Genomic DNA, 72,089 nt, shown 5'->3' on the forward strand with positions numbered 1-72,089 from the left:
CTGACAAAGCACTCCGTCCCCGTCAACTTAGTAGGCCCACAAGTCAGCCTCCCACCAAGGTGGGTCCCAACTAGCAGGGGGAGTATTCATTTTTTTTGTGCGTAATAAGGAGGCACTTCCGGTGGGTCCGAGCTGACAGCGGGGGCAACGTTTTTTTCGCGAAATACAGTGGCCCGTCTGGTGGGTCCCAGCAGTCAGGGGGGAAACTTTTTTTTCCAAATACGGTGGCCCGTCAAGTGGGTCCCTGCTGTCAGGTGGAGGAATAATTATTTTCCGCATAATAAGGAGGAACTTCCTTGGGGCTGCCGTGGACTCAGTTGTTAGCCTCTCCATGTACAGTACTCTTCCGATGGAAGTCGTTCCTTGACCACGTTGACCACGCCACGCCGAGAGCACCAGGGTGGTGGACGATGGCGAGCGGCGAAGCCTAGGAAGGGGACGACGCGGAGCCGGGGAAGACGTGGCAGTGGAAGCCCGCGCGGAGAGGAGTACGAGGGTTCACTGGTTCGGCTGCGGGATGAGGCTGTCGTTGCCGCAGAATAACATGGGGTGTGGGTGAGTGGAGGGATGGCCTGGCCAGTGGTGGGAGTAGTAGGGGGCGGTGAGGCCTCTGCGGCAGCACAGCCGGCCACAGGGAGGCAGGAGCAGGCGGCACGACCGGCGCTGCTTGGGGCGGCTGGAGCAAGAAGACCAGAGGTTGAGGAAGCACTACGGCCGTTGGATGGACATCGTACGGTCACTGCAGCTAGAATCGTTCATATTGACTAAGTTGACAAAGCCCTTGGTACGCGTCAACTTAGTAGGCCCACAGGTCAGCTTCCGAAACGGTGCGCCCCAGATGTCAGGGGGAGGAATCATTTTTTGGGCGGGTGAAGCTAGAATATCCGAGATTGAAGAAGAAGCACGGCATCCGTTGGATGGACATCCAACGGCCACTGCTGCTAGAACCGTGTGTTGACTATAATAAGTTGACAAAGCCTTGCATACGCGTCAACTTCTTTTTTTTAGGGGACGCGTCAGCTTAGTAGGCCCACAAGTGTGTGGCAGAGAACTTATAGCCCATTTGCAATTTGTATGAATGTACAGCCCATTTTTGAATTCTAATGGAATTTACTACAGCCCATTTATAGTTTGTTAAAAGTACAGCCCATTTTCTAGTTAGGACAACGATTAATAATTTCAACCAACCGTTCAAGACAGAATTCAATAAAATTTCCCACATTTTGATGGGATCCGAAATATTTTTATCCCAAAATTTCTAGTCAGATTAAATATAAATTTGTATTACGTAAAAATCTAACGAAACATTGCGCGCGCAACAATTAAAAATTAAGATTTTCAAAATCCATAAATAATATTTTGTAAACTAATTTCGTGCTTGGTGCATTTTTTATAGTTACTGCCCAGTTTTTATAATTACATCCCATTTATTATTTTTTAAAGCCCATTTTCCTGTTAAGCCTAATGCATCCCTCCTAGGAAAGATTTGCAGCCCAGTGGGGCGGAGAATAACAAGTTGACCTTGCCTGGGTATTCCTCAAAAAAAGTATAGCTAGGCTAGCCATTTTCATCTTGAAAAAAATTAATATCTGGGCTTGATATCTGTCCTGGGCTAGACAGGCCACAGCCCGCCCAGTTAATACTCTGCTCTCCTCTGAACAACAACGAAAACATTGCCAAGAAAAACTTTGCAGTGCTCACGCCTTAAACGCACAAATACTGCTCGAGCTGCTTGGTCCCAGCTGTCGGTCGCACCTTTGTGCAATTCTCTCGTTTATATTGACTACATAGGTTGATAATGGTGTGGGACCGTGATGTCAGGAAACCAGGAGGAAGCAAAAAAATATAGTTGTACATAATAAGGAGGGACTTGCGTACGTACGGCTATGGCCCTAGTGGGTCCCTACTGTCAACCAGTCAAAATAAAGTCATCTCCTGAATCCTCATGTTCATTGACCATGTTAACAATGCTCGGCGCCACGTCGAGTGCAACAACTCAAAGGACAATGGAGAAAGCCTCGCGGGCCCTACGGATGGTCTGATACAGCGCCCGCTGCTAATTCAGGAAGCCAGGATCATCGGACACCTATGAGGACCTTCGAGAGACTGAGACGGCATGAAACGGTAAGGCCGCGCTTTGGAGCTCTGGTTTATTTCACACCTGTATTAAGATACAAGTGTAATTTACTCGTCATCGGAAACAACGCGTAAAATATAGGCGTAATGAAACCGAGGGCCCGAGGTCTGTAAGTAAAACCGGCGGGTTATGCGTGTAATTTGAGAGACCGGTGTATATTTTACTAGTCAAAATCGACCAACCAAGCGCTTCGCCCGAGACCATCTGCTTTTATTTACAAGCATCCGTTTTACAAGCGGTTTTGGTTGGAAAACGACGATCCAATCACGGCCTAAGATGATGAGTTGGTCGGAAGATCATATGGTTTCACGTCTAACCTACCCGACTTGTCGTATAGGCTATGAATGAAACATAAGACGATGAACTTCTTAAGCACGAAAACAACAGAAGAGGATGATCTTCCTAACAAGCAAATCACTGGCATTAGATCGACATGCAAAACAATACGAAGCATTATTCTCAGGAGGCACGGTGAACAGCTCGTGATGCCGCATGCCACAACATTCGAAGCTCAACTTTGCAATCAAACACAAGGCCTGGCATTACATAGACAATATTCAAAACAAACTCTTAAAATATCTTACACAAGTCAACATTCATGTGACTATGCATCTCAGCAGAGTAAATATTTACTTCTGAACTGAAGACATGAATAGGAAAAAACGATCGACATTGCTCACAGCAAAGGGCGTCCCACACAAAAATATCAAATGCATGTCTTTTGGCTAACACCAATGAGAAAAAATTTACAAGGTTTTCCAATTCCAATATATTAAACTAATGTCAACTTTGACAAGCTTTTCCCATTCAAAATATGTAATGCCTATGATTGTGGAACGGGCAGGGTTTGTCATCAGTTTGTCATCTGATAGTCCGGTGGCTCAAGGTGACGATGAATGATTAGAGAACCATTCGATGTATTGTGCACGATGAAGTATTATTATGGAGGACACGAACCATCTGAACATTTTGTGCAGTTCCACTAAAATCAAGCTGAGCATCCCTGTGGATTTCATATTTATATGCTGCCAGAAAACAAAGACACATCAGCACACACATGAATATTGGCCCCAGTGTCAACCCACCAATCGGTGGACTAACAAACTAAAAGTACGGTAAACAGATTACCATACCCAGATGCCCCATCATTGTTGCCTAGAGTGACATTGACAGACTTGGAGTCATGTCCTGGCTTCTTGGTACTTGTTTGGGCACTTGTTTGCCCATTGTTCCTGCGAACCACAAGTAAAGCAGCCGTCTCTCTTTTTGTCTTTCTTCTTACCCTTCTTAATGGCCGATGCTGGCAGCACCATTCAAACATATAGTCCGGTGGCTCAAGGTGACGACGAATGATTAGAGAACCATTCGATGTATTATGCATGATGAAGTATTATGGAGCACACAAACCATCTGGACATTTTGTGCAGTTCCACTAAAATCAAGCTGAGCATCCATGTGGATATCGTATTTATATGCTGCAAGAAAACAAAGACACGGCAACACACACATGAATATTGGCCCTAGTGTCAACCCACCAATCCGTGGACTAACAAACTGAAAGTACGGTAAACAGATTACCATACCCAGATGCCCCATCATTGTTGCTTAGAATGACATTGATAGATTTGGAGTCCTGTCCTGGCTGCCTGTACTTGTTTGGGCACTATTTGCCCAGTGCACTCCACGTGTTGTAGAGTTTCCTATGTGCTCTCTACAGACTAGTTATGTCACCAGCGTCTACTAATACTCTGTAAAGCTTCTCATCATTCCTTGTGTAATGTAGCGCAAACAGTGACTGCTTCTTTCTGCAAAGTGGTAAGACCAACTGGACCCACTAATGCAGTAGTTTGCCTTGGACACATTGGCTCCTTTTGTGTAGTTCAACTAAAATCAAAGTTGGAATAAAACCGAGCTTTAATTTTGATATCCCTGTAAGCAACAAAAGGTATAAGGGAAACAATTACTGAGAAATAATGGTTGATGACTTGTACTCCCAAAAGAAAAACATCTACTAATCTACCTTATCTTAATGGGAAACAAAGCAGGAGAGTAGCAATTCTCAATCAGTGTGATTCATTCATATTAACTGAGACATTATCTTAACAATGCCTTGTTTCAACATGTATAAAGAACAACAAAGCAGAAAAGTATCATTCCTAAAACAATGCGACTGATTCATTTTAACAGAGACATTATCTTAACAATATCTTGGTTAAACATGTAGAAAGAACTACAAAGTAGGATAGTACCATTTGTGAAACACTGTAACTGATATATAATAATAGAGACATTATCTAAACAATACATTTCTTAAACATGTACTCCAGCCGATCCCTAAAAGAAATGGTACTCCTGCCGATCCCTAACAAGTGTTGCGGTTTTGAACTAAGATTCAGTAGTTAATTCTGAGGAAAGTTGGTACTGACCTCAAAGAGATCTCAACACATATATGGAAATCTGGTCTCATTTTGTGCAGTTCCACCAAAATTAAGCGAAGCAAAATGTCGCAATAGCAACAAGTTGAATAGATATCCCTGTTTTAACAGAGGCAAAAAAGGAATCAATTACTGGCCAATAAAGGAGGATGAAACATGCGGCCACAAAAATGGTAATCCCGCCAATCCCTAACAAGTGTTGCAGTTTTGAAATAAGATTCAGTAGTTAATTCTGAGAGTGGCATTGCTTAATTTTACCAGCGGCATTAGATTAACAAAAGGCATAAACAGTTCCAGGGGAGAGTGGGCGCAACAACAACATGTGCTTCCATCTACTTATAAAGGGGGTGATGCAGAGTTTGTTGTAACAAAGCAACAAGCATAATGTCTGGGTTGGTCCCATTTTTGTTCACTACTTAATGGGAAAAGACAGCAATACAATAGCTTCAATTCAACATTTATTTAAAACAGTACCAATACAAGTAGCACAGCATCTCAAAACACACTGCACGATCATGTGGATGAAGGCAAGTACCAACCTGTCATGACGCACACAAGATCACGTACGAATCTACCAACACGAATAGGAAATCCAAACTCATTTTGTGCAGTTACTCTGAAATCAAGTAAAGTCGTCGGTGTGAAATTTAAGTTTGGTATAGCAACAAGTTGAATAGATATCCCTGATTTAACAGAGGAAAAAAAGGAAACAATGTCTGCCAATAAAGGAGGATGAAACATGCGGCCACAAAAAGAAGCATCTACCTTATCTTAATGGAAAACAAAGTATAGGACAGTAGCATTTCTAAAACGGTTGCATTGATTCATATTAACAGAGAAATTCTCTTAAAATAGTTCAATAGTTAATTCTGAGAGTGGCATTGCTTAAAATACAATAGCTTCAATTCAACATTTATTTAAAACAGTACCAATACAAGTAGCACAACATCTCAAAACACACTGCACGATCATGTGGATGGGACATGGGACATGCGAGCACCATGTGCGTCCACACATATAAATGGGTGATGCAGAGTATGTAGCCAAGCAGCATATCTGCGTTGGTCCCATATTTGTTCTCTTTGAAACTTTTTCCGATGTGAGGGCAGCAAATCTAGTCCTGCACAAACTACCCGACCCCCCAGTTTCTTTCCCTTTTCAACAAAGAGTTCAGTTCCTTACAGATATGTGTACTGGGTTACCCCCTTTTTCCCTTTTCGACCAACAAAGCGGCTGGATAGCTAGTCTATACTACTTTCCCTCCCTCCTTTCCTCATTGAACCACGTCCTAGATTCATGCTCCACCCCACCATACCCTTCTTTCCTCTTTGAACCAAGACCTAGATTCGACTACAGAATCGAAAAAGATCAGCATGCAGCTAGACCAATGACGGTTTCAAAGAAACTTATACCTTAGGGTCGTCGGGATGTGGCAAGGCGTGCGGCGGGAGGTCAGATCTGCCCACACTACGTACGACAGCGAGGAAGAAGGGGTCGGTGGCCCTCCCGCATAGGCGCTGGGTGAAAGAGAAAAGCGCAGCCGGCAGTGGATTGCCTCCCTCGCCGAAGGCGATAGAGTGAATGTTGCACCTCCTCCCCTTCCCGGTGCGACAGGATCCGGACGCCTCCTTCGCCAGCCGTCTGTGAGGGGGTGAGAGAGACAGAGGCCACAACGCAGTCTTGTTTAGATCTGGTGAAGAGGCTGAGAGACAATGAATATAGCAAACCCTAGCAAAGGAACGCTGAGCCTCCAGCGTGTATATATATATGTAGTGCGGCGAGAGTGTGGAGAGTGCAAACCCTAGCGAACAAGCGCTGAGGCTCCAACTTATATATACTGTAGTACGGACTGAGCTCCGGTGCCTTAACTGCACCTGCTTTTGGCTCTATGAGGTGGGCCAGGCACATTTTGGGCCCACCTGTCATAAACCCAAAGGCAGGTGCACTAAAGTCAATGAAGTTGCGTCCATATAGTACTCGTGTATACGACTAATATATAGTGGAGTGGTTTTCTTATTCTCTCCATAACAAACGTTTTAAATTGTGTAAGTACGAAACGAAACTCTTTATTTAACGTACCAGTGAAGAAAACTACTACTCCCTCTGTTCCTAAATATTTGTCTTTCTAGAGATTTCAACAAATGACTACATACGGAGCAAAATGTGTGAATCTACACTGTAAAAAAATGTCTATATACATCTGTATGTGGTAGTCCATTACAAACCACTTGAAAGACAAATATTTAGGAACGGAGGGAGTACTTCCGATGAACTAACGATCCACGCGTCCTGGTCGCACCTCCTGTCCTTCACGTGCGGTACACTACCCTCCCTTAAGTGAACAACCACACATGCGCCAAATTATCGGAAACGTGTGAGAGTGTGTACAAATAAAGAATTTTAATTTCAATTATCGGAAAGGTTTGAGAGTATGTACAGTTTGCCCTCTCTAATAATTATGGTTTGTTGTGTTCGGCCTAAACTTTGTCAAACTTTACAAAGTTTGACTTTAGTCAAATCTAATATGCGGAGTAAATAAAAATGGAGGGCTGCTACGTCCATCCGGGTTTTTAGTCCACACCATTTTTTTAATCAAAGTTAATAGCTGGACAAATAAAATTACAGGGGAGCTGGAGACAAAGTTTTGAGAAGGCTTAGAAATCAATACAAAACTTATTCTCTTAGTACCAACGTCAATCCTTCATCGAGGAAACATTTGGTTCATAGCCAATTGTGTGATAAAATTGCACCAACGTGAAAGACGACTGCGTCTCCAACGCAACCAAGGTGAACTGATGAAGGATATCATCTTTGTGGGTAACAAGCAAAGAGCACTGATGGAAGACAGCTTGTTTTTCATTGAAAATCGATCAGCTTCACCAGCCAACGCAACCGTGAGGCACAACCATGAGCATCGATAGGTCATCGTGGTGATGCATCATCCATTTGGCATCAAGTTTGGGTGAGGCACCTATGAAGTTCGACAAATCCTCACTGTGGTCTGTTTCTTCTCAGTAGTCAAGCTCGAGGAAGGAAGAACCACGTGGCAGAGGACAGTGTGGCGGAACAACAATGGCCATCCAATTTTGTGCAGTTCCACTAAAATTGAGGAAGACATTCCCGGGTATGGAGATACGCATCGCTGTTTCCAAAAATATAAAAAAGGGATATAGTGTTGTTACTTTGTTTTACAAGATTAACAACGACATCTCAATTGTCAATAAGAATTATGAAAAGTACACCAACAAACAGAAGCATCATGATTATCTTGATGGGAACTAAACCAGGATACCCGAGAAAAAAAGCATTTCTTCATTTAACCAGTGATAGTATTAGATTAGCAACAGTAATAGGAGCATATGGACAATGACCGCACAACCACCATGTACTTTTTGTCGAAACAACATGTATACCTCCACCGAGGCATAAATCAGGATAACTTTTCGAGTGGCATTTCCTCTATAATAGTAGGTGATGTTGGACCAGCCGACGAACCCTAGCTACTATACATGGGGAGCTGGGGAGTAGTCGCATAGAAGAAAACCCGCATGCAGCGACCTGGGGAGCTGGGCCAGTACAACAAGTTATACCTCAGGTGGGCGAGATTTCGCTTAGGCAGGCGGGCGAGATCTGCCCACACGACGGCAGCAAACAAGGGCGCGAAGGACCTTCGTCCGCGCCAGCGCCGGCTCCGAGAGGACAGTGCGCATCGGCTTCCTCCATCGCTGACGGCGACAACGTCAACGCTGCACCTCCTCACCTCCCGCAGCGGACGGGATTCGGCCGGATCTGTGACCACCGGTGAGGAGAGAGATAGTGTGGACACTGTCATCTTGTTTTGATATGGAGAGGGTGAGAGAGCGAGACGCAAGAAATTCTATCAAACAAGAGGCTATAATGGAGTAAAACAATCTCTCCATAGCATTGGTTTTAAATAGAATACGCGCGTTCCCGGAAAAAGAAACGAAAGCTGGAGGGCAATTTTTTAACGTACCAAGAAAGAAAACTCGATCAAAAACACGCCCCCGCTTCCAGGTCGCGAGAGTCGTCGCGCACACACACATAGACATAGACATGCATATCCGTGTTTACGTAACATTCCATTTCCATCTCCATCTCCAATCATATTTGTCCAACTGGAACATTATTTACGTTGTTAATTATATACGCGGCAATATTAACGTACAACATCTCTTGTTTGCGGGCGTCCGGACCGCTGTCACGGCCACTCCTGACCAACCCGAACCATCTTCATCACCCGCGCGTGCTTCCCGCCCGAAACGGTCAGTGCCGCATTCATGCCCTGCCAGAGCGGACGCAACCTCTCACTGGCGCCGACATTGAAGCGGCGCCCCGGCCGAGAGAGCGTCGCTCGCGCCGCTTCCTGGTGCACGCGACTGCTCTGCGTTCAAAGGTCGCAATAGCCGGCCACAACATGCATGTAAAAAGTTCTTGGGAGTCCGTGCTACAGCTAGATGTCCTCCCCAACTTGTCAATCTCTTCCAGTAGTACTAGTACTCCATGGCGCGATCCATCGACAAGCAGGCGGGAAAGTTATCATATACTCGGTTTGCGGTGAGTGGCATGCCGAGCGACCGTGTGGGGTCGAGCCGTGGAGGAGGGTGAGAAACGAATGCGACAGGCGTGTTTTAAACGTTAGTTTTGCTCGATGGCGCGATCCAACGAAACGAAATGTTGGTTTCTCTCTGTTTCCATTTTTTCTCCGGCAAAACGGAAACTTTCCACTCTATTTTCATTCCTACTCCAAGGTTGCCCCGTTACAACATTCCATCAAATACAAAGGAAAACTAACACGCATGCTGATGCATCTCAATGATTCAGAGATCATAGCCAATATTTACTTCACAACTAAAGACAAAAGTTGTGAGAGCATGTACGAAAGAAAAACTACTGATGGGGTCACTACGACTTAAACCCTAAACCCTAAATATGATTTAATTTCCTGGCCAGGTAGAACCTGTCGAAGGAAAGACGGCTGGCACCCTCGGATCATACGATGCTTTTGTGCAATTCCACTAAAATCGAGCTGAGCATCCCTGATGGCAAAGATATTGAAGAAGTGTGATTAGAATAATAGTACTGGCACAAGTTCATGAGACATAAACTCATCACAAGTAGAAGCCGGTAGAAGTAGAGAAAGATCGACATGGAGATGGAGCTACGTGGGGAGCTGCGGCAGTGGAGCAAGCCGGCTCCAAAAGGAAGATGGACTACCTGGGACGTCGGGCTATAGCTAGAAGGGCGGTTGGGACACGGCATTGGCCCATACCGCGGTGACCCCCGATTGGGACGCACCGACTGTGGATTTTCTCCCTCGCCGATGTCGACCGCGTCTACGCAGAACATTGTTCCCTTCCCCCAGCTGCGGGATCAGGCCGGATATGTGACCAGTGGTGTGGCCACCGTCGTTCTATGCTTGTGAAGAGAGCAACCCAAGCAAGCAGGCTTGTAGCTTAGGCTCCTGCTAGTGTATATATAGTGGTTTTCTTTTTCTCTCCATATCAACCATTTTATATTGCGTATGTGTCATTGAAGAGTGAAATGATGGTTGCTTCTTCCGACTAACTTACTGTGTGATTTGACTGCTCCTTTAGTGGCCCCTACACGTACTCCCCCTACGTGTATGCAATAGTCACACGTACAAATGGACGCAAAAACGCGCGCGACGCCCTAATGCATGCATGTCCGAGCACACGACGGAACACACACGGTCACGCTCAAGTGCTCAACCTACACGTGCATGCACACACATACTCAGCCAGGGTGAGCTAGTGACCGTATAAACACCGGAAAATGTATATATTGAGTGCAATGAGCGTATTATGAAGTCCACTGACCGTATTTTTACAAATATACAGTGACAGACAATGTATTTATCTCGTTTGAAATTAAGCCATATTAACCGGAGAGGAGGCAGTATGGACTAGCATTACTTTGCTGTGTCCTGTCAACTTGCCGAACGAGGAGAAGCTTGCGGGACGGGAGAAACTTGCGGGACGGGAGAAGCTTGCGCGCGGTGGCTCGCAGGACAAGGAGAAACTTTTGACTAATGCAAGTTGTCCATCGCTCAGGCGGTGGACGTGCAACAGTTAATTCGGTGTCAGATTGCCAGAAGCATACACTATACTAGTACTATTATTGTTGCACTTCCCTGAAGAGGCAAACAGCCAAGCACTAGTACTACTATAGTCTATAGAGGTACTATACTAGTACTAGGAACCGGATGGAGGAGTGTCTGCACTCTTATTATATTTTTAAAATGTGATAAAGCAATCTTCAACACATTTGGTTCTCTTCGAGGGTTCTCGCATGTGATAATGGAAGTTGATTGCATGGAACACTCGCCACAATTCTCGCTTAATTCTGGCTCATATCCTGTTACAAATAGGAGCGCTCGGTAATATTTCCTCTTTTTTGGTTATTCAGCATGTAAACAGGTCAGCAAACCTTGCGGCGCATCTTTGTGCGAACCGTGCTTGCTGCACTTTGAATGTGGCCGAGAGCTGGCTTGATGAAACACCTCGCTTCCTACTTCTTTTTTTGTGGGGTACCTCGCTTCCTAGTGACCAGTGTCTTGGCTGATCGTCCTAAGAATGCTTATATATGAATAAAGCTCTCTCATTTACCCACAAAAAAGATTAAGCCATATTAACCGGAAAGGAGGGAGTATGGACTAGCACTACTTGTTGGTGTGTCCCGACAACTCGCAGAACGAGGAGAAGCTTGCAGGACAAGGTGAAGCTCGCTTACGCCTTTTGACTAATGCAACGTACCCTCGCCCAGGCGGTGGACATGCATCAGTTCATTCGGTGTCAGATTGCCAGAGGCATACACTGTAGTACCGAACATGCGGAGTACCATCATTGTTCGACTTCAAGAAGAGGCGAAGAGCCAAGCGCAAGGTTTAGTAGTACGAGTAGTACTACTACTAGAACCGCATGGTGGAGCCTCTGTACTCTTATTTTTCTTAATCTCTGATAAAGTACACATTTATTTCGGAGAAGGGCGGAAAACGACAGCCCAACATGTAATATGATATCAATCAACCATGCTCGAATATATCTGGGCCTCCGTGCGAGCCCGTCTGTGTGTTCTCGCTCCTCGTCTCTCTCAAGGAACGGCGGGTTGGCCATTTTGTCGTCAATTGAGATCGGTTTGCTCACACTCCGGTCCCACATGTCAGTGATATGTCAAGAGGAGGTGCGTTGACCGACTGGCCATACGCGTACTTGGTTTTGCACCTTCATACTACTCCTCCCTCCGTCACAGTTTACAGGGCGCGCTTCATTATGATGCATTTCTCTCAATGCATTTCCACCACCAGAGAGACTTTAGACGCGTTTGGTTTAATGCTCAATTAATTAGGGCGTGGTAACCGCAATTTTCTCTCGATGTAGTACTACGGAGTTGAGTAAGTGCATGCATGTGTGTACCCGGGGTGGAAGCACTGCATGCATGTGTGTATGCATTATTTCCTCTAGTAATAGACGCCGTGCTATAACTACCAATGCTATTTTTCAGGCCGATCGCTAGTCACCTTGGTCCCAGAGATTTTCTCTTTTTTGAAGCGCGCTCTATAAACAGTGACGGATGGAGTACTATGAGCGGATTCAAAGAAGAGCGTATTGATGGTTGCTTCTTCCGAGCAACTTACAGTGGGAAAGGTGGGGCTTATGATTTGACTGCTCATTACTCACTATTAATGCGGCGCAATGACCGGTCTGAGTCTCCCATGCGGCTGTGCACTACCCCCTCGGTTCTTAAATATACTCCGGAGTATTTGTCTTTCTAGAGATTTCAATGAGTGACTACTCAAATATTTGTCTTTTTAGAGATTCAAATGGACTACTACATACGGATGTATATAGACATATTTTAGAGTGTAGATTCACTCATTTTGCTCCGTATGTAGTCACTTGTTGAAATCTCTAGAAAGACAAATATTTTGGAACGGAGGGAGTACATATACGAAGCAAAATGAGTGGATCTACACTCTAAAATATGCCCATTTGAAATTTGTAAAGAGACAAATATTTAGGAACGAAGGAGTATAATTTTGTGCATGGCACATGGACCCGGATGCCGAAGAGGCTTCTGGCAATGCTATCAAGCTTCCAGCATTTGTTTACATAATTTACTTACTACACAAATAATTTTCCAGCGGCATGAAATTGTACAATGGTGTGAGCTTTCAGCTTTTGTTCCGTGTGTCTTGCCATCGATGCTCTTTCGGAAACAATAAAAAACTAACTTCCTTGCTAATCAGAGCTAATATTTACATCACAACTGAAGACAAAGTTGTGAGAAGGTGTTAAATTAAAATTGATCCATGCTTTCATTGGCAGCAACGTCCCCCCAGCTCTGTCTAAATCAACAAGGCATGTTGGGGAAAAAAAGTAGTTGTCTGGAGCATGCAACATTCCGATCATTTTGTGCAGTTCCACTAAAATAGAGCTGAGCATCCCTGTTCGAAAGATATTAAGTGTGATTACGATAATAGAGGACTGCTGACGAAACAATAAACACACAAATAGAAGCCGGTCACCTTTGCAGTCTCTCTTAAGACTAACTAGTTGGAGAAGATTAGGCTCGGAGTTGGATGAGGAGGATAGAGCAAAACCAATCTCCCTTTGTGCAATCGCACTGAAATGTAGAGACGTTGCCCGTGTGACATTTTGGTAGAACTGCACAAAACACTCTTAAGAAAAAAGTGATTTGTGCAGTTCACCAAAAGGTCGCAATAGCAACGAGGTGAAATGGATAGCCCTATTTGCAAAAAAGAGGTAGAAAGGAAACAATTACTGGCCAATAACAGTTGATGACACATGCGACGACAAAAAAGAAGCTTATTCCTTGTCCTAAGGGAAGATAACAACACGGTTGTGTTTGTCTAAAACGGTGTGAGGACGATATTGCAATATGGAAAGTACGCCGGACGAGCTACATTTTGGGCAAAGAACTATGGAAGATCCACATGCAGCGACGTGGGAAGACGGGCAGTGGAGCAATGCTGGAGGGGATACCTGGTGGTCGTCGGGATGTAACTAGGTGAGCGGCGGCGGGCAGAATCTGCCCATACTGTGGCAGCAAGCAGGTGGCGTAGGCCCTACCACGCCGGAGCTTGGTCAGAGAGAACGGCGTGTACCGCAGATCAGGACGTGCTGCCTCGGCGTCGTCGAACGGAGAAACGATGCACGTCCTCCCTTTCCGCCGGCGGACAGGATGTGGCCGAATCAGTGGCCAACGGTGAGAGAGAGTAAGAGAGGCCACCGCAGCCTTGTGTGAGATACTCTGAAGAGAGACAAACTAGGCAGGCAGGCTCCATTGTATATAGTGGACCGGACTACCTTTTTCTCCATAAAAATCGTTTTATATTCTGTGTACGTGCCATTGAGCGATATAACTTTATTTAAAAATAACGCGCCAACGCATCAAGTCGAACTTTGTTTCGTGCACGCGTGGTACACGCCCTCCGTAGGTAAACAACCGCTACATGCGTTCAAATTAGCACGTGGGCTGCCATTTCGTACAGAAATGAGCTCCACCGTGTACCCGCGCGGGTGTGGCTGGGCACGAAGCGTGAGTACGTGCACGGTGCACCTATTCTCTTCTTGTATACGTACACCACCTACGTGGGGTTGTGTGAGAGAGATACAAACGTAGAGAGATATAGTGTGTGGGTTCGTGAGAGTTTTTGGGGGGGGGGGTCAATCAAAAAATGTAACATATGAAATGTGTGTGAAATAGAGTCCTGGATATATCATATATATCGAGGGGGCGATCCACGAGAAGAGAGTGGAGGTATCATCGGCTTGAGGTGTCCATAGAATCGAAGAGAGGGATGATGTGTGTGTGTGTGCGCGTGCGCGATCAATAAAGAGTGCCATCGAATTTGTGTGTGCCCACGTCAAAGATATAGAGTGGCTGGCCTACTGGAACGTGAGAGGGAACAGGTGCAGTTTATCTCTGTCGCATGGATACCTACCTACAGCGCTCGACTATTGGTGTGTGGTGGGGGGAGGGAGGCCTAATTAACTATAGAGGTACAATGGCTGGTATATGTGTGGAGGAGGAGAGAGGCCTACCTCATGTATTAAGGGAGATCGATCTACCTCATGTATTAAGGGAGATCGATCGGCATCCATGCATATGTGTAGGAGAGGAATAAGGTTGGGAGAGAGACACAGCTAGAGTGTTGGAGGGGGTGGTAGTGGAGTTGCTTCTAACAAATAGTGGGATAGGCTTGCTAGACAGCCGGAGGGCACGCCTGGAATATCAATAAGAGAGGGGATGGCTGCCTGTCTGTGCACGTGCGTGTGAGAGACGGGTCAGGAGGCATGCACGAATGATGAGGGGGGGCAATATGGCTGTGGTAAGCAGACATAACTACATAGGAAGATCAATCGTCCTTTGTCAGAGAAAGGAGAGACATAACTTGTGAGGTACGTCGATCGATGGGGGGGGATAGTTAAAGTCGACCTAGGTATATGTTGGGAGATCGATCAGTATACATGCATGTGTGTGTTAGAAGAAAATGAGGCACGGGGAGAAGGATGGAGAGAGAGGGATGCATCTAGGAGGTGGTGCGAGAGTCATACTATATCGAGGGGGGAGGAGTGTGCGAGTACGAGATCGATGAAAAGAGTGGTGGGAGTGAGGCATGGACAATGATAAGAGAAGAGGGGAAGCTTGTGTTTGGTGCTAGGCACACCTGGCTAGAGAGGCATATCGATCGATGTGTGCCGTAAAGAAGGAGCTGGGGGCCTACACACACCGTGGGTGAACGACCTAAAGTGAAAAGACGAATTTGCGCGATGGAGCTAGAGAATGCTGAGGGAGGGTGAGAGGGATGCGGGCGTCTGCATGCACGAGAGAAAGTTAGCGCTAGCTACCTACAAAGATAATAGGATTTTGTGGGTGTAAAAGACGAATAGAGATCATACTTCATTATAAAAAGCGAATTCGAATATTTGAAGAATTTATCATAGTGTTTTAAACCGACGCATGTGTGAATATATATAACGGTGATACACATGGTGTGGTTATGAACATGTTATACTACATATAATATATTTTATCTCTACTCTTATAAAAAAACGGAGTTGTTGATGATGGTGCCATCCTGCAATATATGTTGTTCGATTTATATCTGACGGATAGGAAGGAAACTATGGCAATTTTGAAAAAAAATACCCACACCCCCTCTCCATATTTGCAAATTAGGCCTCCCCTTGATCATGTTGATGTTCTGTGGAACGCATGGGCATCTTGCTAGTACTACGTATAACATATAGAACATTGATCATAATTTGGGCTAATGTGTGGCTTTTGCAGCTCAGGTCTAAATACTTGTCATAATGTAGGGGGCGGGGCACTATACTATGTGTGATAAACATGGTGTACACGTATGGAACATGGTTTAGATTATGAATATATAGTTAGTACATCAAATGTACTATTATTTGGAATCAACATCAAGTGTATTCAAAAAATAGAATTTGAGTTCATGTAGTACACATAGTTCATATCTATATCTATAGTAATCATGTGGTGTGTTATTAAGGTAATACAGGAATGATGGTTGAAGTTGGCAACAATCATGATTGTAGATTGTTATTGACATAGAGAAACGAATTCAAATTCAGTTCGAATTGCAGCAGTAGTATAGACATTTGGAATGCACTAAAATGTTGGTATGAGTAGGTTACATGCATTATACAGCAAGCGGAAAAATTTAATTGGACATAACATGGATTCATACTACCGAATAGCATTTAATTGCACTAAATTGTTGGTATGAGTAGCTTTAAATAGCATTTTTATAGTAAAACAGGGCAAGACTCTCTCTTTGTGTGGTGTGAATAGTTTTATTTTTTTTGTTTTCTTTTTGGTTGAGGGAAGTGCGAATTGATTTGGTACGTACAAGTACAATATTACACGTTAGGCTTGTCCCTAAAATTCAACCCGCGCCTTGTTATATCCCAAAAATTCAGATATCGTGCTCCCAAAACTGTCGCCTTCACAACCCGCGCCTTGCTATTCCGAAATTACAACGCGCACGAAAACTCCCTCCAGCTACCAAATCCCGACACGTGAAATCCCCCTTCTAACCCTGAGCGAAAGGGCCGCTAGTTCAAATCGATGGGGGGAACTTTTGTAACACACCCTACATTTTGGACAAGCGCGTCCCTAAGTCATGGTTCACCCCCTCCCATCGCCTCCTTTTTGCCATTCGAAATCCCAGGCCGCCATAACCTCTCCGCTCCAGCCGCGAAACCCCACCCTCCTTCGTCCGCCACCTCACCGCTGCCCAGCCGGAGCCTCTTCCCCGACGACGTCGTCCACCGCAACAACTCGACGTCCCTCGTCCACCTCCCCGGATGAGGATCCGTCGTCCATCTCGTCGTCCCGCCGGTTCAGCCGCCCCGTCCTCCACCTCCAAGGAGCTGCTCCGACGATCGCCTCGTCTATCGCGGCTGCTCCATCCCAACAGCGCCGCCTTAACCTGCTCCACCGAAATCGCAGCATCCTCACCGACTCCTCGGACGAAGACGAGGCCTACTTGGTTCCACCAAAGAGGTTGTACACTCATCGCATCGCACCTTCTCCTTAGGTCAACCTCCCGGCGCCGACGGTGCTCCATCCTGCACCCCCATGGAGAGGCTACCTTGAAGCCGGCGCCGCGGGCGACATCTCCACGGCAGCTCTCCCCCAGCGCGAGGCCCCTTCGGCGGCGGCGTCCATACCAGCTGGATCTGCTGTTGCTGCTCCGGCTCTCGCTCGCTCGCTCGCGCTGCTGCTGCTGCTGCTGCTCCAGCTCTCGCTCGCTCGCGCTACTGCTGCTGCTACTCCGGCTCTTGCTCGATCGCTCGCTCGCTCGCCCAGCTGCTGCTGCTCCGGCTCTCGCTCGCTCACGCTGCTGCTGCTGCTCTCCCCCTCGCTCGTGCTACTGCTCTGCTCCGATTTAGCTACACTTCAGTCGACTAAATCGACTTTTGGGTCAGTCGATTTTCAGGGGGTGGGGGGCTCGCCGGAGTTAAGGAAGAACCACCCACAGTGGGGACGGGGGCTCGCCGGAGAGGTACCCCACTATCTATCTTAGGGTTCAGGGTGGGGGCGGGGGCCTATAGGGCTGGCCGGGGCGGCGGCGGACTGGCGATGGGGAGTTGTTTCGGGGCGGCGAGGCGGTGCTGGAGACGGCGGTTCGGCCGGTGGTGGCTGGCGGCTCAGGGGAGTGCAGGTTGAAGATGAACTGCAGGCCCTCCCTAAACTACATGTCAAGTGCCTCTCTGCTACCATTGCGTTCAGTTTCGACAGTAACATTCAGATTCCACAGTAAATTTCAGTTTCGACAGTTAAGTTCAGAGTCAACAGTTTTTACCTCATCTGTTGTAGTCAGGTGGTTTTGGTGATGTAAATTTTACCTCTATTTTACATCATCTATTGGAGATGCTATTAGAATCCCACTTGAGATTGACGATGTCTGTCTTGTGCTGCTTCAGCCTTGACGTCTTACGGCTCACCGGGGCTGCTCCAACGACAGAATGATCCATCACAACAGAGCAGTGCCCTGGACGCCGTCTACAGATTCCTCAGATCTTCCTCCACACCTCCGATAGCCACCTCTGCCTCAACTGCTTTAGTGACCAACCCAATGATGCTGAGGTCGACACGGCCACGGCAAAGAGGTTGTAAACTTGTTGCATCACTTATTACTATACATTCATGTCGATCCATTAGGGCTATTTTGGTTCGACGGAAAAACATAGCAATAGGGAATTTTCCAATGGCACTCTACTATTCAATTATTTATGCATTTTGTTGAAAGGAATGAAGCAAAACATCCACCTGGACCTACTTTTCAAAATCCTATGCATGAAAACAAGACCAAGTGCATTAGTGGTAGAATAACATTCTAACTGTACACGCTTTCATATGGTTTCACTTTATTTTGGCCATGTTTCTTTGCATTCCTCTGCTCTTCCAATTCCTGTAAACCGAACACCCAAGTTGACAGAAATCCTCTGTTTACAAATGCTTTGTTTACCATGTGCATTCCTATCCTATTCCGGTGTTTTTCCTATCCCTGCGTTTTTAGAATCATGCAAGCCAAATGAGCCCTTACAGAATTACTTCAGTTATAGGTAGGTGTCGAAGGGAACTTTGTGTGGTTTGTCCTGCTCCTGCCGCGACATCGTCCACCTCACCTGAGGTGCTCCATCGACAGAAACATCCACCAAACCAGACATCACGACTCCTGGCCGGCTTTCGCCGCCTCAGATCTCCTTCCCTGCCGTCGGCACCCACCGCAACGGCATCACCATCATCGACTCAGCAGATGAACCGAGGAGTACACGGGTCCACAAGAGAGGTCGCACTCTTTTGATTCTGCTTATGTTATGCATTGCTTAAAATTACCCGCTACTTTATCATCCTGTTCACCTCTTGGACTCCAAGTCAGGTCCAAATTAATGTTCAAACATGAGTTCTAAATTAGTTGTGGGGCACATATCGAGGAAGCAATGAATAGTATCTCTGTCTAATATCTGGTTCACCTAGGGTATGCCTATGTTGTTCATCTTGGGTGGGAAACAAATAGTAAAGCAATCATCATCTGTCTTTTTATTAAATTAAAGCAATCATTAGCCTGCTATCATTATTTTTGGATCCATCCACTGGTTGTTACCATCACTCTAAATTTCTGCATGCTCTCCTTACATAATCTCACCATATTTTTTCGTATGCATGTCAGATATTGTACACAGTCATGCTGAACATGTAGAGAAAAAGGGAAGAGTTTTGCGCGGCAATACAATGTCATGCAGATATCGCTCCATGGTGGGGTGACGCCCTCGATTCAATCGTACACTAATCATACACGCAAATGTGTACGATCAAGATCAAGGAATCACGAGAAGATATCACAACACAACTCTAGACACAAGATAAAATGATACAAGCTTTATATTACAAGCCATGGGCCTCGAGGGCTCGAATACATAAGCTCGAAAACACAAGAGTCAGCGGAAGCAACAATATCTGAGTACAGACTTGAGTTAAACAAGTTTAGCTTAAGAAGGCTAGCACAAAAGTAGCAACGATCGAAAAGGCAAGGCCTCCTGCCTGGGAGCCTCCTAACTACTCCTGGCCGTCAGCGGTCTCCACGTAGTAGCAGGCATCGGCGGTGGCATCTGGCTCCTGGGCTCTGACATCTGGTTGCATCAACCGGAAAGGAGAAGAAAGGGGGAAAAGGGGGAGCAAAGCAACCGTGAGTACTCATCCAAAGTACTCGCAAGCAAGGATCTACACTACATATGTAACATTATCAAAGGAAGGCTGAATATGTGGACTGGGCTGCAGAAAAGCCAGAATAGAGGGGAGAACCTAGTCCTATCGAAGACTAGCATCTTCTGGAAACCACCATCTTGCAGCAACGGGAGGGAGTAGAGTAGCATAAAGTAAAGTAGTAGTAGTCTTATCAACCTCGGCCAGAGATCCTTTCTCGACTCCCTGCGAGAAAGCAATCCCAGAGCCATACTATCCATTTCTCATCACAATCCAATTCTCATCACAAGTATCCAGTTCTAGTTGTATCGATCAGGATACAACTCCAAGTGTCCGTTACCGTAGGACAGGCTATCGATAGATGTTTTCTTCCCTGCAGGGGTGCACCAACTTACCCACCACGCTCGATTAACTCCGGCCGGACACACTTTCCTGGGTCATGCCCGGCCTCGGCCAAACAATATGCCGCAACCCGACCTAGGTTTAATAGAGAGGTCAAGCACGCCGGACTAAACCTATGCCCCCAGGGGTCATGGACCATCGCCCCGGGAACTCCTGCACGTTGCGTGGGCGGACGGTGAGCAGACCTAGCTACCTCCTTCAAAAAGGCAGGTACTTACACAGTCCAACCTGGTGCGCACCGCTCAGTCGCATCACGTCTATTAAGCTTCGGCTGATGAATATGACGCAGAACGCCCATACTATGCCCACGTGATGGTTAGTGCTATCAGGCCAGAGGCCCCTCGGATCAAATATCCAAATCGTAGTGGATTAGGAACGTGCGGTAACAAGCAGAGACTCACGAAAGATGTGACCCCGTCGCCCCGTCTCGAGGACTTGCGGCAAGGGCTAAGAATGCCCGGCCACGCCTCGTAATTATCTCGCGGGCACCCTCCAGGTCAACCCGTCTCCACATCACTCGCGGGTACCCCTCAGTGTCGACCCGCCTTTCCAAGTAACAGCTGTAAAGTCCAAGTATCCGTGTGTCCAAACATCAAGGGGGAAACCCGAGGAATCACCCCCGGTGAATTCCACTCGATGTAATCATCAAGGTGAACGTAAGAGGAACCACCCCCGAGGTTCACACTTGAGGGGTTGCACGACAGAGTCGTATCAGAAGTGGTTAAAGCGGAATCACCCCCGATGACCACGACCGAATAGCTACACTACAGGGTTAACATCAGAAGTGTTGTAGAGCTCTCACCCTCGGCACTCGATAGTAACCCAGTAGTGTCGAGCAACTAAGGGGAAAGTGATGTGCGGTGCCGGGGCCTGGTCTTCGATCCCGTTGATCGGGTCTTCAATGATGAAGCAGGGGCAACAAGGACAAGGTGGGGGTCACTGATGGATCACTAACCAACCTATACTAAGCAGTTTAGGATAAGCAAGTAGGTAACAATGAGCAGGTCGCAAAAGCAGGCTATGCATCAGAATAGGAGCAAACAATAACAGTAGCAAAATCTAATGCAAGCATGAGAGAATGGAATGGGCGATATCGGGATGATCAAAGGGGGGGCTTGCCTGGTTGCTCTGGCAAGGAGGAAGCGTCGTCGACATAGTCGATCACAGGGGCGGCATCGATCTCGGGGTCTACCGGAGAGAAGAGGGGAAAGAAACATTAAATATAAAGCAAGCATAGCATCACAAAGCATAACATGGCAATATGTTGTGCCGGGTGTGACCTAACATATGTCTACACGAATAGGTGAAGGGGAAATTCAACCGGGAATGTTTTCCCGGTTCCGGACCTGTGCCAGACAGATGACCGGAGGGGGAAAGTTCCATGTTCAGCATGCTAGAGGCATGTGACAAATGAATGGACCGCGTATTCGGATTCGTTGGATTTTTCTGAGCAACTTTCATATAGAAAACATTTTCATCCGAGCTACGGATTATTTTATATGATTTTTGAAAGTTTTAACAATATTTTGGAATTATTTATATTAACAGAAAAGGAATATGATGTCAGCATTGCGTGGGGATGACGTCAGCAGTCAACAGACTCGCTGACTAGGGTCAAACCGGGCCTGTGGGTCCAGTGGGACCCACAAGTCAGCCTCTGTTAGTCTAACAGTAATTTAAACTAAACTAACAGCCTAATTAGAGGGGTGGGCCCCTGGTGTCAGTGACTAACTAATTACTAATTAGTTAACAGATTAATTAACATTTTAATTATTTATAAAACCTGTTTAAATAACGTGGGGCCCGCATGTCAGTGGCACTGGGCTGCACAGTCAGTACGTTGACTGGGTCAACCCAGTCAACGGGGCCTGCGGGGCCCGCTGGCAGTGACCCAGGGGTGGCCCCGGGTGTGCCACGTTGGTATGGCCGGCGGCTGAACGCCGGCGACCGAAAACACGGCGGAGGCGCTCGGGACCTCGCCGGAAACGCGCCACAGAGGGCCCTTTCGAGCGCGGCCGGGCTCGTTCGGTCGCGGGAGGAGCGGCGCATCCAACTGTGGCCTTAGCTCGGGCTGAGGCGGGCTGCAACGACGACGGCGTCGAGCAGAGGCGGCGGCGCCGACGGGCGATGGTGGATTCGGCGATGCAGGGCACGGGTCGGCGCGCGGAGAGGGCCTACGAGCAGCTGGCGCTCGTGCGCGTCCGATGGAGGTAGCGGGAGGCTGCGGGGAGGCCCGTGGGGACGACGATTATGAGCGACGCGCCGGCCAGAGTCGGGCGCAGATGGATATGGTGCAAGGGGACATGGGAGGACAAGTAGAGGGCACTGGCGGCTTCACCGCGAGGCCCTCAGCACGTGCTCGTGCTCGGCTAGCTCGGAACAAGCGGTGACCATGGCGGCGATGGAGCAGGGCGGCGGCGGCCTACGGGAGCTATGGCGACGGCAGTTACACGCATGGAAATGGGCGGGGCGGTGAGGGGTTACGTGCGGGAGCTCACCGTGGGGCTGTAGGGGATGGCAGCGGGCTTGATGGAGGCTCGAGGTGGCCGGATTCGTCGACAGAGTGTGTCAGAGCCGAGGAAGAAGCCGGTGGCGGGGACGGCGCCGCAGGGGCGTCCAGCTCGAGCGTGCGGTCGGAGAAGATGCAGCGGAGGCCGGCGAAGTGGAAGGGCACGTCGGAGGGAAGAGGGGCGGCGCTCGCCGCGGTGGTGCCAGACGGGGGCGACGCGGCGCTAAGGCGAGATGGAGCGCGCGAGGTGGAGAGTGGGCGAGATCTGGGGGGAGAGGGAAAAATATCTGCGCGGGAGGGGGCTGACGAGGATGAGGTCGAGGGGGGAGGGCTCGTCCTTATCCCCGGCGTTGCCGCGGCGTGGGCGGCGACCACGGGCACGGGCGCTCGCCCGCACAGTGAAGACGACGCGGGAGGGCGAGCTGGGCGGCCTGGGTCGGCCAGGTGGGCTGAGGCCCAAGGGGGGCACGGTGGCCAGCTCGGTCAGTTGGCTCGGGCGAGGCACTGTGCACTCGGCCCAGTGCACAGTGGCATGTGCTCTTTCTCTTTTCTTTTTTTTAAAATTAAAATAGAGAGAGGAAAAGATTTATTTGAGCATCCAAAGGATTTAGGAAAAATATGGGACTTGGCCCATTAATTCCTCCACATTTTTAGGTATTGCCACAAATAGTTTGGAGGCAAGAGGATTTGACTAGGAATTTTGGAAATTGGGAATGGCATATTTAAATGGTGCTGGAACACTAATTAATTTCCAGGGGCATTTTGGGAACTCCAAAGATTTTGGTTTTAACATGAAAAATACTTAGAGAATATTTGCATATTGTGAACTATTTTGATTGCATGAAAGAAGAAGCAAATATTTGACATGCAATTTGAATTTGAATTTGAAGCAGATTTTGGACAAGTGGCATTTTGGCATGATGATCATGATGACATGACCTTTATTAGGGGGAGATTACTGTAGTGTGATGCTGGGGATGTTACAGTTCAATGGCAAACCCTCCCCACCCCTCTCCAGATTGTAATCCAGAGGAAGATATCTGTTCTGAGGCGGATTCAGACGCCGCTGACCACTCCTATTTACCCCCAAGGTGTTTGCTCTACCTTGGCATGATGATGTTAGTCATATCATGCATATGTTGCCTTGCAGTGCCAACTTTTGACATCATATATGTCATCTGCTTAGTTTAGACATGTTCTGTCGCCGCCTGTTTAGTTTCTATATCATATATGGGAATTATGCAGTCTCATGTCTTTTAGCCAGCCATAATATATGTGAAATGTGCAATGCCATCCTGTTTAACCCGGCATCATATATTTGAATGATATTTTGCCCATCCTTTTCTTCATTACATTTCCATTTGTCGACAATGTTTGTACATTAAACTACTCTTCCTGTGAATCAGCCATTTGGGTGGGAGATTGAAAAATCTGGAGTGAAAACAAGGCCTTCAGAGCAAACAGTGCTACCTGTCGAAGCAGATCTCTTGTTGGGTCCCGATAGCTCCTCAGAGATGGATTCAGAGACAGATGACCAGTCCTATTCCCCCACCGAGGTGTATGCTCTAACTTGGCATGGTGTTTTAGTTATTCATCATATCTTTGAATTATGTTATGTTATGCTATCCAGTTTAGATAGACATCATATATGTAAAATTATGTCATGCTATCCGTTTTAGTTAAACAATATACATGTCAACTATTTCATGTCCTCTTTTTCCACACTATCTATTGCATCTGTCTCTCATACAATGTCTGTACATTCAACTATGTTTCCTGTTTATCAGCCATTTGAATTGGAGTGGGTGATGCCAGCATCTAGCGGACTAAAAACACGGTCTTCAAATAAAACAGTGCTACCTCTTGGTGGAGATAGCACCCCGGTTGTACATGCATGAGAACCAGCCCTACCACACATAACCCAAACTCTCGCAGATTGTACCCCTACTGCGATGGACAGAGAACCAGCTTCACCCAATCTAACCCCAACCCCAGCAGATAGTAACCCAGTTCCTGTTGACACAACACCATCTCCACCACAGAGCTCCCAAACAAGAGCAGTTAGCAAGGAAGCTCCAGTGCCCAAAGGGCCAGTACTACCACGGCAAACCCCAACTCCACCAGTTAGTACGCCTATTCCTGTGGAGGAAGCACAACCAGCTAGTCGTACTTTAGCATCTATCGCATTTGATGTTGTTAAATCGTATGTGTGTATCTTCCCATCTTGGAAATATTATACTGAAGATGAAGGAAAATGCCAGTTGCAGGTGTTTGTCCAGGAGTTATGTGTAAGTAATGTTATTCATGGAATTAATTTTCTTTGTCCCATACATCAATACAGTAAATTTTCCCATTTTTCTCTATAGAGAAGGACCGATTTGGAAACTCGGGATGAGGTAACCTGTGCTAATACCTCTGCTATCTTCAAGAATGCTTGGTGGTAGTATCGGAATTACCTGAAGAAAACGTACTTCACCGGCAAAGAAACTCATCAAATTCCCTTACGTTCTCCTAAGACACATTTACAGGACGATGACTGGGAACGCCTTGTTCTGTACTGGTCCCGAACCAAGAATGTGGTAAGGTCTATGAGCTCATTTTCTATTTTTAAGTACTATATTCTTGCGTCTTACTGTACTCTGTTCATGTAGAACAAGTGCCTAAACCTGAAGAACAACTCTTCTAATTTAAGATTCCATTGTTATCATAGTTCCAAAAAGCGCTAGGCATTAATTGTGCGTTTTGCCACCGCATTGAGCTTTATTGACCAAAGTGCATGCTTATGCGCAGTTATGCACAGATTAAGCGTAATTATGCGCAATGCGTTTCGCCAGCGCCTAGAGCCTAGGCGCGCTTAAGCACTCGCTTAGGCGCGCCTTTTTTAACTATGATTGCTATCGTGCATACTGCTTTGCTCTTGTATCACTGTATTTACTCATACAAACTTATTTTTAAATTGAAGGATCCAATCGAAACTCCAATGGCACAACAGGTATGTTCACACATGTTTCTTTAACAGGCTTGCTCTTATCAATAGCTCAGTTGATTTCAATTTCAATTGTGTATACAGTTGACTTCTCATATCATGCACATTACTAGCATCACAACAAAGCAAATAGTGTTGTTGTACATGTAGACCCGTGGTACCCATCTGAAATCTTGTTGTCCCGTTTAGTTTCCCACGCTTTGTATTCTTTCACTGCTGCTTTGTCTTGAACTGATATGATTTGAACCGTGTCTCTATTTTGATTTGGCAAGACAATGCAGTGACCATAGGACATAGATATATGTTTGTTTGATGCTTTTATTATGTACTAGTACTTGGCAATAGAAGACTTGGTAGTTTAATCCTGTCCACCTTACTAATGAACTGGTTCACCGAAATGAGCTTCATATACTAGTACATGCTAAACTGTTATGTGTCTGCTTGTTTCTTCTTTTAGAATGCTGACAGAATATTGGGGAAGAGTGCCTTATTAAGCAATGGTAAAGGAAGTAATGCAGATAAGGTTTAGGATAGTGACACATCCTTGTTGGTCTCCAACAAAGCTGATGAAACAGCTAAGGAAGACTATCTCGAAGACAGTGAGACAACCCCAAAGTCCTGTCTTGGTTTAGTGTTGGAGTTACTGGCCACTACCGCTTGCACAAGCTATTCAAACTCACTATCTGAATCAGTTCGGTTTCTTGAGTCTCAACTACAAGCTGAAAGACATCGATCAGTTGTGCTGCGACAAGAAGCGGAAGGACTGCGGAAGTCCCTGGAGCATTCAGATGCATACTTTCTGGTGCAACAGCAAGCGTTGGAGGATTTTAGCGCCAAACAAGACAAAGCTAATAAGCTTGCTAAGCTTATTGCCAGCATGGTGGATACCACGTTTCTTGAGCTCTTCTAAAGTTGTTTCAGTTATGCTCTTGTTTTGCTGCCGCGTTTATTTGCACTGGTGGCCAATTTTGACAGCCAGTGTATGTAATATGCTGCTTTGTTCCCTATATTTACACTGATGGCGAACTTTGATGCCCAGTGGATGTAATATGTGTAATAGCGGTAATAGGCTAGCGTTAATTGCTTGCTTATTTATTTCCTTATTGTCTTGTTTAGTTGTTTGCTTGTAGTCACTGCAGTTCTTTTTCTGTGTTTTTCTAGTGGCCACAATAACCTATCTTTGGAAACTAGGCCAAAATAATCATGGCAACACACGGACTGTTGTAACCATGGGCCTCCTGCGGGCCGTATGATCCATGGGCCTTCTACAGGCCGTAAGATCCATTGGCCTTCTATACGGGCCGTAGGATCCATGGGCCTTCTACGGGCCGTACGATTATTTCGCCAATCATGGGTCGTACTATTTGTGGACAATAACGGGCCGTTAATAGGCCGTATTTGATAACTCTATGAAAACAGCCCAATGGGTTTTTTTGACATGAAAACGGCCCAACGTATTATCAGGCCACAAACGGGCCGACTGTAACCACGGGCTGAATTTGGCCCACAAGCAGAAAATGACAGTAATGGGCCGTAAATAAATGAATGTGGAAATGAGCCCAAGAATAAATGGGCCCCGAGAAGGCCGAAAGATAACATGGGCTGGAAACGGCCCAACGGAATAATGGGCCGTTAATGGGTATAAAGTGATACATTGTTCATTACGGCCCAGTTTCATAACGTGCCGTTAATGGGTATAAAGTGATACACTGTTCATTACGGGCCAGTTTTACCACGGGCCGTTAATGGGCCGAGAGTAATAAGGGCCTCATATGGGCCGAAAGACGTCATGGGCCATACATGGGCCGGAAGTTAAAATGGGCTGGAATTATATTGGACGGCCCAGATGACGCTACTGGGCCTAATTCGGATAGGCCGTAAACGGGCCCTGGGTTAGCGGGCTGTAAATGGGCTATATGCGAACATGTCGTTCACAGGCTTGCCGTGGACTGGCCCGCCACCTTTTGACCAAGTCAAACGGGCCGGCCTTTTCACGGGAATGGGCCTCTGTTGGGCCGTGCCACATGTCGACGTATCATAGGCGCTTTGGGTCCAATGAGTGGATGACATCTGTCCCAACGTTGAGCCGACACGTGTTTCCTCCTGCCAATGATGATTTTACACGTGGAAAATCCCCATTGGTCGGGGCTGTTAATAGGTTATCGGATCCAAAACCGGACCCGATAGCTTAACGGCGTTCCGTTATGGTGGATGCCACGTGTCGGTCACCCTTGACGAAAGCACTTCTGTGACGCGCGATTTATCGTCATGGAAGTGGAAACTTCCGTGATGATAATTTTGGTAATGTCATGGAACACTTCTATGACAGCACAGGTATGACTATCTTGATTCTGTCATAAATTTGTCATGGATGTACATGCATGACAGAAAACGTGACCTACTGCGACAAACATGTATCATCACGGAAGTGTATTTTTTTGTAGTGTTGTCTGGCATACGCAAGAAGCTTCGTCGTCTATAGTACACCGCCCCCGCTTGAACCACACTTGCGCGACAGTTTCTCGCGGCACCAAGCGAATTTTTTTTGCCACCGCGGAAATATCTATCTCCACGCCCCCTCCCTCCCACCAAAAGCCATATTTCCACTATTCCTCCTTGCTTTCCAAGTTCAAACCTTCACTGCTGCTTACTGGTAGCTCGGCCTCCTCACCGGTGACCCTTCTTCTTGCAGCGCCGCCTCCTCGCCGGCTACCCTTCTTCTTGCAGCGCCGCCTCCTCGCCGGCGACCCTTCTTCTTGCAGCGCCGCCTCCTCGCCGGCGACCCTTCTTCTTGCTGTGCGGCCTCCTCGCCTCCGACCCTTCTTCTTGCTGTGCAGCCTCGTCGACATGGCCAGGTAATCCACACCCCACCCACACCATCCTCCTCCTTTCCTGCCCCACATGCCCCGACCGACGGTGCTACACCTTCCGCCGAAATCATTGTCCCCTCCTCCAATTAAGCGCCGCCCACAGCCATTTTGCACGCAGTATAACATGGAGCTCAGTAGCATGCGGCCGCACGCGCGCACGAGGTCGCTATGGCTGCCATGCGTGCCGACCGCCAGATCTTGGAGGAGCACCTCGTCTTCAAGGCCACCGTCGACACCGCCACGCGGTTGTCTACTTTAAAATACAGTTCGTGCTGTTTTCTTGAGGCCACCGCCAGTGCCTTCTAGCGATTTGTCCTCTGTAATGTTAATATGCAATCTGATGTTCAGTTAACAGTTTGGTCCTCCGAAATGTAATGTTCAGTTAACACTTTGGTCCAACAATTGCTACATTTCGTAGTACTGTTCTCAAGCATTCTTTGTTTTGTTAACTGTCATATCTTCTAGTACATGTTTCTATTCTGCAATGTCGTGCTCAGTTAACTATTTTGGTTCATTTGGTATGCTGTCCATTTAACTGTTTGGTTCAGTTCTGCAATTTTATTTTCATTTGCTGTGGGTTCAATTTTGTATTGTTATGCATGTGACACCAATCGAATTTGGCTGTACTCAATACATATTCTACTGATAGTATGGAAACTCTCAGTTAACCTGATCAAGATCTTCCTTATGTGTGTTGCAGGGAAACAATGGGAGACACTGCGGTTTACCATCAAGGTTTGTTTAAGCATGGTCCTTTGGCTAATAGCACATTATTGTGCAGTTGCAGGAATCATTATAATATTTAGGTTGCTTACAATTTGGTCTTGCACATGTAGGTCCTGTTGTCAGAGGCTTAGACCCACTGTCCGACCCATTTTGCATATGGGGAAATGAGATGTCCATGAATATCAGTCAAGTCAAGAAACTCAGAAAGATTGTTAGGATGAAGAAACTTGCAACGAATAACAGCAAGATCTTTGTTTGCACAATGAAGAAGACATTAGTCAACTATAGGATGGTACTAACTCTTTTACCTTGTTTTTACCCCTTGCGCCATTTCAAAATTTATAACAGCGATTTATGCATATCTTTGTTTTCAGTACTTTACAAGCAGCTCACCGATGATTACCTCTCAAACCACCTGCATGGTCAAGAGGCGAGGAAGGTATTCATTCAACACCAACGCTACAATATTAAAGTCTTGCTGAAGAGGACGAAGGTTGGGCGGGCAATTATCCATAGCCACTAGCCTAAAGTTGCAAGGGCATTCAACATCACCGAAGGCTCAATATTTGCCTTCCGCTTCTGCAGTTTCCCAGATGAGATTCATCTGTCTATTTACCGTGTATGATGCTACTTTCCAAAGGTTTTTGATGTTGCATGTGAAACTTGGTGCTGGTGTGTAATGGCGTAACTGAGTGCCGAAGCTATCTGATGTAATTCGATTATGAAATCCTGGTTGCTTTTATACGGATATGAAATATCTGGCATGTTTTATAAGAAATATCAATTTGATTAGTACATGGATTATCAATAATAGGCTAATTACCCTGCTTATTGGGGTTTTCTATTGCAGACGGTTACTCAGACAGCGCCGTGGGCGATGAACTCAAACAACCCACACCATTTCTAGAAAGTAGGCGTGTTCGATCAATAACAATCACACATGGTTTCCGGCAGCGAACTATTTGCGTTAGGCCACCTTGCACAAATGTTTCCACACAGAGAATTGTGTGTGATATACATACAAACGGAAATGATTTTCTGGGATTCACCGTGTGGGATGTACATACCTACGGAAATGATTGGGTTTCGGTGCCTCGCCCGATCGCACACGAGCTCATTTGGTGTCCCAGGAGGGCCTATCCCCGACGATTTCTGGGTCGTGTGGGAAGGACCCCCTATCGCCCACACTCACTTGGCAACGGTTCCAAACGCCATCATGGAAAGGGGTTAAAACCGTTTGTATAGCACGTCGTTGTACCAGTGGACGGTGGCAGGGTGTTTGAAATTCATTCCCATTTCTTGCATGGGATCTAAGCATGCAACCAAGGACACAGATTTGATTTTTCAACCAGTTTATATGCACTGGAGCATGTGCATGTAGTTCAAATTTGAATTATGCGCATAAAATGCCTAGAAAACCCAGTTAATGTATAAAATGTCCAAACGTACCCTGAAAAATTCCAAAATTAAACACAACACTCATATTGTTCTATGTTGACACTAGAAATTTTTTGAAAGCAATAAGAGGCAACGGATATCGTTTCGTCCCCAAAGGTGGCACGTTCCCTACCGAAACCATCACGCTTGTTGTGAGAAGCTTATACCCAAACCTGCCCCAAATGGGACAAAATTTTTACCACGACATGTTGATGCCGCTCCATGATAGCATGCCAAGTTTCATGAATTTCAGACGAGTTTTGGATTTACTAGAATTTAAAAACCAAGTATCTCAATGTTTGCAGCCGAGTGATAGTGGCAGGGTGTTTGAAATTCATTCTCATTTCTTGCATGGGACCTAAGCATGCAACCAAGGACACAAATTTGATTTTTCAACCAGTTTATATGCACTAGAGCATGTGCATTGATACATCTCCGTCATATCTATAATTTTTTATTGTTTCATGCCAATATTATACCACTTTCACATAATTTTGGCAACTTTTATATGATTTATTGGACTAACCTATTGATCCAGTGCCAGTTCCTGTTTTTTGCATGTTTTTGTATCGCAAAGTATCCATATCAAACAAAATCCAAATGCAATAAAATTTCACGGAGAATTATTTTGGAATATATGTGATTTTTGGGAGTTGGAATCACCGCAAACGGAGGCCCGTGGTGGGCACAATCCACCAGGGCGCAGTCCCGGAGCCAGGCGTGCCGTGGTGGGTTGTGCCCACCTCGTACGTCGGTTGGAGCTCTACTTCTGGCACAAGGAAGCTTGTATCCGGAAAAAAATCGTGTTAAAATCTCTGCGCAATCGGAGTTACGGATCTCCAGGAATATAAGAAACAGTTTTCGGCGAGATCTGGGGAGCGCGAAACATAAGAGAACAGAGAGGGAGTACCAATCTCAGAGGGCTCCCGCCCCTCCGCGGCCATGGAGGCCATGGAACAGAGGGGGAACTCACCTCCCATCTAGGGGGAGGCCAAGCAAGAAGAAGAAGGAGGGGGGGCTCTCTCCCCCTCTCTCCCGGTGGCGCCGGAGTGCCGCCGGGGCAAGGATCATGATGGCGATGTACATCAACAACCTTGCTACCATCAACACCAACTTTCTCCCCCTCTATGCAGCGGTGTAACACCCCTTCTCCCCGCTGTAATTGAGGGAGTCCTGGACTAAGGGGTCCTCGGGCGTCCGACCTGTTAGCCATGGGTCGGACTGATGGGCCGCGAAGATACAAGACACAAGACTGCACCTGTGTCCGGATAGGACTCTCCTTGGCGTGTAAGGCAAGCTTAGCGACCGAATATGTAGATTCCTTTCTTTGTAACCGACCTTGTGTAACCCTAGATCCTCCCGGTGTCTATACAAACCGGAGGACTTAGTCCGGAGGGGGATATACTCATTACCATGTCATACAAGCTAGACCTCTAGGGTTTAGCCATTACGATCTCGTGGTAGATCAACTCTTGTAATGCTCATATTCATCAAGATCAATCAAGTAGGAAGTAGGGTATTACCTCCATAGAGAGGGCCCGAACCTGGGTAAACATCATGTCCCCTGTCTCCTGTTACCATCGACCTTCGACGCACAGTTCGGGACCCCCTACCCGAGATCCGCCGGTTTTGACACCAACATTGGTGCTTTCATTGAGAGTTCCACTATGCCGTCAATGACAGGATCGATGACTCGCCTTGTCCTTAAAGACAATATCACCGCCGGAGGAGAACTGGCCCCAGGCCAAACCCTCCGGCTGGGCGGCTTTACCATGACCGCCTGTTCGGCCGTTAAGCCGACGATGACCTCTCGGGCCATCGAAAATCCCCTTCGTATCGACTCCAAACACTCCAAGCAAATGGATCCGGCGGAGCTTTCGTCTTTGAATGAGCTCCTTGATCGCATCGCCGCCCTGGGAATCGCCACAGATTACGATCGGGTCGGGCTTAAACCCGACCAAAGAGAAATCAAATCTCCACCGGTCACCCACCAGATAGCGGTAGTCGAGGAGCAAGATGGCAAAGCTTCCCCTATACTGAAGACGGACTATGTTCGGATCGCCGACCCTGCAGAGACGGATACCCACCAGTAAAAGGAGGTGACCGGCCTTCCGAACATAGAATCGGACGGCGGGCATTGATAACCCACAAGTATAGGGGATCGCAACAGTTTTCGAGGGTAGAGTATTCAACCCAAATTTATTGATTCGACACAAGGGGAGCCAAAGAATATTCTCAAGTATTAGCAGCTGAGTTGTCAATTCAACCACACCTGGATAACTTAATATCTGCAGCAAAGTATTTAGTAGCAAAGTAGTATGGAAGTAACAGTAACGATAGCAAAAGTAATATTTTTGGGTTTTGTAGCAATTGTAACAGTAGCAACGGAAAAGTAGATAAGCAAAGAACGATATGTGAAAAGCTCGTAGGCATTGGATCGGTGATGGAGAATTATGTCGGATGTGGTTCATCATGTAACAGTCATAACATAGGGTGACACAGAACTAGCTAGCTCCAATTCATCAATGTAATGTAGGCATGTATTCCGAATATAGTCATACGTGCTTATGGAAAAGAACTTGCATGACATCTTTTGTCCTACCCTCCCGTGGTAGCGGGGTCCTAACGGAAACTAAGGGATATTAAGGCCTCCTTTTAATAGAGTACCGGACCAAAGCATTAACACATAGTGAATACATGAACTCCTCAAACTATGGTCATCACCGGGAGTGGTCCCGATTATTGTCACTTCGGGGTTGCCGGATCATAACACATAGTAGGTGACTATAGACTTGCAAGATAGGATCAAGAACTCACATATATTCATGAAAACATAATAGGTTCAGATCTGAAATCATGGCACTCGGGCCCTAGTGACAAGCATTAAGCATAGCAAAGTCATAGCAACATCAATCTCAGAACATAGTGGATACTAGTGATCAAACCCTAACAAAACTAACTCGATTACATGATAAATCTCATCCAACCCATCACCGTCCAGCAAGCCTACGATGGAATTACTCACGCACGGCGGTGAGCATCATGAAATTGGTGATGGAGGATGGTTGATGATGACGATGACGACGGATTCCCCTCTCCGGAGCCCTGAACGGACTCCAGATCAGCCCTCCTGAGAGAGTTTAGGGCTTGGCGGCGGCTCCGTATCGTAAAACACGATGAATCTTTCTCTTTGATTTTTTTCTCCCCGAACACGAATATATGGAGTTGGAGTTGAGGTCGGTGGAGCTCTAGGGGGCCCACGAGGCAGGGGGGCGCCCAGGGGGGCAGGCGCGCCCCCCACCCTCGTGGCAAGGGTGTGGGCCCCCTGGCCTTGATACTTTCACCAGTATTTTTTATTATTTCCAAAAGTAATCACCGTGGAGTTTCCGGTCATTCCGAGAACTTTTGTTTCTGCACATAAATAACACCATGGCAATTCTGCTGAAAGCAGCGTCAGTCCGGGTTAGTTCCATTCAAATCATGCAAGTTAGAGTCCAAAACAAGGGCAAAAGTGTTTGGAAAAGTATATACGATGGAGACGTATCAACTCCCCCAAGCTTAAACCTTTGCTTGTCCTCAAGCAATTCAGTTGATAAACTGAAAGTGGTAAAGATAAACTTTTACAAACTCTGTTTGCTCTTGTTGTTGTAAATATGTAAAGCCAGCATTCAAGTTTTCAGCAAAGATTATGAACTAACCACATTCACAATAACACTTAGGTCTCATGTTTACTCATGTCAATGGCATAATCAACTAGCGAGCAATAATAATAAATCTCAGATGACAACACTTTCTCAAAACAATCATAATATGATATAACAAGATGGTATCTCGCTAACCCTTTCTGAGACCGCAAAACATAAATGCAGAGCACCTTTAAAATCAAGGACTGACTAGACATTATAATTCATGGTAAAAGAGATCCAGTCATAGTCATACCCAATATACATTAATAGTAATGGATGCAAATGACAGCGGTGCTCTCCAGCTGGTGCTTTTTAATAAGAGGGTGATGACTCAACATAAAAGTAAATAGATAGGCCCTTCGCAGAGGGAAGCAGGGATTTGTAGAGGTGCGAGAGCTTGATTTTAAAGCAGAGATAAATAATATTTTGAGCGGCATACTTTCATTGTCAACATAACAACCAAGAGATGGCGATATCTTCCATGCTACACACATTATAGGCGGTTCCCAAACAGAATGGTAAAGTTTATACTCCCCCTCCACCAACAAGCATCAATCCATGGCTTGCTCGAAACAACGAGTGCCTCCAACTAACAACAGTCCCGGGGGAGTTTTGTTTGCAATTATTTTGATTTGATTTGCATAAAGCATGGGACTGGGCATTCCGGTGACCAGCCATTTTCTCGTGAGTGAGGAGCGGAGTCCACTCCTCTTGAGAATAACCCGCCTAGCATGGAAGATACGAACAGCCCTAGTTGATACATGAGCTATTCGAGCATGCAAAACAGAATTTCATTTGAAGGTTTAGAGTTTGGCACATACAAATTTACTTGGAACGGCAGGTAGATACCGCATATAGGAAGGTATAGTGGACTCATATGGCATAACTTTGGAGTTTAAGGGATTGGATGCACAAGCAGTATTCCCGCTTAGTACAAGTGAAGGCTAGAAAAAGACTGGGAAGCGACCAGCTAGAGAGCGACAACAGTCATGAACATGCATTAAAATTAATAAACATTGAGTGCAAGCATGAGTAGGATATAATCCACCATGAACATAAATATCGTGAATGCTATGTTGATTTGTTTCAACTACATGTGTGAACATGTGCCAAGTCAAGCCACTTGAATCATTCAAAGGAGGATACCACCCCATCATACCACATCACAACCATTTTAATAGCATGTTGGCACGCGAGGTAAACCATTATAAACTCCTAGCTAATTAAGCATGGCATAAGTAACTATAATCTCTAATTGTCATTGCAAGCATGTTCATTCATAATAGGCTGAATCAGGAACGATGAACTAATCATATTTACAAAAACAAGAGAGGTCGAGTTCATACCAGCTTCTCTCATCTCAATCAGTCCATCATATATCGTCATTATTGCCTTTCACTTGCACGACCGAACGATGTGAATAATAATAATAGTGCACGTGCATTGGACTAAGCTAGAATCTGCGAGCATTCAATAAACAGGAGAAGACAAGGCAATATATCAACAATAATGCATATAAGAGCCACTTCAACAATTTAATTGTGGTCTTCTCCTATCGACCCCCAATGAAAAGAAAATAAATAAAACTATTTACACGGGAAAGCTCCCAACAAGCAAAAAGAAGAACAAGAAATCTTTTTGGGTTTTCTTTTAATTATTACTACTACAGCAAGAAAGGTAAACTAACTAAAAGCTACAACTAATTTTTTTGGTTTTTCTTAAGGTTTTTCAAACACACAAGAAGAAAGCAAGAAAAAGGAAAATAAACTAGCATGGATATTACAGTGAAAAAGTATGAGCACCGACATCTAGCAATGAGTGTGTGAACATAAATGTAATGTCGGTGGGAAATACGTACTCCCCCAAGCTTAGGCTTTTGGCCTAAGTTGGTCTATTGCCACGGCTGGCCTGGCGGGTATCCGAAGTTGTAATTGGGGTCGTACTGAGATGCAACAGTCATTGCATCATGGGCTGCAGCTTGGAGGCGAGCTATCTCAGCCCTCCTCTTATACTCTTCCGCCTCCTCTCTGGTTATAAAATGTCTCCCTTTTGCCTGAAAGTCAAAGAAAGTAGAAGCAGGGAGAGCGACGTGATAGGTGCATCGTCTGTCAAAGATTAGTCGGTACTGGAGGAACTGATCGTTCCTCTCAACAAAATGATGACGAACCATAGCCTCATAATCCAAATAAGAAGGAGGCAACTCAATATCATCCTCACGTATGGTTACACCAAGAAAATTAGCTATACGGGTTGCATAAATTCCACCAAAGAAATCTCCATTAAATCTATTATGATGCAACCTACGTGCAACAATGGCTCCCAAATTATAATGTTTATCTCCTAACACAGCACTCCTAAGAACACTGAGGTCAGGGACACACATGTGACATGCTTCATCCTGACCATTTATGCACCTACCTATGAAGAGAGCAAAATAATGTATAGCAGGAAAATGAATGCTCCCTATGGTAGCTTGTGCTATGTCTCTAGATTCACCCACAGTTATACTAGCAAGAAAATCTCTGAACTCCGATTTGCGAGGCTCACTAGTACTACCCCATTGTGGAAGTTTGCAAGCAGTGGTAAAATCCTCTAAGTCCATAGTATAAGAATTTTCATAAAGATCAAACAGGATAGTTTGAGAATTGCGTGAAGATGAAAATTCAAACCTCCTCACAAAGGAACTAGTGAGACAGTGGTACTGACGACACTTTTCTGCCTCGAAGCTCACAAGATCAGCGTTACGCAAATATGCGTTAAATTCTTCCTTAATTCCTGCTTGATCCATGAAGTCCTCTGAAGGCCATTCACAAGGCCGCACTGGAGCGTCCCTTGGTGGTTCATCATCAGCATCACGCATTGCAATCTTGGGTCCTTGCTTCCTTGAAGGACCACCTTGGTACATTTTCCTAAACATATTTCTTCCTCTGCAAAATTTCTGAAATTTTTAGTAACTTCAAATAAAAGTGAACCAAGCTCAACAAAATTGATAGCAACTACTCCTACAAGTGCCTAGAGCCTATATCATGCATTAGAACTACTTGGAACCATATAAATTTGGCATGCAGGCTCAAGAACATGGTCACCTAGGCAGCACAAATTTGCAATGAATAAAGCACTAGAACAAAAACTAATTGGACCAATGGAGGAGTCACATACCAAGGAACAATCCCCCAAAGCAGTTTTGTGAGAGGTGCTTTGAGCAAGGAGATCGAAAATCGCAGCAAAATGAGCTCGAACTCGTGCTTGAGCTGGATGGTGATTTTTTTTGGGAGGAAGAAGAAGTGTGTGGGTGTAGCAATAAGTGGAGGGGAGCCACCGTGGGCCCACGAGGCAGGGGGGCGCGCCCTGGACCCTCGTGCCTAGGTGCTTGCTCCCCTGATGTGTTCTTAGTGCCAGATATTCTCAAATATTCCAGAAAAATCATATTTCAATTTCGAGGCATTTGGAGAACTTTTATGTTCAAGGTATTTTTATATTGCACGGATAAATCAGAAAACAGACAGAAAAATACTATTTTTACTTTATTTCAACTAAATAACATAAAGTAAAGAGAGGGTACAGAAGGTTGTGCTTTCTAACTTCATCCATCTCATGCTCATCAAAAGGAATCCACTAACAAGGTTGATCAGGTCTTGTTAACAAACTCATTCCGAATCGCATAAACCGGAGAAATTTCGAATAACACTATGTTACCTCAACGGGGATATGCACATCCCAATAATAAGAATATCATATTTCTTTTTGACAATAGGAAGAGTAAATTCAAAACCTCCAAAAATAATCGATGGAATTTTTCCAATAGAGTTGATGCTGTGGACTTGAGGTTGTTTCCTCGGAAAGTGTACCTTATGCTCATTTCCATTAACATGAAAAGTGACATTGCCTTTGTTGCAATCAATGACAGCCCCTGCAGTGTTCAAAAAAGGTCTTCCAAGAATAATAGACATACTATCGTCCTCGGGAATATCAAGAATAACAAAGTCCGTTAAAATAGTAACGTTCGCAACCACAACAGGCACATCCTCACAAATACCGACAGGTATAGCAGTTGATTTATCAGCCATTTGCAAAGATATTTCAGTAGGTGTCAACTTATTCAAATCAAGTCTACGATATAAAGAGAGAGGCATAACACTAACACCGGCTTCAAGATCACATAAAGCAGTTTTAACATAGTTTCTTTTAATGGCGCATGGTATAGTTGGTACTCTTGGATCTCCTAGTTTCTTAGGTATTCCACCCTTAAAAGTATAATTAGCAAGCATGGTGGAAATTTCAGCTTCCGGTATCTTTCTTTTATTAGTAAAAACTTCTTTCATGTACTTAGCATAAGGATTCATTTTGAGCATATCAGTCAAACGCATACGCAAGAAGATAGGTCTAATCATTTCAGCAAAGCACTCGAAATCCTCATCATCCTTTTTCTTGGATGGTTTAGGAGGAAAAGGCATGGGTTTCTGAACCCATGGCTCTCTTTCCTTACCGTGCTTCCTAGCAAAAAAAGTCTCTCTTATCATAACGTTGATTCTTTGATTGTGGCTTATCAAGATCAACAACAGGTTCAATCTCTACATCATTATCATTGCTAGGTTGAGCATCAACATGAACATCATCATTAACATTATCACTAGGTTCATGTTCATTACCAGATTGTGTTTCAGTATCAGAAATAGAAATATCATTTGGATTCTCAGGTGTGTCTACAACAGGTTCACTTGAAGCATGCAAAGTCCTATCATTTTTCTTTTTTCTTCTTTTTAGAAGGAATAGGTGCATCTACATTATTTCTCTGAGAATCCTGCTCAATTCTCTTAGGATGGCCTTCAGGATACAAAGGTTCCTGAGTCATTTTACCAGTTCTAGTAGCCACTCTAACAGCATAATCATTATTCTTATTATTTAATTCATTGAGCAAATCATTCTGAGCTTTAAGTACTTGTTCTACTTGAGTGGTAACCATAGAAGCATCTTTACTAATGAGTTTAAGTTCACCTTTAACTCTAGACATGTAATCACCCAAGTGTTCAATCATATAAGCATTTTGTTTCAATTGTCTACCAAAATAAGCATTGAAGTCTTCTTGCTTAACCATAAAATTATCAAACTCATCCAAACATTGGCTAGCAAACTTAGTAGGAGGGATTTCAGCTTTATCATATCTATAGAGAGAATTTACCTTTACTACCTGTGTCGGGTTATCAAGACCACGAGTTTCTTCAATAGGTAATGGGTTAAGATCATATATTTCTTCAATAGGAGGTAAATTCTTAACATCTTCAGCTTTAATACCTTTTTTCTTTCATAGATTTCTTTGCCTCTTGCATATCTTCAGGACTGAGAAATAGAACGCCCCTCTTCTTCGGAGTTGGCTTAGGAGTTGGTTCAGGAATTGGCTCAGGAAGTGTCCAATTATTTTCATTAGTCAACATATTATTCAACAGAATTTCAGCTTCATCTCCTGAAAACAGAACCAGCACAACTATCCAGGTGGTCTCTGGAAGCATCGGTTAGTCCGTTATCAAAGATATCAAGTATTTCATTTTTCTTAAGAGGATGATCAGGCAAAGCATTAAGTAATTGGAGAAGCCTCCCCCAAGCTTGTGGGAGACTCTCTTCTTCAATTTGCACAAAATTATATATTTCCCTTAAAGCAGCTTGTTTCTTATGAGCAGGGAAATATTTAGCAGAGAAGTAATAAATCATATCCTGGGGACTACGCACACAACCAGGATCAAGAGAATTAAACCATATCTTAGCATCACCCTTTAATGAGAACGGAAATATTTTAAGGATATAAAAGTAGCGGGTTCTCTCATCATTAGTGAACAGGGTGGCTATATCATTTAATTTAGTAAGATGTGCCACAATAGTTTCAGATTCATAGCCATAAAAAGGATCAGATTCAACCAAAGTAATTATATCAGGATCAATGGAGAATTCATAATCCTTATCAGTAACAAAGATAGGTGAAGTACCATAAGCAGGATCATATTTCATTCTAGCATTCAGAGTTTTTTATTTAAGCTTAGCTAATAATTTCTTAAGATCACTTCTATCATTGCAAGCAAGAAAGTCTCTAGTAGTTTCTTCATCCATAACATAGCCCTCAGGCACAACAGGCAATTCATATTTATTGGGAGAGCCTTCATCATCACTTTCATCAATATTATCAGTTTCAATAATTTCATTCTCTCTAGCCCTAGCAAGTTGTTCATCAAGAAATTCACCAAGTGGCACCGTAGTATCAAGCATAGAAGTAGTTTCATCATAAGTATCATGCATAGAAGAAGTGGCATCATCAATAACATGCAACATATCAGAATTAATAGCAGAAGCAGGTTTAGGTGTCGCAAGCTTACTCAAAACAGAAGGTGAATCAAGTGCAGAGCTAGATGGCAGTTCCTTACCTCCCCTCGTAGTTGAGGGATTATTTTTTGTTTTCTCGTCTTTCAAGTTCTTCATAGTGACCAGCAGATATAAATCCCAAGTGACTCAAAGAATAGAGCTATGCTCCCCGGCAACGGCGCCAGAAAATAGTCTTGATAACCCACAAGTATAGGGGATCGCAACCGTTTTCGAGGGTAGAGTATTCAACCCAAATTTATTGATTCGACACAAGGGGAGCCAAAGAATATTCTCAAGTATTAGCAGCTAAGTTGTCAATTCAACCACACCTGGATAACTTAATATCTGCAGCAAAGTATTTAGTAGCAAAGTAGTATGGAAGTAACGATAACGGTAGCAAAAGTAATATTTTTGGGTCTTGTAGTGATTGTAACAGTAGCAACGGAAAAGTAAATAAGCAAAGAACGCTATGTGAAAAGCTCGTAGGCATTGGATCGGTGATGGAGAATTATGCCGGATGCGGTTCATCATGTAACAGTCATAACATATGGTGACACAGGACTAGCTAGCTCCAATTCATCAATGTAATGTAGGCATGTATTCCGAATATAGTCATACGTGCTTACGGAAAAGAACTTGCATGACATCTTTTGTCCTACCCTCCCGTGGCAGCGGGGTCCTAACGGAAACTAAGGAATATTAAGGCCAACTTTTAATAGAGTACCGGACCAAAGCATTAACACATAGTGAATACATGAACTCCTCAAACTATGGTTATCACCGGGAGTGGTCCAGATTATCGTCACTTCGTGGGTGCCGGATCATAACACATAGTAGGTGACTATAGACTTGCAAGATAGGATCAAGAACTCACATATATTCATGAATACATAATAGGTTCAGATTTGAAGTCATGGCACTCGGGCCCTAGTGGCAAGCATTAAGCATAGCAAAGTCATAGCAACATCAATCTCAGAACATAGTGGATACTAGGGATCAAACCCTAACAAAACTAACTCGATTACATGATAAATCTCATCCAACCCATCACCGTCCAGCAAGCCTACGATGGAATTACTCACGCACGGCTGTGAGCATCATGAAATTGGTGATGGAGGATGGTTGATGATGATGATGATGACGACGGATTCCCCTCTCCGGAGCCCCGAACGGACTCCAGGTCAGCCCTCCCGAGAGAGTTTAGGCCTTGATTCTTTCGCCAGTATTTTTTATTATTTCCAAAAATAATCTCCGTGGAGTTTCAGGTCTGTCGGGTGGTAGGTGCGACATATGCCAACGGGTGGCTTATCATTGTGGGAGCCAGTAAGACATCGCCGGTGCCTGGAAATGGGATAAGGCGAAGACAAGCACTCCGGCGAATCTTACCCAGGTTCGGAGCTCTCCGTGGAGATAACACCCCTAGTCCTGCTTTGCAGGGTCTCCGCATGATCACTAGATCAACGCAAGTGGCTACAAGTGGCTCCTTGAGCTGTTTGGCTAGAGGAAGAAGAAGGGCAAGGCTAGCTCTCCTCTTCTCTCTATGTGGTGTCTAAAACTCTAAGAGATCAACCCTTTGCATGGGTGCCCCGGGGGGTTTATATAGGCCTACCCCCCAGGGGTACAATGGTAATCTGGCTGGACGCGGGTCCTAGCCGTCAGTGTCTGTATTCGCCGGCTTCTCCGCCAGCCGCTGGGGCCCGCCGACTGGTGGGTCCTGCCGGCTGCCGGCCTCTTGGCCGACAGGCCGGCCCCACCGCCTGGGGGTCTTGTCGGTGGCTGGTTACTGTAGCCTCGCCCCTGATGACGAGGGCTTTGCCGAGGTAAGCATGGCTACAGTGCCGCCGCCTGGCGGGCTCTCACTGTAGCCTTACCTTGTCTTGTGTCCTTAATGATGCACATACTTCGAGGGAGGGAGGTAGCCGGCTATTGGGAGCCGGCTACGCCCCAGGCCGACTGGGGGAGGCTTGGCCATCTTCGAGCATCTCTCTGGCTGAAGGGGCTCGCCGCCCGCGGGCCGTACTGACAGCCTGTCGTGGGTGGCGTCATGGTCAACGTGGCAACAGTGCCGGCCGGACGGGGGATGGCCGACCCGTACGGCGCACTGTGGCCACGTGTGCTCTGGGATTCGGGGGTGGCAGGCTGTACTGTAGCCACGCCCCGTCTCGTCACCATTATGTGGGTGCAGCCCTTGCGGGTGCAATCTTGGCCGCTTGCCGGGAGCCGGTCCTCTTATGGCCGGCTTCTGGGAGTCGGTCCTCTTGTGGCCGGCTTCTTGGAGTCGGCCATCTTGTGGCTCTCTTCGGGGGGTTTTTAGGGCCGGGCCGTCTTCCAGTAGTCGGTCCGTGAGATAGCCGGCCAGGGGAAGGCGGCCCTGTGCTTCGGGTGCTTGAAGGCTCGAACGGCCCGATAATTTTTCAAAGAGCCAGGGGAGTCGGTTAGGCTACCCCTGGCCATTTACTCCGACAGTAGTCCCCGAAGCTGGTTGGGCTTCGAGGCTGAAAGGAGGACGAGAAGCTCAATCAGCTTCCTATCTTGAAGAGCAAGCAGCTAGGAGCCGGCTTCGATCAGGTGCGCCGTCTTGGTGAGGTTTTGAAGTCTGAAGGCGGGAGCCAGCTGGCGCGCACGCCGGGTTGCGGGCCGGCCGCTTGCCGCCCGCACGCCACGTGGCACCCTCTGGCTGGAAGAGCCTGCCAGCCCACGCGTGTGACGGGACGCCGCCGCAGGCCGGGGCCCACCACTTCCACGCCTAGGCCTAGGTGTGGATCTTCTGTGGCCCAAAATGGGCATTCGCCTTCCAACAGCAGTTTCCGCACGCCGTTAGGGCACAATAATCGCGGGGCATGGGGGAGTGGGCGCAGTTAATCCCACGTCCCCCCACGCCTCGCCTCCTCGGCTTCGCCGCACGAGGCTATAAATAGGGGGAGGAGGGGGAGCGGCAGACACTCGCACGCTCACCCTCGCTCCGCCATCTTCTTCTTCTTCCTCTCCGTCGCTGCAGCCCCTCGCCGCCGCGCCGTCCCTCTAGTCATCGCACTACCCTGCAGCTTCACCGCCGCGGGGCCGTGGTTTCACCGTCGCCGCGCCCTTCTCATCGGCTTCTTGCCCTCATGTTGCGCGGCAGAGACTGGGACGGCTCCAACGTCCACGCGGACCACATCGACTTCCTCCACAAGACGCGGTAGTTGCCCGGCAGGGACCATGTGCGGGTCCGTCTTGCACCGGAGAGGGAGATCTCACCGGCGCCGGAGGAGGGCGAGCGGGTAATCTTCCGCTCGCACTGCGCGGCCTTGGCCTGCCTGCGAGCGGCTTCTTCCGCTCCTTCCTCGAATTCTACCAGCTCTAGCCGCACCACCTCACTCCAAACACGGTGGTGCTGCTGTCTGCCTTCGTCACTTTGTGCGAGGGCTTCCTTGGCGTCCTTCCCACCCTCGAGCTATGGGGGGAATTCTTCCAGTCCAAGCTCGGCACCGCCATGCAGGGCGTGCCGGCTCAGAGCGGCGCCTTCATCACGGTGCGGAGGTCGGTAGCCGACAACCCTTTTCCTCCCATCACGTTGATCCAGTCGGTGAAGCTCTGGCAGAAATCCTACTTCTATGTGAAGAATGTCGCTCCGCAAGGCGACTTTGTCAACTTGCCGGCTTATGTAGCCGGCCCGCCGGCTGGGAGGCGGCCCCAGTGGCCCTATCGGGCCAGAACGCTGTCGCCTGCTGGAGCCGCCGCCGTCGCGCGACTCCGGGTAATGGTCCAGTCGGAGGGCCTGACCGGGCCTGACCTGCTAGCCGCCTTCGTGGTGCGCCGGGTGCTCCCGCTCCAAGGCCGCCCTCATATGATTTGTCAAATGAGCGGCCAACTCGATCCGAGTCGGATGTGCACCAAGGAAATGCCTCATGCCGAGGTAGCTCTCATGGTGAACTACCTCGTGAACTGCAAGCTCACCGACGAGTGGCAGTTTGGCAAGGAGTCATACTCCCGTGCCAATCCCCCGCCTATGGTAAGCTTTCTTTTTCTTCTCTTCTTTACTTTTGTCACCAAGTTTCTCTTGGCCGACTCTGACCAGTCGGTTTTTCTTGGCAGAGCCCCCTCCTTCGACCGGCGGTCGGGGCAGCGGGGGTGGAGCGCCAATTTCTTCCCGACCGGGCGACGCACGACTTGGACGACCCCGACTTGGGGGCGGCCGCTCTGGACGACAACACCGTGGGGGGAGGCGGCGAGGCAGGCGGCTCCGGGCTTGGAGCCAGCTTCGACGACTGGCCGGATGATGACGAGGCGGAAGTCGTCCCGCGCGGCTAGCCGGCGTCCGATCATGGCGCGGGTTCATCTGCCGCGCCGGCTGCCCGAGGCGGCACGCAGAAGCGCCGGGCCGCGCCGGGCCTATTCGGCAGTCGACCGAAGAAGCCCAAGAGCATGGCGGCGGCGACCAAGCGGGACGAGGCAGCCGCGAAGGCTGCCCGCTTCCGCAAGGTGGTGAAGCAGCCACAAATGGTTTCGGCGTAAGTGTCAATTTTCTCACGTATTCCTTCTTCTTTTTTGTTGATATTCTTCGGAGTCCTTTTCTTGATTTAAAAAACAGGGCTCCGCTTTCTCTTGAGCGGACCGCTGCCGCCTCCGTGGTTGGAGCGGCGGGAGGATCTGCAAGCGCCCGCCGCGTGGACCCCCGCGCCGAGCTTCAAGCGGCAACGGAGCGAAATGTGCGGGAGGCGCGGGAGGAGCGGGAGGCGGAGGAGCTGAGGGCGGCCGCTGCCAAGGCGGCGCAGGAGATGGCGGAGGAGTCGGCGGCAGCACAAGCAGACACGGCAGCCAAGCCCCAGGCGGAGGCTGCAGCCGCAGAGAGGGCGGCGGAGGCCTGCTTGTTGTCCCCCTGCGCGCTGTGGCGCCCAAGATCCCGAAGCCCCCGCCGGAGGAAGCCGGTGGTGACCAGCTGGGGATGGAAAGGGGGGAGGACGACGTCGTTGTCCGGGAGAGGGAGGCGGCACCTCCATTGCCGACTAGGGCGGACCAAGGCAGCCGGCCTAGCGCGCCGCCTGTGCAACCGGCTGGAGGCGAGCCAGCCGCGAGGGCAGACCTTGTGGTCCAGTCGCCATCGCGCTAGCGCGCAGGTAAGGCGACTTCGGCGCCGGATCCGCAGAGGGCCGCGGGCTCTACCTCGTCGGCCCAGGATCTGGAGACGGTCAGCGCGAGCTCGGGGTGGACGCCGGGTGGCGGGACGGCCGTGCTGAACGTGGCGGCTCAAGAAATCCGGAACCGGCTTCAATCCTAGGCCACTGTGCTGCAGCAGTATACCCAAGAGTTCCTCGCGACGCGGACGGCCATTCGGGTGAGTCTTCCCGCTTTTTTTCTTGTTCTTGATTTCTTCCATGGGGGCGCGTCAGCACACCCACTGGGTGTAGTCCCCGAGTTCCGAGTCGGCTGCTGAGCAGGCCGCTTGGAACTTCTTAGTAGACTTCGATTGCTATCTTGTTCTTCTTCGCTCCTCTGTCCTACTTGCGGGACTACCACAACCTCCGCGTGGCTGCCTTCAACTCCCAGGCCCGGGAGCTGAACCAGAAGACCACTGATCTGACTGAGAGCCGGAGTAAGTGCTTCATCTTTTATCTCACGTGGGGGCGCGTCAGCGCACCCACTGGGTGTAGTCCCCGAGATTCGGGCCGACTGCTGAGCAGTCGGGCCAGATCTTTCCTGGCGACTTCTTTCTTATTGCTTCTTTCTTGTTTACCATATCTGCAGAGGCCAATGCCAACCTGAGGGAGTAGTTGGGTGGGCCCCAGACCGCCCTTCACGCCAAGGAAGCCGAGTTCGACGCCTTGGCTCAGGAGCATGACCGCTTGGTCAAGAAGCTGGCCGACCAGGAGGAGAGCCATAAGGCGGCCCTGAAGGCGGTGCAGGACAGCGAGGCCGCCCTCCAAGCCGAATACGAGACCGAGGCGGCGAGCTGGGCTGAGGCAAGGCAATCGCTGATCAATGGCTACGGCCAGATCGAAGACTTGGTTGACGGTAGGCCGCCTTCTTCTTCGTTCCTTCGCTTGTCGCTTGCCATTTGGTCCATTCTCTGACTTTGTGTTTTTCTCTTCCTTTCTTACTTGTGCAGAGTACTTCCCTGGTTACTCCGTTGCCGCCAGCCAAGTCATCGAGGCCCACCGCGAGGCGCAAAGGCAGGCTGGTGCTGAGATCGCGCCGGATGCTCACCGGTCGCTTGAGGAGCAGCTTCTGGCGATCCAAGCCAACCTCCAGCCGGCTCACCACATGCTCCACCGTCTTCAGCGCGTTGGGGTGCAACTGCTGGCCGCCCTCTGGCCCGACGAGGTGGTTCCCCATACCCCCAGTCGGACTGCCGACTGGCTGGAGGTAGCGGTTGGCCGCTTCGAGGCCTGGAAAGCTTCTACAGCTCGGTCAGGCACCAAGCGGGCGCTGGAGTTCGTCAAAGCTTGGTATCCTGAGCTGAATTTGGACCAGCTGGCCACCTGGCGGCAGGAGGCCGACGCGGAGCTGGAGGCGGTGCGGCCGGCTATCATCCAGCGCGCCTCAGCGATCGCCGACTACACCGACACCAGTGCCTTTGCCCCTGAGGTGGATCACGAAGGCATTGCTCAGCCGGAGGAGTGGTTTGGGCTGAACCCAGCGGATGGTGAGGACTCGGCGGAGGAGATCGACTCCAGCGACGAGGGCGAAGAGGAGGAGGGAGAGGATGGTGAAGACGCCGTGCCAAATGGTGGAGCAACCGGCCAACCCCAGCTTGATCGTGCCTCCAGCAACGAGGCGCGTGCGAGCGCGCCGCCTGCAGCCGGCGATGATCAAGCCAAGACTCGCCAGCCGGCCACTCCTCCAGCAAGCACTGCCGTCTCCACTGACCTGCCTGGCTCGCCTGTTGCACCTTTAGCCTGATCCGCCACCTTTGCTTTCCTGTTTATTACTCTTTGAACAATATTTTTTTAAGTTTGCGCAGTTCCACCCACTGGGGGTGTATTCAAACTATGTTGAATGCCGGCCTGTCGAAGGCCTTTTGTGTAAATATAATCATGCATGTGCTTGGCTTCCGATTTTATTTGCTTTTCATCCTTTTGGTTGTTTCCTTTGCCGCCCTCCCTTGGTCGCTGCCTTCCCAGCCGGACAGCTGCTCTGCAGTCTGTGGCTGGGGAAGGGCTTGGCCGTTTGCGAGGGCAAGTACTCTAGCTTTCTTGGATTGTAGCAAGGTGAATGGGAAGCCGGCCAGTCGGCTGTTCTGACAACCGGTAGGCGGGGTGGGAGGCCGGCTTGTGTTATATAAGTTTGTTAGTCCTTAGTCGTTTTTCGTGTGGGCATCCTTTCCTGCCTTTGACTCTTGCCAGTCGGACAGTCGATTCTTCGAGCTGCGACTTTCAACAAGAGATGGCTTGGGTGCCGACAAACTACTTGTCTGACTGCAGGTAGAACTTTAATATAACTCAAGGCGGCAAGTCCTCGGGCCGACTGATCGAACCCGGTGCCGGACAGAAAAACAAACGTAGTAATACATTCATAGGTATGACACTCATCATACATAGATAAAAGAGGTAGTCCCCGAGTGCTCCTCGGGGGGCCCGTTGTCTTGTACTTAATACAAAAGGTAGCGTGGTACATACTGCTTTTAACTATAAAATCTTCGGAGGAGATTGGCGTTCCATGGTCGTTCCGACTCCTTGCCAGAATCATCTCTCTTGCGTGCCTTCGGCTTCTGTGCGTCGATCAGGTAGTAGGAGTCGTTGCCTAGAGCCTTGCTGATGACGAAGGGGCCTTCCCAAGGGGCCGAGAGCTTGTGCACAAGATCGCCTTCGGCTTCGCTGGATCAGCCGGAGCACAAGATCGCCTTCTTGGAAGGATCTTGGCTTGACCTTCCGGTTGTGGTAACGGCGCAAACCCTGCTGGTAGATGGCGGACCGGCTGAGTGCCAACAGCCGGCCCTCTTCCAGCAGGTCAACGCCGTCTTCTCGCGCTTCCTTGGCCTCCGCCTCCGTGTACATGGTGACCCGAGGTGATTCGAACTCAATGTCAGTTGGGATGACAGCCACGGCACCATATACAAGGAATAAAGGGGTGAAGCCGGTTGACTTGTTCGGGGTAGTACGCGGACTCCAGAGGACGGCCGACAGCTCGTCGAGCCAGCAGCCGGCCGAACGCTCCAGTGGTACGACCAGTTGGGGCTTGATGCCGGAGAGGATGAGGCCGTTTGCTCGCTCGACTTGGCCGTTTGACTGCGGGTGGGCAACGGACGCTAAGTCCAGTCAGATGCCCTGTGTCGCACAGAAACGTGCCAATGCTCCTTTGGCAAAATTCGTGCCATTGTCGGTGATGATGCTGCATGGTACGCCAAACCGGGTGGTGATATCTGCGATGAATGTCACGGCAGTCGGCCCGTTCAGCTTCTTGATTGGCTTGGCTTCAAAGCACTTGGTGAATTTGTCCACGGCGACAAGCAGATGTGTCATGCCGCCGCGCGCCGTCTTGAATGGGCCCACCATGTCCAATCCCCAGACGGCAAAGGGCCAGGTGAGGGGGATGGTCTTGAGTGCAGAAGCCGGCAGGTGTTGCTTGGAGCTGAAGACTTGGCACCCTTTGCAGTTTTTGACTAATTCCTTGGCGTCTTCCAAAGCAGTCAGCCAGAAGAACCCATGGCGGAAAGCTTTGGCGACAAGTGATCTTGGGGCCGCGTGGTGGCCGCATTCGCCTTGGTGGATGTCCTTGAGGATTGCTATGCCCTTCTCTGGCTCGACGCAGCGCTGGAAGACTCTAGTGACGCTGCGCCTAACGAGTTCTCTGTTTACTATTGTGTATGCTCCGGCCCGGCATTGAACTTGTCTTGCCGAGATCTCATCAGTCGGTAGCTCTCTGTTTACCAGGAAGTTGAGGATGGGTTGGGCCCATGATGGAGCTGTGACTTCTTCTATTGCCAATACGGCTACTGCGACCCGGGTGAGTGGGTTGGGTGGTGAAGAGTTGGAGTCGGCCACCGCCTGTTGTGTCGTTGCAGTCCCCGGGCCGACTGCTGCAGTCCCCGGGCCGGGTTCTGAAGTCCCCGAGCTGGGTGCGACTACGGCAGTCCCCGGGCCGCCTGTCGAAGTCCTCGATCCGCCTGCTGGGTTCCCCAAGTCGGATCCGACTGTATCAGGGGCAGGCGGTACGAAGATGGAGTCTGATTCTGGAGACGGCTTGATAGACGGTTTGAGGAGGCGTTGGAGAGAGACGCCGGTTGGTATAGCTTGTCGGGTGGAGCTGATTCGTGCCAGGGCATATGCTTGCTCGTTGTCGGCCTGTGGCACGTGGAGGAACTCGCATCCTTCAAAGTATCCGCTGATTTGCTGAACGAGGATTCGGTAGCTCGCCATGTTTGCGTCCTTGGCGTCCCAGTCGCCGGATGATTGTTGGACTACCAAATCCGAGTCGCCATAGCACAGGATCCGGCGGATGCCGAGCTCTTTGGCTAGCCGGAGCCCGTGTATGAGCGCCTCGTACTCGGCCACGTTGTTGGAGGCGGCAAAATGAATTTGCGATGTGTATCTGAGTTTGTCGCCCTTGGGAGAGGTGAGGACGATGCCGGCTCCCAAGCCGGTGCGCATCTTGGATCCATCGAAGTGCATCCGCCAATGAGTGGAGTCGGGAGCCGGCGGTAGGTACTGGGTCTCGGCCCAGTCGACAAGGAAGTCGGCCAATGCTTGGGACTTGATGGCGGTGCGAGGCTGGTAGAAGATCGTGTAAGGAGCCAGCGCAATGGCCCACTTAGCCACCCGGCCGGATGCATCCCGGCTGCCTATGATCTCCGCAAGCGGGGTAGTGCATACGACCGTGATGGCATGCTCTTGAAAGTAGGGCTTCAGCTTCTTGGCGGCAAAGTATACCCCATAGCACATCTTCTGGTAGTGCGGGTAGTTTTGCTTCGAGGTGGACAGTACTTCGCTCAAATAATACACCGGCCTCTGGACTAGCTGAGCCCGGCCTTCTTCTAGGCGTTGGACCACAATAACTGTACTGACCACTCGGCTAATCGCGGCAATGTAAAGGAGCATGGGCTCTTTCTCAGTCGGCGCCGCCAAGACAGGCGGCGTGGTCAGCATCTTCTTCAACTCGTGAAAAGCTTGGTCTGATTGGTCGTTCCACTCGAAGTGGGTGGACTTTTTCATGAGTCGGTACAGGGGGAGAGCCTTCTCTCCTAGCCGGCTGATGAAGCGGTTCAGGGAGGCCAGGCACCCGGTAAACTTTTGGATGTCTCGCAGCTTGGTAGGAATCTCCATTCTCTCTATGGCCTTGATCTTCACTGGGTTGCACTCGATTCCGCGTTCGGAGACCAAGAAGCCTAGAAGTTGGCCGGATGGTACTCCGAACACGCATTTCTCAGGGTTGAGCTTGATCTGAAACCGGCGCAAGTTGTCAAATGTTTCTCTGAGGTGTTCCAGCAGGGTGCCGCGCTTCTCCGTCTTCACCACAATATCGTCTACATAGACGTGGGCATTTCTGCCGAGTTGCTTGAGGAGGCATTTCTGCATGCAACGCTGAAAAGTGGCACCGGCATTTCTCAAGCTGTCGTGGAATTGTCAGGGCAGATGTCCTCGAGCTAGGACTTAGTCGTGACAATTCCACGACAGTTGGCGCCCACCGTGGGGCCAGAGCACGGTGGATTTGAGTTCTTGAATGGCAGCTTCAAAGGGCTCAAGGGATACGCTGTGGGCCGGATGACCAAGAGTCGTCGCGGCAAGCTCTACATCGACGATGCAAACTGGGGCCCCGACGCCGGCTCAATTGAGTACGGGTACCGGGTCCCCTTCGGCGGAATTCATGTCTTCATTGGCAAGATTGGTGAGCCGGGCCCTGAGCCGGATCTTTGCGCCGATCTCATCGAGATGGCTCAGCGCGCACGACCCGCCCGGGCCCTACCTGCCTTGAAGCATGCTTTTGTGGGATGTGTTCATGGAGGACTCTCTGATGGATCTGGGTCTGGTGATGAGACGGCCCCCGGCTCTGACGGCGAGTCGTCCACAGATGAGTCAAACTCGTTGTATCAACTTCAAGATGGCAGGCTCAGGGGTTGTTCCGATGGTGACAGTATTCCGGACCCGTTTGAGCCGCCGAGCCGGGTTGGAATCTTCATGGCCGGTGCACAGCCTGTTCAAAACCCTGCCGCTGGGTCAGGAAAGCCCGTGCCCTCGCCGGCTCAGGTGCTGATGGATCTCACGGACAAGATGACGACCCTGTTGACCGCCACGATTGACCCGGCGGATCAAGCTCAGCATGACGCGGAGGTGGCGCAGTTAAAGTTAGATCTAGTGAAAGCCAAGGAGGATCTGTCGGCGGAAGGGATCAGGATGGCTGCGGAGAGGCCGGCTCTCGACGCCCAGACTCAGTTGATTCAGGCGCAGTCCTTCCGGCTCACGATGGATCAGAACGCGTCCAATGAGGTCATGAGAAGGAGGCATCAAAAGGCCCAATCTCGACTCCCTCTGGTCTACGATCCTCGAAACCTCTTCAACACGCCATGTGCAGGGTCTAGTAACCCGCCGGGGATCATAGTGCCCGGGGCTGGGACACCTATTCAGCCACAAGTGATGGGGCCTCCCCGGGTGAACCCTGCCCCGCCTCAGTACGTGCCAATACCACTGGGTCATTATGCTAACCCGCTGGAAAACATGGTCGCCGCGGCAGCACGGCTGGCGGCTCTCCCAATTGACGGCGACTCTCCAACGGTTGTTGAAACCCGCCGGGTCAGAGAACTCCTTCGGACAGCGCTGGCGCAGCAAGAGGCGTACTCTTACAGCCGGGACAGGATCCATTCAACCCCTCGTCCAGGCCGGAGCCCGAGTTATAGCAGACACATGGTTTCAGCGACCGGCTCAAGTAATGTCCGACGCCATGACTTGCCCCCTGGCCCGGCTCATAACGGAGCCTTTCACGCAACAGACCAAGACAGAGCGCGGCAAGAGGCGGAGCAGGTGCCTCAGTTGACGGCTTACCAGACTCCCCCGGCTTATCCGATGACTTCCGTCGGCGTGGGTATCCCTACGAGGACTGGAGGTGTCCCTTGTTTAGAGCCGGCTCTCCGCAATGAACGTCTACCCAAGGACTTCAAAGGGCCTAGGAAGGTGCCTAATTACACGGTTGATTTACAACCCGGAGCCTGGATCGAGAGTTACGAGATGGCCATGGAATTGCTGGAGGTCAGTGAAGCGGCGATGGCCAAGTACTTCACCATGATGTTAGATGGGACTGCCCGCACTTGGCTGAAAGGGCTACCACCGAATTCCATCGGGTCTTGGGCTGAGCTGAAAGCCCGGTTCATCCAAAACTTCAAAGATACCTGTAGGCAGTCTATGTCAATTGTGGATTTGACTAACTGTAAACAGCAGGAGGGTGAGTCTACGACACATTGGGTTCGCCGGGTCAAAGAGATAATACATTCATCTGATAAGATGGATGCCGGCTCTGCAGTCTTAATGTTGGAGCAGAATTGTCGTTTCCTGCCCCTGAAGATGAAACTCGGGCGGCTGAAGCGCGACTGCAATGATATGGGTACACTAATGGCGGCTCTCGTCAAGTACGCCGATTCTGATAGTACCAAGGACCCCACTTCAGATGATGAAAGGACATGGAAGGGAATGAAGAACGGCAATGGCAAGGGTCCTCAGCATAACCCGAGGAACCAAGGAGGTGGCAAGCGTAAGGCCGACGGCAGCCTAGAGTTCGTGGCCAACGCCAGCTCACAGGGTAATAACCAGCGACGCAAGGGGAGGCAACCTCCCCGAGCCGGCGGGTCAGGCCCGACGCTGGAGCAGCTGTTGAATGAGCCTTGTCCAAGGCACGGCTCTAGGGAGAAGCCAGCTACTCATCTATGGAAGGATTGCGCAATCATGAAGGCCTTTCAGAATTCCAATGCCTTTAATGGCAACAATGGCCCGGGCGGTGGCTCAGGCGCTGGCGGTTTTCATGGCCCGGGCGGCGGCTCAAATTCTAATCCACAGAACGGTCAAGGGGGCTTTAATCAGCAGTCCGGCCAGGGTCATCAACAGCAGCAGGGGGGTTATCAGACCAATCCAAAGCAGCTTAACGGTGGACAGTATCATGTATTTACCACCAGTCTGTGTAAGCGAGATCAGAAGCTTCATAAGAGGGCTGTGAATGCTGTTGAGCCGGCGGTTCCACGCTATTTAAGATGGTCTGAGCAGCCTATCGTGTGGAGTAGGGAGGATCACCCTCCCCGGGTTGATAATCCGGGTCACCTGGCCTTGGTGGTGGCTCCTCAGGTGGGAGGATATAAGTTCACTAAGGTGCTCATGGATGGAGGCAGCAGCATCAACATCCTCTATTATGAGACTTTCCGTCGTATGGGGTTGATTGATAAGAACCTCAGCCAGTCCAACACTATTTTCCATGGTGTGGTGCCTGGTAAGTCGGCTTACCCAGTTGGCAAGATCAAGTGGAAGTAGCCTTTGAAGACGAGTACAACTACAGGGTGGAGAAATTGACCTTTGAGGTGGTCAAGATAAGAAGTCCGTATCATGCCATATTTGGGCGGCCGGCTTACGCCAAGTTCATGGCACGGCCGTGTTACGTGTATTTATAGCTCAAGATGCCGGGTCACAATGGGACCATTACGGTTCATGGCAGCCGGAAGGTGGCCTTGGAGTGTGAGGAAGGCGATGCGGCTTACGCAGAATCTGTTTGTGCAACAGAGGAGTTGAAATTTTACAAAGACAATGTTGACCCGACAGATATGACCTCTCTGAAAAAGCCGACTACGGAGCATGAGCCGGCAATGAAATTTAAGTCGGCTGATAAGACTAAACTTGTTGATTTCGTTCCAGGTGATTCATCTCAGCAGTTTAGCATCAGTGCCAATCTGGATCCAAAATAGGAAAGCGCGCTCATCGAGTTCATCCGTGAGAATAGGGACATTTTTGCATGGAAACCCTCTGACATGTCAGGTGTACCTAGAGAACTCGCTGAGCACACACTCAATGTTGATCCGAAATTCAAGTCGGTCAGGCAATTCCTTCGGCGGTTTAATGAGGAAAGGCGGAAAGCCATTGGAGAAGAGGTGGCCCGGCTCTTGGCGGCTGGTTTTATTGTTGAAGTCTTTCACCCAGAGTGGTTAGCTAACCCGGTGCTCGTGCTCAAGAAGAATGGCACCTGGCGGATGTGTGTGGACTACACGGACTTAAACAAGGCATGTCCGGCTGATCCTTTTGCCCTTCCCCGTATGGATCAAATCATTGATGCTACGGCGGGTTGCGAGCGCTTAAGTTTCTTGGATGCTTATTCTGGATACCATCAGATTAAAATGGCAGTTAAGGACCAGGAGAAGACGGCGTTTATCACTCCCTTTGGAGCCTTCTGTTATGTGTCTATGCCTTTTGGACTCAAGAGTGCACAGGCGACTTATCAGCGATGCGTACAGAACTATCTTCATAACCAGATTGGGCGCAATGTTCATGCCTATGTGGATGATATTGTAGTTAAGTCCAGGGAGAAGGAAACCTTGATAGATGATCTGAGGGAAACCTTTGATAATCTCCGGGTCTACAAGATGATGCTTAACCCGGCCAAGTGTGTTTTTGGTGTTCCTGCAGGCAAGCTCTTGGGTTTCTTGGTTTCTAACAGAGGCATTGAAGCTAACCCGGAGAAGATCAAGGCAATCACCTCTCTGGCTAAGTCGGCGTGTATAAACGACGTCCAGCGCCTGGCGGGTCGTATCGCTGCTTTAAGCCGGTTTATAAGCCGTTTGGGTGAGAAGGCCATGCCATTGTACCAGTTGATGAAGAAAACTGATGACTTTGTCTGGAATGATGCTGCTAATACTGCTTTTGAGGATTTGAAGAGACAGCTGGCAGAGCCCCCAGTCCTTGCTGCTCCGGTTGACAAGGAGCCTTTATTGCTGTATGTAGCTGCTAACACACGGGCCGTCAGTGTGGCTGTGGTGGTGGAGCGCAAGGAAGAGGGTAAGGAGCATCCGTTTCAGCGGCCGGTTTATTACGTCAGCGAAGTGCTCATAGAGTCTAAACAGCGGTATCCACATTGGCAGAAGCTTGTTTATGGCGTATTCAAGGCAAGCCGGAAGCTTAAGCACTACTTTCAGGGTCACCCTATCACTGTGGTTAGTTCTGCCCCCCTTGGAGATATCATCCAAAACAGAGAGGCTACAAGGAGAGTGGCTAAGCGGGATATAGAACTTGGGCCGCATGGTCTAAAATACGTGCCATGCACTGCTGTTAAATCTCAAGCTTTGGTGGATTTCATCAACGATTGGACAGAGCTACAAGTGCCCGAGGAAAAGCCGGATAATACATATTGGACTATTCACTTCGACGGGTCCAGGCAATTGGAGGGCTCGGGGGCTGGAGTTGTATTGGCTTCCCCTAAAGGTGACAAGTTTCATTATGTGCTACGGTTGATGTTTCCTTGCACTAACAATGCGGCTGAGTACGAGGCCTTGCTCCATGGTCTTCGGATGGCTAAGGAGATGAGGTTGAGCCGGGTAAGGTGCTTCGGCAACTCAGACTTAGTGGCTCAACAAGTATCAGGCAAGTGGGATTCCAAGGACCCTCTCATGGCGGCTTATCGCCGGGAAGTTGATGCCATTGCTGGACACTTTCAGGGTTACAAAGTAGAGCACATCGATCGCAGGAAGAATGAGGCGGCTGATGCTTTAAGCCGGCTGGGCTCTCAGCGAAAACCGGTGCCGCCTAATACTTTCTTGGACGTCTTGCATAACCCTTCTGTTAAGTTGCCTACAAAGGAAGACTTGGCTGTCCCTGACCCGGAGGCACAATTGGTGGCGGCTCTCCACATCATCCCGGACTGGACAATGCCCTATCTGGCTTACATGACCCGGGGAGATTTTCCTGAGGATGAAACTTTGGCCAGACAAATAACCCGGCGGTCTAAGTCAATGGTTGTTATCAATGGTGAGCTGCATCGCCGCAGTGTTACGGGAGCGTTCCAGCGTTGTGTCTCCCCTGAGGAAGGTCAAGAAATCTTGCATGAGATTCATGAAGGGGATTGTGGCCATCATGCCGGCTCAAAATCCCTTGTGGCCAAGGCTTTTCGTCATGGTTTTTATTGGCTGACGGCTCATGCTGATGCGGAGGACTTGGTCAGTAAATGTGATGGTTGCCAGAGGTTCTCGCGACGGGCTCATGTGCCGGCTCAGGAGCTGAGGATGATACCAATCACTTGGCCATTTGCGGTCTGGGGGCTTGATATGGTTGGGCCTTTTAAAAGGTCCAAGGATAAGAAGACCCACCTCTTGGTGGCAGTTGACAAGTTCACAAAGTGGGTTGAAGCAGAGCCAGTTAGTAAGTGTGACGCAGCCACGGCGGTTCAGTTCATGAAAAAGGTGATATTTCGCTTTGGCTTTCCACACAGCATTATAACTGACAACGGCACCAATCTATCTAAGGGTGCTATGGAGGAGTTTTGTCAACGAGATCATATTCGGCTTGATGTTTCATCAGTGGCTCATCCTCAATCCAATGGTCAAGCTGAGAGAGCTAATTAGGAGATTCTGAAAGGCATCAAGCCCCGGCTTTTAGTCTCTTTGCAACGGACGCCAGGTTGTTGGGTGGAGGAGTTACCCTCCGTGTTATGGAGCATCAATACTACTCCTAACAGGTCTACGGGTTACACGCCTTTCTTCATGGTCTATGGAGCGGAAGCAGTCCTCCCAAGTGACATCCGTCATGACTCGCCTCGAGTGGCGGCTTATGTTGAGGCGGATAATGAACAGGCGCGCCAAGATGCTCTTGACTTGTTGGACGAACAGCGTGACGTGGCAGCAGCTCGCTCAGCAATTTACCAACAAGACCTGCGCCGTTATCACAGTCGCCGGGTTAAGTCCCGGGTCTTCCAGGAAGGTGATCTGGTGCTCCGGCTCATCCAAGATCAAACAGATGCGCACAAGCTATCCCCGCCTTGGGAAGGGCCCTTTGTGGTCAGCAAGAACTTGCAGAACGGTTCATACTACCTTATTGACGTTCGGGAGCATAAAGATTCACGAAAGTCGGAGGAAGAGACCCGTCGACCGTGGAACATAGCTCAGCTTCGGCCTTATTACACTTGAGAAACCGGCTCTCATAATGTACATATTTCTATAGCCATGTATATATTATGATAAGCAATAAAGCAGGACCTCTGTCCTTTTTTCTCCTCCAAAGGTAAATGTGTTGTTTCCATTACAAGATCACATGGTAACTTAGAGGTGGATCCGGCTTATGATCGTATTCGAATCTAGCCGTACGCAATATAGTCACTTGGGGGCTTCCTGTTCAAACATAGGTCGTATTCGAACCAAAGAGAACATAGCTGTCGATACCCATTTGATTGGCAAAGTGCCGAGCTCATTGGGGGGTTTTCTTTTATCATATTTGAATCATAGCTCAACCCCCTTTGGGAACCGACGTGGATCGTATTCGAATCAGCGTCGTTAAACAACTCTTAAGGTCATTTGGGGGCTTCCTGTTCAAACATGGGTCGTATTCGAACCAAAGAGAACATAGCTGTCGGTACCCTCTTGATAGGCATCGCCAAACCCACTGGGGGCTATATGATCGCATTCGAATCTTGGCTTAACCCCTTTGGGACGGGTCTCTGGTCGTATTCGAACCGGAAGCCCCTAAGTTTTGATTTTTCTGATTTACAACAAGTTCTTCTGGTTGTATCAACAGTGTATACGGCGGTTCTTATTCCGCCGGCTTAACTTTGATTCACAGTGCTAGTCGCACACAATCAGCATTATCAGGACTGGTAAACCGGAGTTAAGGTACCAACCTTATTATCCGGGTTATATAAACCGGAAGTGTACTTGAAGGCCTGTAAGTATGTTATTACGGTTATATCAAGGACATAATTGAGGACCAGTCTTTGGTGACTTAGATTCATATTCCGGGTTATCTGTATGAGACTATGATTCTCAGTGCGGTAAGCCGCCTAGAGACTTGTGACTTGTTTTTCTATGCAGGATAGTTAAAGACAGCTATTTGAGCTTAAGGAAAATGAATGATCAATTATGACCCGGAAGAATATAAGGAAGCAACTTCAATGGAATTAAGCATTCAACACGTGCATGATGGCACGACAAAGTTAAAATGTTGGCCCTATTCTATTACAAGACTCCCCGAGTCCAAAAGGGTGAAGCATTGTTTAACAAGCCGCCTAAAGAGTCAAGATGCTTGCCGGGTCGAAGCTTCCGGCTCATCCCTCTCCGCTCCTCCGGCTGTTCCCAAGACCTGGAAGGTTGATGATTTCCAGTCAATGCCGCTCAAAGCTTCAAATTGAGCTTCCTCGTCAATTAACCCGGCCGGGTCAATTTCCGGGGCAAAGGTGTGCTTATGAGTCGGCGGGACTAAGCTGATGGCTTCATAACGCGGAGTGGGGATCCTCTGATTCTCTGCGTCGTAGCCCGGCTGGTACTTGGTCAGATCGGTGTCATTCCCAATCAGGGTGGCCACCGGGCGCACGATCTTCACACAGGCAGCAAAGTCCTTTTGGTCGAAGGGGGTGCCGTCTTCCTTCAAGCTGGGGTAACCAAGTGCAATGTCAGCCGGGTCTAGCTCTGGAAGGAAAGCCTTGGCCCGGCTCAGAGCAGCTATGGCTCCGGCTCTTGTAGAAGCTAGCCGCAGCTCTTGGAAACGCTGAGGAAGAACAGCAAGCCGGCGAAGCACATCTGCCAGGTGAGTCGGAACCTCATTGGATAGGGCCACCACGGCCAAGGCGCGCTGTGACCCGGTGTAGAGTTGCTCCACTAGAGTGTACACGGCCTTCAACTTGGTCAGCACATTTTGATTGAGGTTGGCGCTTCTGGGACCTGTTTAACAAAGTAAGATAAGCCGCTGGCAATGATGGCAGTTATGAGACATAAAGACTATAAACTTGTCGAAAGCCGGCGGAATGACTTACCGAAGATTGCGGCGACCATCTGTGACACGTGGCGCTTTAAGCCGGAGAGTTCGGCGGTTCTCTCCGTCAGAGTCTTCTCCGCCTGTTCGGCCCGGCTTACCAGAGCAGTTTTCTCTTCGACCCATGTTTTCCTTTCAGCCTCAAACTTCTTCTTCAGCTTCTCTTGAGCAGCAATACTGGACTCAAATTTGGCGTTGGCCTTCCGGGTCTCCGCTTCCTGAGTCTTCAGGCGGTTCTTCAGCTCAGAGATATCAGCCTCAAATTTTTTGCAAGCAGCCTGCACAATTTCCGGATTATAGTATGAACAATTATTATGCAATTTTAAAGTCCCAAGCACTTTCCAAGCAAAGACACTTGGCACTCGGGGGCTAATGCATGTCGAAAGTTTCTATCTACAAATTACCGGTTCATGGAAGTAAGCCGGAAATTAAGTCTACAACATATTCTATGATAAGTCATGGACTTGGGGGCTAGTATGGTAAAGATGATTATGCAGTAAGCAGTAGAGTGGTACCTCAGACTTCTGCTGTATCTGCTTCACCATGTCAATCTCCAAGTCCCGGCTGCTGTGCACTTGATTGACATAGCCGGAGATCATCTCTCCAATGCTCAGGTTGGCGTAGTTGGTGATGTCCAGCTTGGCTCGGTGGCGCTCTAGCAACTCTTCCTTCGCAGAGCACTTAGCCTGCGCAGTGGGTCTCCCCGGCTCGACAAACTTCGTCCGGGTGATTACCACGTCCGGGTCATCGGCCGGCTGAGCCCGGCTGGAGATGTCCGGGTTATCTGAATGAGACTATGATTCTCAGTGCGGTAAGCCGCCTAGAGACTTGTGACTTGTTTTTCTATGCAGGATAGTTAAAGACAGCTATTTGAGCTTAAGGAAAATGAATGATCAATTATGACCCGGAAGAATATAAGGAAGCAACTTCAATGGAATTAAGCATTCAACACGTGCATGATGGCACGACAAAGTTAAAATGTTGGCCCTATTCTATTACAAGACTCCCCGAGTCCAAAAGGGTGAAGCATTGTTTAACAAGCCGCCTAAAGAGTCAAGATGCTTGCCGGGTCGAAGCTTCCGGCTCATCCCTCTCCGCTCCTCCGGCTGTTCCCAAGACCTGGAAGGTTGACGATTTCCAGTCAATGCCGCTCAAAGCTTCAAATTGAGCTTCCTCGTCAATTAACCCGGCCGGGTCAATTTCCGGGGCAAAGGTGTGCTTATGAGTCGGCGGGACTAAGCTGATGGCTTCATAACGCGGAGTGGGGATCCTCTGATTCTCTGCGTCGTAGCCCGGCTGGTACTTGGTCAGATCGGTGTCATTCCAATTCAGGGTGGCCACCGGGCGCACGATCTTCACACAGGCAGCAAAGTCCTTTTGGTCGAAGGGGGTGCCGTCTTCCTTCAAGCTGGGGTAACCAAGTGCAATGTCAGCCGGGTCTAGCTCTGGAAGGAAAGCCTTGGCCCGGCTCAGAGCAGCTATGGCTCCGGCTCTTGTAGAAGCTCGCCGCAGCTCTTGGAAACGCTGAGGAAGAACAGCAAGCCGGCGAAGCACATCTGCCAGGTGAGTCGGAACCTCATTGGATAGGGCCACCACGGCCAAGGCGCGCTGTGACCCGGTGTAGAGTTGCTCCACTAGAGTGTACACGGCCTTCAACTTGGTCAGCACATTTTGATTGAGGTTGGCGCTTCTGGGACCTGTTTAACAAAGTAAGATAAGCCGCTGGCAATGATGGCAGTTATGAGACATAAAGACTATAAACTTGTCGAAAGCCGGCGGAATGACTTACCGAAGATTGCGGCGACCATCTGTGACACGTGGCGCTTTAAGCCGGAGAGTTCGGCGGTTCTCTCCGTCAGAGTCTTCTCCGCCTGTTCGGCCCGGCTTACCAGAGCAGTTTTCTCTTCGACCCATGTTTTCCTTTCAGCCTCAAACTTCTTCTTCAGCTTCTCTTGAGCAGCAATACTGGACTCAAATTTGGCGTTGGCCTTCCGGGTCTCCGTTTCCTGAGTCTTCAGGCGGTTCTTCAGCTCAGAGATATCAGCCTCAAATTTTTTGCAAGCAGCCTGCACAATTTCCGGATTATAGTATGAACAATTATTATGCAATTTTAAAGTCCCAAGCACTTTCCAAGCAAAGACACTTGGCACTCGGGGGCTAATGCATGTCGAAAGTTTCTATCTACAAATTACCGGTTCATGGAAGTAAGCCGGAAATTAAGTCTACAACATATTCTATGATAAGTCATGGACTTGGGGGCTAGTATGGTAAAGATGATTATGCAGTAAGCGGTAGAGTGGTACCTCAGACTTCTGCTGTATCTGCTTCACCATGTCAATCTCCAAGTCCCGGCTGCTGTGCACTTGATTGACATAGCCGGAGATCATCTCTCCAATGCTCAGGTTGGCGTAGTTGGTGATGTCCAGCTTGGCCCGGTGGCGCTCTAGCAACTCTTCCTTCGCAGAGCACTTAGCCTGCGCAGTGGGTCTCCCCGGCTCGACAAACTCCGTCCGGGTGATTACCACGTCTGGGTCATCGGCCGGCTGAGCCCGGCTGGAGATGTCCGGGTTGGTGGAAGTCTCCATGGCTGGCTCGTCGGTTGGAGTGGTAGCTTCAGGAGCAGAGGCAGCTGGCGGCTCTTGGGCTGAAACCTCCGGCTCGGGCAAGACCGGCTCGTCGACCGGCTTATTCTTCTTCGCTCTCTTACTGAGCTTTGCCTGGGCACTGAAAGGACAAAAAGTTAGTACAAAAGTGTGAGTAAAGGTAAGCACAACAAGGGATGATCATCATTACCCGGGTACGGTCTTGAAAGCCGGCAGGTTCGATTGCATAGAGTCGCCAGAGGAAGGTGAAGTTTCCTGATAATTTGAATCAGAAGAATTGAGCGGTTGACGTATAACACCCGCCAAAGGATGAAAAGGATATAAGTTGGAGATAACCTCGGTCCGTCGCTTCCTTGATGCTTCAGGTAAGCCGGAGGAGTGGTCTGCATCTTTGTTGGTCCGGGTGTGCCGCCGGCTCTCATGAATCTATTGCTTCAAAATAAATTGAGGATCTTGATAAGCTAAAGGATGTGAAAATCTTACTTTCCGGGTTACTCTTCGGACTTTCAGCCTTGGCAAGGGCTCCAAGTCGGAGGAAAGTGTCATTACCTCTTCAGTCACCGGGTTACTTGCTCCGGTGTCATCCTGTTGATGATCAGTATCAATAAGTTGGATAGGAATAAACAAGAAATAAAACAAGAGCTTACAGGTTCAGGGGTTACCTCTGACTCGGAGCTGTCACTTAGTTGAAGCAGCTCTGAGGCAGTAGGCTTGCTTCCCTTCTTGCGGGGAGCGGCTCTCCTTGCGGCTTTCTTAGCCTTCCTGGCCTTTTTGGCCGCCTCATGGCCATACTTGACCTTCCAGAATTTATCATCAGCCTGAAAAATACAATGAAGACTTCTTAAGGTTCAGATGAAAACTATTTAAGGAGAAAATAAGATGTCCGGATCAGTGGCTTACCGCTGGGGCCGGGTTAGTCTTGCAGAAGGGGCTTAAGCCGGTCCTCCCGCAGTCTGTCAAACTCTCATTTAAGAGGGCCTTGGTCATGTCGTCAACAACATCTTCAGGTAGATCATTGCGGCTGTGTCACAGAGGGTCATCTTTCCGGCCCGTGTAATCACACATTAAGCCGGGGCAGCGGCTTAAGGGGATCACCCGCCACGAGATCCAGACCCGGACCAGATCAATGTCGTTGAGGCCATTTCCCAGGAGAGCCTTAATTTTGTTGATGGTGGGGATCAGAGGTTGACGCTCGGCTTGGGTTAGCTTATCCGGCAGAGAGTGATTTGGTTCCAGACGCTGGGCACGAAAGCCGGGTAGAGGGCTCTCGTCAGCCGGCAAAGTATCCTGGCAATAGAACCACATCTGGTTCCAGTCCTTCGGATGGCTGGGCGGCTCAGCATAAGGAAAGAGGCAGTCTCTCCGGTGTTGAATGGGATTCCACCAAGTTCCAGGCTCGGTCCGTTGGCGCACTCATTCTGGCGGTTCAAATAGAATAGCTCTCTAAAGAGCAGAAGGCTGGGCTCTTCTCCAAGGTAGACTTTGCAAAATACTTGGAGGTTGCATATATTCGACACCGAATTGGGTCCTATGTCTTGTGGCCGCAGATCAAAGAAATTCAGCACATCTCTAAAGAACTTTGAGCCGGGCGGTGCGAAGCCCCGGCTCATGTGATCCGCAAATATCACCACCTCCCCATCCCGTGGTTGCGGTCTCTCCTCTGACGGGTCAGGGGCACGGTAAGACATGACATCCTTCTTGGGCAGATAACCCGTCTTCACGAAGTCCGCTAAGGTTTCGTCAGTAACAGTGGATCTCATCCAGTTGCACGTGATGGGTGCCTTGGGAGCTTTAGGAGGCATGGTGAAAGACGGAAGCCTATGATAAAAGGAAATGTCTGGTTCAATTATAAGCCGGCAGACGTCTACAGTTTAATAATCAATGGCGGCTTATGAGAGGGGCCTAATGACATATGGTTAAGTACATCGGGTTATATAAGCCGCTGCAGGTATCGTGAGTAATTCAAATTGCTTACAACTTTATCATAAATGAGCCGGAAAATTTACGGCGCATGGCTTCTTTTGAGCCGGAAATGTAAGCCGCCATAGCTCAGCAGATGCAATTTTTCACTAAGTGTGGTGAAAACAAGTTTGACAGATCGCAGTAATTATTTTGGATCAAAACAGTCGGCTAAAGCGAAAATTTTCTAGACCTAAAACTGACGCAGAGGAAGTTCATGGATTCAGAGTGGGATCTTATTTCAAACAAAGGGGATCTACTAGTGTCAAAATGGATGAGCAACAACTACCGCAGGGGCTCTGTGCTAATCTTGGATCAAAACGTGACCATAGTGGCAGAACTACAGGGAACTTGCGAAGAACTTGCGAAGAACAGCAAAGAACGGCGAAGAACAGTAGAACCCTAATGTGGATCTACGGTGGAGAGGTGCAGGGACTTACAGGTGCGGAGTTACGGCGGAGATTCGTTGCGTTTCTCTGGTCACGTCAGGGTGATGCAGCAGCCTGAGTTGGTGAAGATGAAGAAACCCGCGGCGGCGGCGGCGGAGCTCAGGCGGCAGCACAGTGGCGAGAGGAGGAAGAAGGAGGCGACGAGTGGCACGAGGCTCGTGGGCCGGGCTATTTATAAGGTGAGGCTCATAAGTGGGCGCGAGAAACGAGGAGGCCACGGCGTGGTTATCTTGCCATATAAACGCCTCGATTTTTGGGACGGCAATTAAAGATAAGATCCGTTGCGGATATGGTGGAGTAAAAAATGGACTTAATGGAAGATGATGTCACGGCGGGTTACCCGGAATCCAGAAGATGACGTCACGACGGGTTATAGCCTTCACACAATTGTAAGCCGGAAGATTTTCTATCGAAAGGATTGAAGATTGACATGAGCCGGCTCAAATCAATCTAGGGCCTAATGTTGAGGATATAGCCATCGGAGTCACCCGCCCAGGAGGGGCCGGGTTACCCATGATGGTCACTACGCAAAGCCCAGTACCAAAGATGAAGACGGCGGGTCAATAACGGGCCCAAGACCCGGGGATGGCTTAAGGCCCGTAGCATTAGCCGTCGTTAGGGTAAAACTTGTAGGGTAAGGCAAGAATAGTTGAGAGTCCGAGCCGGACACTCTTATGAGCCGGCTGGGACTCTGAGGGCCGCTGGGCGTCAACCTCTCTATATAAAGGGGCGACCCGGCGGCGGTTCAGGACAAGTAAGATCTCGTCGAGAGCCAGGCATAGCAATCAAGCTCCCTGGTCATCGAAACCATAATCAATACCACCTCAACTGGACGTAGGCTTTTACCTTCACCGTAAGGGGCCGAACCAGTATAACCCTCGTGTTCCTTGTCCCGTTTAACCCCTTTAAGCTTCCTAGCTGCGATGGCTCCACGACTAAGTCCTAGCTCGAGGACATCTGCCGTGACAATTCCACGACACAAGCCGAATGTCATAGTCAGGTAGCAGAAAGCTCTGAATGGTGTGATGAAGGCGGTCTTCAGGCGGTCGGCTGGATCCAACTTGATCTGATGGTAGCCTGAGTAAGCATCCAAGAAACTCAACAGCTTGCATCCGGCTGTGGAGTCTATCACTTGATAGATTCGAGGTAAGGCGAACGGATCTTTGGGGCAGGCTTTGTTGAGGCTGGTATAATCTATACCCATGCGCCATTTATTGTTTTTCTTCAACACCAGAACCGGGTTGGCAAGCCATTCTGGAAAAAACACCTCCATAATGAAGCCGGCTGCCAGAAGCCGGGCTATCTCTTCTCCTACAATCCTTCTCTTTTCCTCCGACAGTCAGCGGAGGGATTGTTTGACTAGTTTTGCGTCCGCTCGGACGTGTACCTTGTGCTCGGCGAAATCCTTCGGAACACCCGGCATGTCCTTTGGGGACCATGCAAAGATGTCCCGATTCTCACGGAGGAAATCGACGAGCTCGCCTTCCTATTTGCTGTCCAGGTTTGCTCCAATGACGGCAAACCTCTCCGGGTTCTCCGGGTCTAGAGGTATCTTCTTTGTTTCCTTGGCCGGCTGGAAGGAGCCTTGAGCATCATATTCCTTGGGGTCAGGGGACAGGGCCGGCTGGTTGCCGGCCATGGCCACTACTCGGTCCAGCATCTTTTTTTCTTTGGCAATCACGAGGGACTCGGCCAGCCGGCTGCTGGCTGCAGCACACTCAGAGGATTTCTTGTAGTCTCCGGCTATGGTGATGATCCCCTTTGAACTTGGCATCTTCATCTTGAGGTAGGCGTAGTGAGGCACAGCCATGAATTTGGCCAGGGCAGGTCGGCCAAGCAACGCGTGGTAAGGGCTCTCTAGATCCACCACTTCAAACCAGATTGCCTCTCGGCAGAAGTGATCCTTGTCTCCGAAGAGAACATCCATCTTGATCTTGCCGATTGGTGAGCAGGACAGGCCGGGTACGATGCCATGGAACACAGTTCGGCTTGGCATGAGTTGCTTCATCTTGATGTTCAGCTTCTCCATGGTGTCACGGTACAGTATGTTGATGCTGCTCCCACCGTCAATCGGTACACGGGAGAAACAGGCAGCTCGCCTTTCTGTCGCGAGGGTGGCGTTCAATACCAATGCATAGGAGCCGGGAGACGGCATCACCTCTGGGTGATCGGCCCGGCTCCAGCTGATAGGCTTATCAGACCAATACATAAACTCTGGGTTGCTAGAGGCCACCGCGTTGACTTCTTGGTGTTGTCGGCGCCGACTGCGCCTGTCTTCAGTTTGGCTTGTAAAGACGACGTAGGCGGCATGCTCGTCCGGGAACTCGTCTTGAATGGCTCCGAGTGCTGGTCGAACAGCCGGCTACTGAGGGGCTGGAGGCGGCTGGCCAGCAGGTGGAGGCGGCACCAGCCCTTCGCCTTTGGAGATCCGCGTGAGCCAATGACACTTCCGAGTCGTGTGGTTGGACGGCTTCGCGCCACTGTGGAACTTGCAGGGGGCATCAAGGGTTTGCTCGTAGGAGAAAGCCGGCTGCCAAGCCGGCCTGCCGCCCTTCTGCTTCTTGGGCATGGGCCGCTCTTCAGGTTGTTCGTCTTTGACTGTGGCTACTTGCCGACTGGTGGAAGGCGGCATAGGGGCCTTGCGCTTGTTGTCGTTCTGGTAAGGGCGTCGACTGGAGTCACCAGCCGACGTCTTAGGAGCCGGAGCGAGCACCTTTCCAGAGGCGTCCACTCGAAGCTCGGTCTTCATTGAAGAGTCGGTCGTGGCGTACTTGTCTGCTATGATCAGCAGCTCATCAAGGGTAGTCGGCTCGTCGCAGAGGAGCCGGTGCTTGAGGAGGGTGCCCTCTCGGCACCCGGCGGTGAAGTACTCTATGGCTTGAACCTCGTGCACCCCTTCGCAGGAGTTGCGGAGCTCGGCCCAACGCGTGAGGTAGTCGCGAGTTGATTCGCTGGGCCCTTGGACGCACAAGGAGAGCTGGCGGGGCTTGGGAGGCCGCTTGTATGTGTTGGTGAAATTGCAGATGAAGACTTCCGTGAAGTCTAGCCAACTGTTGATGCTGTAGGGCTTGAGGCTGTTCAACCAAGTGCGTGCCGTGCCTTGAAGCATGAGCGGGACGTACTTCACGGCAACGCGCCTGTTGCCGTTCGCTATGCGGACTGCGGTGGAGTAATCGATCAACCAGTCTTCCGGCTTCACGGAGCCGTTGTATTTTGGCGTGTCTCTAGGGAGTGAGAACCCTTTGGGGAAGGGCTCGTCGTAGATGCGGGGGCCAAAGCAAGGCGGGCCGACATCATCTTCTTCTTCTAGCGCCAGGGATCGCGCTAGGAGGTCGATCCGGTGGCGGGCGTCATTCTCGCCGACTCCTTCGCGGTGGCCTAGTCGGCCGCCGAGAGTCGGATGCGCAACAGGCGTAGGGGTGGGATATCTCTCCCCACGAGGCGGGGGAGGAGGCGGATCGCCTCATTGTTCCACAGCTCGGGGGCGGCCTTCTGCGTTGCGCTCGATGGTGAGCGGAGTCCGACTACGGCCAGCAGCCGGCTCCTTGTCTTATCTCGCGCGGGCGCCGTCTGCAGTCGGCGTCCGGGATGTCGCGCCGTGCTCTCGGCGTGGGGGAGGACTTTCATGCCGCTCTGCGGCCGCGTCGATCAGCTGCTGGATGCGTCTAGTCATGTAGGGGAGCTCGTCGGCCCCCAGCCCGTTCAGCTCGTCTACGGCCGCTTGAGCGGCACGCAGGTTCTTGAGTGGCATGGCGTAGACTGGGCGGTCTGCTTCCAGCATGCTGGCGATGGCCGCGCCGCGCTTCTTGACGATGTCGGCTCGGCTCTACCCGCCAGGAGGCGGAGTACCAAAGGCGGCGCAGTTGACTTTGCGCTGGTGAGCCTCAGTGAGGCGTCTCATGGATGCTATCTTCTGGCCCTCCGCGATGAGGGCGAGGCGGCGTGCCTCCAGTGTCTCGGCGTCGGCATCGGCCGGGATGGGGGCGGACAGGTTGTGTAGCGCCGCTTGTAGGGCGTCGTGGGCGTTCTCGCCTGAGGCGGCGCCGTGGCTGATGACCAGCACCTCAGTGATAGCGCTACTGCCATTGTCGGCTCGAGGAAGAGGGTCGTCGATGATCACCACGTTGGTGGGGAAGGCGTCAAGCGATGTCGTGTCGGAGTCGACAAGCATCGGGTCGGTGGAGCCGACCAACTCCAAGTCCATAGCAAGCTCGCTGGAGACGTGAAGTTGGTCGAGGAGGCTGACGAGACGGCTCTTGGGGCAGTATGTGCCCGCGTCGGACACAGGCTCGTCGGAGATGCGAGCCTCGCCAAGAAGATTGGCGAGGCAGCTCGCCGCGCAGGCGTCATCGACGCCTTGCAGCGCGTCGGGGCAAGCGCCATCGGGCGTGCCGGGCTGGCTACACTCGCTAGGAAGGAAAAGGGTTCACGTCCAGAACAGGTCTCCGGACGACGGTGCACCTGGCCCCACGGTGGGCGCCAAATGTCGGGTGGTAGGTGTGACATATGCCAACGGGTGGCTTATCATTGTGGGAGCCAGTAAGATATCGCCGGTGCCTGGAAACGGGATAAGGCGAAGACATGCACGCCGGCGAATCTTACCCAGGTTCGGGGCTCTCCGTGGAGATAACACCCCTAGTCCTGCTCTGCGGGGTCTCCGCATGATCACTAGATCAACGCAAGTGGCTACAAGTGGCTCCTTGAGCTGTTTGGCTAGAGGAAGAAGAAGGGCAAGGCTAGCTCTCCTCTTCTCTCTATGTGGTGTCTAGAACTCTAAGAGATCAACCCTTTGCATGGATGCCCCGGGGGGTTTATATAGGCCTACCCCCCAGGGGTACAATGGTAATCCGGCTGGACGCGGGTCCTAGCCGTCAGTGTCTGTATTCGCCGGCTTCTCCGCCGGCCGCTGGGGCCCGCCGAATGGTGGGTCCCGCCGGCTGCCGGCCTCTTGGCCGACAGGCCGGCCCCACCGCCTGGGGGTCTTGTCGGTGGCTGGTTACCGTAGCCTCGCCCCTGATGACGAGGGCTTTGCCGAGGTAAGCATGGCTATAGTGCCGCCGCCTGGCGGGCTCTCACTGTAGCCTTACCTCGTCTTGTCTCCTTAATGATGCACATACTTCGAGGGAGGGAGGTAGCCGGCTATTGGGAGCCGGCTACGCCCCAGGCCGACTGGGGGAGGCTTGGCCGTCTTCGAGCATCTCTCTGGCTGAAGGGGCTCGCCGCCCGCGGGCCGTACTGACAGCCTGTCGTGGGTGGCGTCATGGTCAACGTGGCAACAGTGCCGCGCCGGACGGGGGATGGCCGACCCATACGGCGCACTGTGGCCACGCGTGCTCCGGGATTCAGGGGTGGCAGGCTGTACTGTAGCCACGCCCTGTCTCGTCACCGTTATGTGGGTGCAGCCCTTGAGGGTGCAATCTTGGCCGCTTGCCGGGAGCCGGTCCTCTTATGGCCGGCTTCTGGGAGTCGGTCCTCTATCTTGTGGCTCTCTTCGGGGGGGTTAGGGCCGGGTCGTCTTCCAGTAGTCGGTCCATGAGATAGCCGGCCAGGGGAAGGCGACCCTATGCTTTGGGTGCTTGAAGGCTCGAACGGCCCGATAATTTTTCAAAGAGCCAGGGGGAGTCGATTAGGCTACCAGTGGCCATTTACTCCGACAAGGTCATTCCGAAAACTTTTGTTTCTTCACATAAATAACACCATGGCAATTCTGCTGAAAACAGCGTCAGTCCGGGTTAGTTCCATTCAAATCATGCAAGTTAGAGTCCAAAACAAGGGCAAAAGTGTTTGGAAAAGTAGATACGACGGAGACGTATCAGGCATAAGCAACCAAAAGATACTTCGGAGCCCGGACTATTAAGTCTGGAAAACCTCCAGACCCCGGATCATCGATCGGGTCAGGGTCCGGATCCAATCCCACCCACCCAGACATAAGCACTCTCATGAGCATACAACAACAGTCTCAGGAAACGGTCCACCACTTCTGGGCCAGATTCCTCCTTGTCAAGGACAAGGTTAAAGATTGCCGTGACAAGGACGCGATATCAACGTTCTGCAACAATTGCACAAACGAAGGAATCCTCAACGACATTAATCGCCGCTGCATACTACAATTCGCTGACTTGGCAACTATCGTACAGAAGTACAGCGTAATGGAAAGCACCTGGAAAGATCAGGCAGCTTGTTGGGAGCCATCGGTCCCAACTCAACCACTGGTCCAGGCGAAAAGGGCGCATCCCCGTGACACGCCTAGTCCAATAGCCAAGAAATATAAACCCATTACGCGGCGCGGAACCGTTCTGGAGGGATGGCTCATGCAAAATACACACAACACCGGACACCATACCAACCCACAACCTTAGAGCATGTTGGATACTCTGGCAGGTAGCCAAGAGCGGCGAGGACATCCTTACCAAAAACACCCCAGAGCAACACCCTCCAGAAGACGACGACCCCAGAGTATTGACGGTCTTCGAGACATTCGCTTCAAACAATAAGCACAAAAGGGCACTCCGCGACCTCGCCGAAGTCTGTCAAATCGCCACGATAAACCCTTGGAACGACACGGCTATAACCTTTAATGCCGGTGATGAACCAAAATTCAGGACAGTCCGAGCACCAGCCGCATTAGTCCTCAGTCCCATCATGGACGACTTTCGACTCACCAAGGTCCTCATGGACGGCGGGAGCGGACTAAACCTCATATATGAGGATACACTCCACAAGATGGAAATAAATAGAAGCCGCATTGAGCAAAGCAGCACGACCTTCCGAGGAATCATTCCCGGCCGGGAGGCGCGGTGTGCGGGAAAAATCACACTTGACGTGGTATTCGGCACGCCGGAGAATTATCGGTCCGAAGAAATCACCTTCCAAGTGGCTCCTTTCAGCAGCGGATACCACGCCCTGTTGGGGCGAGATGCTTTTACACGCTTCCAAGCTATACCTCATTACGGGTACATGAAGCTCAAAATGCCCGGACCAAATGGCATAATCACTCTTGTCAGCGATCCAGACATAGCACTCCGCGCCGAAAAAAAAACCGCATCCCTGGCCCTTGAGGCATTATCTGAAGCCCTCGCGGCCGAAGAATTAACCGCACTGCGCTCTACGATGGATAGGGATGATGTGATCTTAGACAAACGACCCAAATCCACCTCCTTCAAACCGGCAGAAGAAATAGTCAAATTCCAGGTCCACGCAACGGACCCCAAGAAGACAGCATCCATTGGAGCACAGCTAGACCCAACGGTCGACGCCACACTACGGGATTTCCTTCATGAAAACTGGGATATATTCGCCTGGCACCCTTCTCACATGCCTGGAATCCCACGCGAGCTGGCCGAACATAG

This window comes from Aegilops tauschii, chromosome 3, assembly GCF_002575655.3.
Source record: "Aegilops tauschii subsp. strangulata cultivar AL8/78 chromosome 3, Aet v6.0, whole genome shotgun sequence".
In the NCBI taxonomy this organism is placed as follows: domain Eukaryota; kingdom Viridiplantae; phylum Streptophyta; class Magnoliopsida; order Poales; family Poaceae; genus Aegilops; species Aegilops tauschii.